A 72,089-nucleotide genomic window follows, 5' to 3' on the forward strand; every position below is an offset into this window, starting at 1 on the left:
GTCTGGAGATCATTCGGGAAACGACAGAGAAGATCGTTCAGATTCGTGAATGATTGAAAGCCTCTAGAGACCGACAGAAAAGCTACGCTGATAAACAAAGGAAACCGTTGGAATTCCAGGTGGGCGACCGTGTTCTATTGAAGGTCTCACCCTGGAAGGGCTTAATACGCTTTGGAAAGCGTGGAAAGCTAAATCCAAGATACATAAGGGCCTTTCGAGACTCTCTCACGAATCGGCCCTGTAGCTTACAAACTTAACTTACCTCGCGAACTCAGTAACGTACATTCTACTTTCCACGTCTCGAACTTGAAAAAGTGTCTGTCCGACGAGACTCTTGTAATCCCACTCGACGAGATCGAGATCAACGAGAGCCTCAACTTCGTGGAAGAATCTGTAGAGATCATGGACCGAAAGGTCAAGCAAACGAAACAAAGCCGTATCCCGATAGTGAAGGTTCGCTGGAACGCCAAGCGAGGACCAGAATTCACTTGGGAGCGAGAGGATCAGATGAAACTGAAATATCCTCGTCTGCTACTTAGTTTCTTGTAACTGCTTATAAGCTTAAATTCTAATTTCGGGACGAAATTCCTTCTAACGGGGGGATGATGTGACAACCCGAAATTTCTATTCTGTACAACAATTCACTTCAATAGGAGCCAGAACCGTTTCTGCTAACTTTCAAGCTTTTTGGGAATAAGTTCGAGTGTTTTAAAGATAGTACTTCAAGATATAACAGGAGGGAGGATGCCCTAGGGTTTATTGTGCATCAATAAAGTTCCAAAAACTCCAAGAGTTTGGAGTTTACGGCCCAAATGGTATTAGGGCCGTAAACCCTAATGACTATATAAGTGACACTTAGTTTATTTTTAGCTTTTTTTTCACACTTCCAAGTCTAGAACCAATTCTCTCTCAAGTATCATCCAAAGTTCTTCAAAAATCTTCAAGAAAGTAAGTGATTTCTTCCTTGTTTAGTTGATATCTACCCTAATGTAGTGATCCTACATGATATCATCCATGAAATCATTCCATTTGTGTAGATCTTCAAGTGTTCTTAGTTTCACCAAGAACACCAAGAACACACACTAGTGTTCTTGGACTTTTAGCACCTTTTCAAGCTTCTACATAGTAAGTACTCTTACCTTGGCTTGTTATAAGACTTGTTACACTTCTAAAACATCTAGAAATCACAAGGAAACACTAGATCAAAGGTGTGTACGGTCCAAGATGTTCTTGGACCGTAAACCCTAAGGAAGGGGCGAAAGTGTGCCCTAGTACCCTACCAAGCCTTGTAAACTAGTCAAGATCACATCCTTGATGTGCTTAGGACTTAAAACATCAAAAAGACCATAAACCATATGATTTTACGGCCGTAAACACATGGAGAAATGGTCCATGGGCCGTAAACTCCATTTAGGAGTGAAATGATGCCACAAACACTTCCTAAGGCTTATACTTGAAGTATGATGCTTCCTTATGACTTGAAAAGCTTCAAAACACAAAATGGTAGAAGTGCCATGAGTTTACGGCCGTAAACTCATGGGTTTACGACCGTAAACTCCAAAGGAGTTGGTCACAAAACCGTAAACTCCAATAGAGGGTCCCCTTGAACCCTCAACTCAATAGCCAAGTCCTACAACCCTTAGATGCAATCCTTAGGACTTATAGCACTTAAATCTAGTGTTTTACATGTCTTAGGATGTCTTAACTTGGTTAATTAGTTGTTTTATAACTAATTGGATACATATATGTGTCATTATATGTTAACTAGGATCCTTGTGTGTGCTCAAGTCTTCACTTGACACTAAGCATCCTATACAATTCGTTCATCCAAACCACTCACTACAGGTGAGTTCATACCCCTTAATTAACCTTTTAAATGTTTTTAAATGCTTTTATAGGGGGGGGGATACAAGTTGAACTATTATAGTTATTATATCAATCACATGTGATTAATAACTACCAAACAAGTGGATTTCTTACTTTTCAAACTGTGTTAACAAACTGTTTTACTTCAAACTGTTTTACAAACTCTTTTACATGTCAAATACTTTTACTTAAACTCTTTTACACTTATATTCTGTTAAATGTATATCTTTATAGATATAGTTATATAAGTAGGATTGAAAGGACTTAGGACTGATAACTCACCTTACCTCCTGTTCCTTATTTGGTTGTGGACTTAGGGTATCGGTTATTTGTCCGAAGGTCGTTTGAATCATACTTATATATCATGTATATGTATATAGATATAAAATTTCCTTCTTTCTATTCAATACCTTTGGGTAGCAAAGGTATACAGATATGTTCATACATACAAATCACATTACTAGTAAGCTACAATAGGCGTAGTTTAGGAAGTTACTAATACTATTACTAGAACAATGGAACATACAATGAGTCAGTTCATACATGAGTCTATACATTACAATACAGCTAGTACATATTATACATTTTACAAGAAAACATACATGCTAGACAGAGAGAGAACATACAATACCATACAGAGAGAACATACAATACCATACAGAGAGAACATACATACATACTAGAAAGAGAGAGAACACACAATACAGCTAGTACATTCAATACATATACAAGAATACTATTGGTTTAAGGTAGTTAGTACAACAGTAGTTACTTAATACAACAGTACAGTACTATTTCATTTTCCCATTGCATTCACTTTGTGATATTCACACAATATACAGTAATGTAAAACTATATTTTTGGTAAATGATAGTCAGATTTGCGAAAATACATACTCTTACAAGAGACACACACACAGACACTCGATGCCTTGGTAGAAGGCTACTTTTAGTAGGAAACATAGGGTTTTCTAGGAGAGTCAAACCTTTTACAAACATTCACAAACTTTTGCATACTTACACATCACATTCTTACAAGTACTTTCATACAAATACAGACACTAAAATACTTATGATCTCACCAGCTTTATAGCTATAAAGCTGATACTCTCTTTCAAAATAACTTGTATCTTCAGGTCACCAGTAGACAGGTACCGATGCAGGGTTTAGTGAAGACGAAGCTCGTTCAAGACTCGTCTTTTATTTTGATTCATATTTTGGTGTCTATTTAACTTGACAGAACACACTTGTATTAAAATTATATTATTAATGCAATGGATGATGTTGTTGCTTGTTTACTACTTTGCATTGTTGTGATACTGTACATGACGTCCTCCACCCCCGAACGATTCCGCCGTTCCGGTTTTGGGGTGTGATATATATAGATATAGTTATATAAGTAGGATTGAAAGGACTTAGGACTGATAGCTCGCCTTACTTCCTGTTCCTTGTTTGGTTGTGGACTTAGGGTATCGATTGTTTATCCGAAGGTCGTTTGAATCTTAATTATATATTATGTATATGTGTATAGATATATAAGTTCCTTCATTCAGTACAATACCTTTGGATAGCAAAGGTATAAAAACATGTTCATTCATACAAACAACATTGCTAGTAAGCTATAATAGGTATAGTTTAGGAAGTTACTAATACTATTACTAGAACAATGAAACATACAAAGAGTCAGTTCATACATGAGCCAATACATACTATTATGAGAAACTAAGAGAACATACTATATGAGAAACAAAACATACTATATGAGAAACAGAACATACTATATGAGAAACAGAATATACTATATGAGAAACAGAACATACTACATACTAGACAAAGAGAACATACATTACACTTGTACATACAAAACATATACAAGAATACTATAACATAAATATGAGCCACGGTTGCGGGGCATGGCATCACCTGTCATGGCTCGTTTTGTATCCAGAGTCTCCTATAAGGAGAGCGTGAATTTGTGTATAGATCTATACTGGATTGACTATCCTACACCTTGTTGCTCGCTACAGTGGGACTTGCAAGTCTACGGGTGCCAAATGTCATTTCTTCCGACGTCTTTCATCGTCGTGTGTTTAGTCGGTAGTATGGTACAATCATAGCACATTATACCTTAAATAACAATTGGTTTAAGGTAGTTGGTACAGCAGTAGTTACTATAATACAACACTACAGTACTCCCAATCCGTCCAAGTCCTACTCTGGGACTTTACCGCATTGTACCAAGTGCAATTTTCACCATGTTTGGAATTGCATGGTCTGCAACAACTGTAACTTAAGAAGTCACACCACTAAGTTCTGCAAAAAGACCTCAACCACCGCTGCAAGAAAAATGCATAACTGCTTCAAATGCAACCAACCAGGACACTTCAAGAAGGATAGCCCTAAGCTGAAGAATCGGGGTGACAAAAGAAGAAGATAGTGGTTGATGCAAGAGATGCTAGCCACGACCCAGTTGTGGTTGCTGGTAGGTTTCATATCAAAAATATTTATGCTTCCGTATGATTTGATATTGATAACGATATAAGCTTTATTGGCCATAGTTTTAGAAACGATGAAACATAAATTTTGCGAACTCAATAAAACTTACAGAATAGAAATGACAATCAACCCAATTAGAAAAAACTTTAGAAATACTCACCAATTGCCTTCTTACCCTGAATAACCACATCTTTCATGTCGACCTAAAGCGTATGACCATTGGAAGTTCCATGTGATCATCAAAATGGATTGGTCATCACCACATCAAACGAAGGTTTAATGATACGAAAATGCAATTCGACTATCTTTACCCTACAACAAAGACATCATGATATACAAAGATAAATCAACAAAGAATCTAAGAATCATCTCTTGGATGAAGGCGAGAAAGTGTTTACCGAAGAGAGGCTTCGCTTTCTTGGCCCACGTGGTGGATATGCAAGATAAGGGTAAAGAAATCAAAGACATACCACAAGTGTGTGATTACCCAAACGTATCTCCAGAAGATCCGCCTAGAGTACCTCCAATAACACAGGTCGAATTCCGAATCGACCTAATCACGGGTGCAGCACCAGTGGAACGATATCCTTAACGTCTGGCTCCATCCGAAATGCAAGAACTATCCAGTCAACCTCAAGAAATTTTTGACAAAATTTTTATCCGGCCAAGCTTTTTTCCATGGGGAGCCCCGATATTATTTGTCAAAAAGAAGGATGGATCGTTTAGGATGTGCATCGATTATTGAGAGTTGAACAAGCTTACCATCAAAAACCGATATCCACTCCCGAGAATCGATGACCTGTTTGACCAACTGCAAGGATCCTGCTACTACTCGAAGATCGATCTACGATCCAGCTACCATCAACTCAGAGTTCAAGAAGTAGATATTCCAAAGATGACATTCCGAACTCGATATGGTCAATACGAGTTGCTAATTATGCCAGTTGGACTAGCCAACACACTAGCCGTATTCATGGACCTTATGAATCGGGTGCGTAAACCTTACTTGGATAAATTACTAATCATCTTCATCAACGACATATTGATATATTCACGAACCATGTAAGAACTTGGCCAACACTTTCATTTAATTCTGGAACTGTTATGAAAAGAGAAAATTTATGCAAAGATTTCTTAATGTGAGTTCTGGATTAACGAAGTGCATTTCCTCAGCCATGTGGTCAGCAGTAAAGGGATTCATGTCGATCCCATGAAGATTGAAGCGGTTAAGAATTGGAAAGCACCAACGACACCAACCGAAGTACACCAATTATTAGTTCTTGCAGGCTACTATCGGAGATTCATCGAGAACTTCTCCAAAATAGCCAAGCCTCTCACCACACTAACCCCGAAAGACAAAAAATTCGATTGGGGAGACAATCAAGAGTCTTCCTTCTGGAAATTGAAGCAATTGTTGTGTAGTGCACCAATTTTGTCTCTTGCTGAGGAAGCAGAAGACTTTGTAGTATACTGCGATGCCTCACACCAAGGGTTAGGATGTGTACTAATGCAGAGAATAAAGTCATTGCATATGCATCCAGACAACCTAAGCTAAATAGGACAAACTACACCCCCCTTAGGAACCAAACTAGACATGAGTACTTCATATCACCCTCAAACACATGAACAAAGTGAAAGGACGATACAAACCCTAGAAAACATGCTCCGCGCCTGTCTGATAGACTTCAGTAATGCATGGGATACTCACTTGCTATTAGTCGAATTTTCATATAACCATAACCATCATACTAGCATAAAGGTCGCTCCATTGGAGGCCTTATACGGGTGCATATGTCGTTCTCCAATATGTTGGACAGAAGTTGGAGTTACTCAATTAGCTAAAAATCATGTTGGAGACACTCTACTCACTAGTCCCGAGATCATTCATGAAACAATGGAGAAGATCGTTCAAATAAAGGAACGATTAAAAGTCACATGTAGTCGATGGAAGAACTATGCTGACATCAGATGCAAACCATTGGAATTCAAGGTAGGAGACCGTGTCCTGCTAAAGGTTGCTCCATGGAAGGGTGTCATCAGATTTGGAAAATGAGGTAAGATAAACCCCCGTTACATCGGACCTTTCGAAATCTTAGCAAGGGTTGGCCCGATGGCTTACAAACTCAACCTACCTTAAGAACTCAACAAACTTCACGATACCTTCCATGTGTGTAATCTCAAAAAGTGTCTATCTGATGAGCAAATCGTCATCCCACTCGATGAGATCCACTTCAAAACTAAGATTCACTTCGTGGAGGAACCAGTGGATATCATGGATCAGGAGATCACAAGCCTCAAGCAAAGCTGCAAACCTATAGTAAATGTCCATTGGAACTCTCGTAGAGGGTCGGAGTTTACTTGGGAACATTAGCATAAAATGTAACAAAAGTATCTGCAATTGTTCAGTGGTGCTCCCTCCACTAGTGGAAAGACATAATGATAGCACAAAGTAGCCTAGACTAAATAATTTCGGGACGAAATTCCCTTAACGGGGAGGTAATGTGACATCCCAGAATTTAGGTCATGGACTGCGAATGACTAAATTGTAGTAAATCTCTTTGTAATTCAACTTATTGAGTTTTAGTGCATCTAATTTGAAATAAATGAGTTCATTTCAAATATTATAAGATATCAAATGATACCTTACTTCCAAATGTGAAAACTGTCAAACGAATCAAACAGCTCAAACTGCAACACTGGTAATGCGTCTGAAAAACTAAAAATTTGTATTAAGCAGTTATGAGTGAAGAAAACATTAACACCTTATAGCACATGTTCCATTGTTTCCAAAATGGAGTTCGTATGCAAAAGATACGACAGTTTTAAAAAACAAACAGTAAAACACTAGTTTTTTTAATTGCGTAAAATTGAATCAATCCGTTGAGGCATTTACACACCTCCGATGGAAATTCCGAGAGCGTTTTTGACTCAGGCTATAGCCTAATATTAAATTTCATACTCAAAATATTTTTAGCAAAAATATTTGCGAAAATCGAAAAATCAAGGTTACGGGCTATTTAGACGCAAAACTCTAAACACGATTTCCCGGCGTTCCGTAACTCGAAAAATTAATTCGTTTGAGTTTTTGGAGTACTTGAATTAAACTCTATCTAAAGGCCAACTCGAATGAGTGTGTAACCTCATGTGGGGCCCACATGGCTTGCCTAAGAGTAGAACCCAGCCAAATTTCTTTCCTTCTTCGCCTTTCCCACGAGTACAACCTCCTTCCCTTCTTTCATGCTTACACTCCATCTCTAATTGTATAAGGCCAGTGGCGAGTCTAGAGTGTAGAATAGAAAACAACATGGTTCATTAATTTTTCTATATACATTTTTTATACAAATTCAAAGATTTTTAAATGTAAGGTAGGTCCTAAATTTTTTTAAGGTAGGTATCTAAAGAATTTCTATGGTAATTTTAGATAAATTAAAAAAAATTAGGTGGGTCCTAGGACCTACCTTCCTTATACATAGCCTCACCACTCTATAAGGCATGGCTTCATCTTGACTGTTTGATTTGATATGAGAGTATGGCTTCCTTGGGCATGTGAGTGCCTCACTAGACCATAAGTAGAAGCGCATACCTTCCCTAAATCCTCACAACATCATCCATCATCTCCTCTCTCTCTCTCTCTCTCTCTCTCTCTCTCTCTCTCTCTCTCTCTCTTTCTCTTGGTAACACACACGCACACAACCACCACTCTACCACCTACACACCACCGTTACACCACCCTAAACCTACCCAACACCTCCTTTATAACCCCTCCTGAAGCCCCACAACCAGCCTAACCCTTCTCCTAGTCGATTTCATCTCGAAACAGAAGAAAAATCTAAAGACTGCCATCACCGGAACCCACTGCCACCTTCTACCGCCTTCCACTGCCGTGTACCACCACCACCGACAATCTACACCTGATGTTGTTGTAAGTAACCTCCACCACCATCTTGTTTTATGTTTGATTTTTGCCCTTCGTCGAATGATCAAAGCCACAGGACTGTCTACAGTTTTATTTTTTTTATTTTTTTTATTTTTTATTTTTTTTTTTTTGTGCAATGTATCGACGTGAATCAACACGAGGATTAATCCTCCTGTTAAACAAACTTGATTTCAATTTAATTGATTTTTAACCCTCGTTATATATATATATATATATATATATATATATATATATATATATATATATATATATATATATATATATATATATATATATTTTGTTAGTTATGTCCACTACATTCGTAAACCATCATAAAATCAAAGACCATATATATATATATATATATATATATATATATATATATATATATATATATATATATATATATATATATATATATATATATTGTTCGTTATGTCCACTACATTCGTAAACCATCATAAAATCAAAGACCATATGTAATTTTTTTTGTTCTCTATATGCGAACTTAACAGGGAAAGGGAAAGAAACAAATCAAACACAAACTTCATTTTAATTTAATTGAAACCTACACTCCACTGAAAATTCTTTTCAAAAAAGACCCAAAGTTCCCAAACTCCCATTCCAAAATAATTCCCAGCCCCTCCCCTAAAAATTCTTTTCAAAACTAGTCCCAAACACCCAAACTTTCATTTCAAATATATTCTTAAACCCCTTCCATGACAAATTCTAATAAAATAAGTCCTAACTCCCTAAACTTTAATTCCAAATATTTAAATAACCCCCTCCCATGGAAATTGTTTACAAAATAAATCTGAAACCCAAAAAGTTTTAATTTTTCTGATTATTTCCGGGGGGGGGGGGGGGGGGGGGGGGATGGTGGTGGCTACATGTGCCTATATACTTTGTTTATACAAGTAATTTACCCTTTTATGCGAAAATAGAATCAGTCTGGTTTATAAAAATGTTATGTCACAATCTAACATATTGTTACAAACAACTAGTATAAACTCTTCGTATACGTATTATGATTATTTTATCGTGAAATAACTAGTCCTCACAACAAATACTGCATGATACAAAAATATATGATTTTTATGTGACTTTGTATATTATAACAAGCATGTTATAAAACTTTGTAGTATTTCAAGGATTCAAGATAATACCATTCATGTATATTATGTTTAAATACATAAAGTTTTCACATGTACATATGTTCATAATTTGAAACATACACCATTATAAAAGCAAGTATATTACACTTTTACATGCATACCAAACATACTCGGATTTTATAAACTTTATACAGTGAGATTCATTATGCCTAGTGACTTAACCATAATTAAGTTATGGCTGAGAGCTATTCACATACTTTTTAGTTAAGGGCTTTTTAGTGATACTATATTCATTAGCTGATTCTAAACACTTAGCATACCTACACTACTATAATCGTTAATATTCAGAGCGAGATACATACGTATAGATCTATACGGGGTTGACATCCCCACCTACGGTTGCTAGCTATAACCTTGACCGATCAATCGAAGCGGGTGATAAGTCTCTAGAATCGTTACTACGGCATTCAATGAAGCGTTGTAGCTGGGTACATTCAGTCACATAACTCGATTATAGAACTCACTATAAACATTAACTCGAATCTCTCTCACTCATACTACCACTCATAAACTTGATTCTTTCAAAACCGTATTAAGCATTAATTTACTTTACCAAGACACATTTTGGATTTTTCAAACCTGTAACTCTCACCAACCTTGTGTTGACCCTCGAAACTACATGTATTCTTAGGGAATCAGTAATCACACAAATTCAGACGACGGATAGTCATGTATCTTAGGGAATTTAGTTTACGACTTTTTGTTATGTCCGACTACCTGTTTAATGCAATTCATATATTATATTATTATTTGTACGAACCGTGTACTCAAACTCAAAAATGGAATACAAATGGTGTTTTGTTTATTGTTGTACTTGTGCTATATATTCAGTTTATATGAAATCCATGAACTTAGTCACACAACCCAGCATGTTCCACCGCCCAACCCAGCATGTTCCGCCGCCTCGGCTGAGGGTTTGACATTGGGCATATAGATTCAACATCATTTCCCATTAGGCTCTGTCCTTGAGAATTCGACACTGCTTCCATATGCTATCGTTTAGTGCATTCGAGCAGTGATAAATTTTATTTTCGTAATCGCCTATGACAGCATGTTAATAAATTGGCATCATTGTCGGGGACGCAGTGCTACTAATAGTTTGTATGCCAAGATATTTTTGTACAAGTACACATCCAGTTTTCGATCCATAAATTGGGAAAACCACAAGAAAACTAAAGAAGATAGCTGAACTTGAGAAGCAACAAGCGGGTTCCTCAATTCCATTCTTTTCGTTGCCATGTGAAATCACAAAACCATAAGGCAGTCCTTTGTGAAACGAACCATAAATTTTCTTCTCATCCTTCATGAAAGTACCACCATCTTCACCTTCTCATTTCCCTTTAAAAATATTCTCCCCCATCCTCTGAAATATCAAAAACCACAAACTCTTCTGAAACTTGTAACATCCCAATTTTCGAGGCCAAAAATTTTATTTTTAAATAATACTTCGCAACATAGTTTACTAAAACATTACCAAAGTCATGTCATTTTATAAAAACTGTAACAACGTGTTCGGAAACCATCTCAACATAAGTAATATATATCAGAGTACAATCCCTGAAACTCAATGCGGAAAACATATGTGAGTGTGTGTGACGCGGCGCTACACCGCCGGCTCCTTCCCCTTAGACGAAGAGGCACCTGAAACCAAAACTAAAACTGTAAGCACAAAGCTTAGTGAGTTACCCCATCATACCACATACCATACAATCACATAGCATACGTACTGACGGGCATTTCTGGGCCCGACCTACCCATGTGAAGCCATTATGGGGTGCTGACCTACCCATGTCAAGCCATTCTGGGGTGCTGACCTACCCATGCCAGGCCGTTCTGGGGTGCCGACTACCCTCCGGTCTATCTCAACCGACATCGGGGACTATTTCACCCCTACCTCTATCATACAATAACAAAATATAATCATACGGTCAGGCATATCTGGGGTACTGACCTCCCCTTCGGTCCTAACGACCAAGTCAGGGAAAAGCTATTCCCTGCCACTACCACTAACTCACATATCATATCACATAAGCATATCTCATAAGCATATCCCATAAGCATATCACATAAGCATATCACGTAAGCATAACAATATAATTATCACAAAGACAATGATCTAGCAATTACTCTTGTTGGTGGGCCGGCATTGTGGCCTTAGACCCACCCCTACTGGAAGCGAACTCACCTCGATGTCGTGTAGCGTCTGCACTGTCCTCGGAGTGAAAGTCGGCTCTCCTCGACTCCTCAATGCCTACACGACAAGCCTTCTAAGTTATCAATCTGTACCCACACCCCTTCAAGGGTCAACTTGAATCCAAGTCAAAGTCAAACCCTGGTCAAGTCAACTCTTTGGTTGACCAGACTCGCCGAGTTGGTCCGCCAACTCGCCGAGTTCCTTTGCCCACAAAATACTACAAACTTGTCCCCACTCGTCGAGTCTAGCAAGAGCTCGACGAGTTCGCCTTCAACAATACTTCAGCCAATCTTCAACCGACTCGGCGAGTTCTTCCTTGAACTAGTCGAGTTCATCTTCAGCATATGAATGTGTCCAGTCTATGACTCACCGAGTTGTAAGAACAACTCGTCGAGTCCATCTTCAAAGATTGGGATATTGCCTTGGACTCGTCGAGTCTGTTCTAGCACTCATCGAGTCCCATGACTTCCAGGTCCAAGGCAAACCCCTAGCACGCTGAGCGTTCCTTCCACTCAACCAAAACCATTTCCAGAAGTCGTTTTTGGGGAAAAAGCGTATCGACTCCCCGAGTCCCCTAGGTGCCTCGAAGAGTCCCTCCTTGTCCAAAACTATACAGTCGAGTTCAGTGGGAATTAATGCATCCAAATCATAGATCTGACCTCCTAGGGTCCCTTTTACACGTGAAGTCACGAACTTGATGTCCATGCATGGGGTCTTTGGCTGAAAAAGCCATAAAAGATGGTCTACAAGATGCATGGGGTGTTTATGGCAACAAGGTGGGCACCTTTATGCCATAAAGACCCCCAATAACCCCATATCTGAAGCACAAACTGACTTTCACTACCCAATCCCGAATACAACCTCTCTAGGGCTTAGAAAGATGTAGAAAAAGGCCCAAAATCAAGATCTAGACAATGAATAGACAAGGTTTCAGCTTTATACCTCTGATAAGATGGAAATATGCTCAAAACTCTGGATCTACTTGTTCCCCCTTGATCTCACAAGCCTCCTACTCTTCTTCAAGCTTCAATCATACAAAGTAACACCACAAGGCTCAAGAACACACTAAAACGGCTAGGGTTTCGGGTTAGGGTTTGCTCTGGACGATGGGGGCTGAGTTGAGGGGTTATAATGTGTTTAAATAGGGTGAAAACCCTCGATTTAGGGTTTCATTCAAACAGCGTCTACTCGCCGAGTCGGTCTCTCGACTCGTCGAGTAGGCTACTTAAACTTCCTGCGGATCCCGACTCTACTCGACGAGTTGGGCCTCCAACTCGTCGAGTCCCAGAGGAAAACATAATAAATACTTGAATTAAAGACATACCAAGAATCAGGTGTTACAAATCTTCCCCACTTATCTTAGACTTCGTGCTCGAAGTCTGCTGCTCGGTCCTGAAAATGCTCGGGGTAATGCTCCCGCATCTCGTCCTCTGGCTCCCTGGTCCATTCCGAGCCCTTGCGGTGCCGCCACTGCACATTAACCAGCTCCACTCTCTTGTTCCTCAGATCCTTTAATTTCCTGTCAACGATTGCCACTGGCCGCTCGATGTAATTCAGGCTGTCATCCACCTGAATATCCTCTATTGGCACTACTGCCGAATTATCCACCAGACACTTCCGTAACTGGGAGACGTGCAAAGTGCTATGTATCTGACTGAGTTCGGCAGGCCCTATATGCCACCTTGCCTACCCGGGCTACAACCCTGAAGGGTCCAATATACCTGGGGCCCAGCTTGCCCCGCTTCCTGAATCGAATGACGCCCTTCCAAGGCGACACCTTCAGGAGCACCATATCCCCGAACTGGAATTCCAGGTCCGAACGATGCTTGTCGGCATAACTTTTCTGCCGAGTCTGAGCAGTCTGAAGCCTGTTGCGAACTTACTGGATCCTCTCCGTCGTCTTGAGTACCACCTCGGTACTCCCCATGACCCTCTGACCAACCTCACCCCAGCATATCGGTGTCCTGCACTTCCTCCCATACAACATCTCGAATGGAGGACGGTCGATACTCGCATGATAGCTATTATTATATGAGAACTCTGCCAACGGAAGGTAAGTATCCCAACTACCTCCAAAATCTAAAACACACGCCCGCAACATATCCTCTAGAGTCTGGATGGTCCGCTCACTCTGACGATCCGTCTGTGGGTGAAAAGCGGTGCTAAAGTGCAGACAAGTACCCAACTCGTCATGAAACTTCTTCCAAAACCTGGAAGTTAACCGCACATCCCTGTCGGAAATCACTGAAACTGGCACCCCGTGCCGCACCACTACCTCCCTGATGTAGATGTCGGCCAACTTTTCAGCCAAAATGCTCTCCTGAATCGGAATGAAATGGGCGCTCTTGGTCAATCGATCAACGATGATCCAAATCGAATCTACCCCTCGTGCGGTCCTGGGAAGCTTTGGGATGAAATCCATAGTAATATCTTCCCATTTCCACGTAGGGATATCCAACGGCTGCATCTTGCCGTGAGGCCTCTGGTGCTCGGCCTTGACCTTCCTACAGGTCAGGCATCTCTCAACATACCAGGCTACATCCCGCTTCATGCAGGGCCACCAATAATCGGGACGAAGATGTTGGATTAATGTCTAAGTCCATAACTATAATTGGTAAGACTTGACCCGACCCGGCATGGTCCATTTGGGTTGCATGGCATCATGCATTTGGATAGACTATAATGAGAGAAATAACACTTAAGGTTGGTTAATATATTATAAGTTCTAATATATTAATAAGGTTATTTAATTAGTATTGATCAAGAATTAATTTGGAATTAATTAAGTGATCAAAAGGAGACTAATTAAATATATGGGTTGATTGTGTAAATCATTCATTCTTATATATGTGGGCTTGTGATCCAAGATTCCTTATGTTGGACTAAGTCCATGGGGTGACCCATGGATACTCCATGGAGGTTAAAATCCATGGAGCATAAGGAATGGGTAAAGTTATGAGTTACATGGTGTAACGCTAATAGCCACCATATAAAAGAATCCCATGGCTCAAGAAATCGTGCACTAATGTATGAGTGTGAGGGCTAGACGATTTCAAGGAGTGTTCAAGTTTCTCTCAAGTTATTCCAAGTGTATTTGGTGTTGTGTGAACCATTTGAGGTGTCACACTTGGGGCACTAGGCACTCAAGTTTCATGAAGACATTCTACATCAAAGAGGTATGTATTCTATCTTGTTATATTTATTATTTTGTATGCTAGATTAGGATAATACCTTGGATGTTCATAATTGTATGTATAATAGAGAAAACATAGATCCAAGGTATTTAGGGTTGCATGTACACTTAGGAGTGTTAGAATGCTCATAACCCAACAGTGGTATCAGAGCCAGGTTTGTTTTCTTGTTATACTTGCAAAAGTAGCTGAACAATCGAGTTGGATGCATATATTCGATTGTTTTGGCTGGAATTGGACTAGGAACATTACCCTAAGATGTTTTTGGACTTATAAACTTGTTTTTGATGTGGTAATGTTCATGCTAATCCAATTTCTAAGATAATTGTCATAATTTCAAGATTTGTATTAGTTTGTATGTTCATGCTAATTTCTTGAAGATTGATGATTTGAATTATCTTGTACTTATGAGGTTCTTAGATTAATAGAAAAGTTGTGTGAAATAGTTGTTTTTAATCCATTTTAATCTAAGAGTTGATTCCAAAGTGTGTTTTTGTAACTTGTCCTCAAGTTATATGAAAAGTCACATTTAAGAATCATAAAACTCATAAAAGTTGGCAAAGGTTACAAAATGAAGAGTCTAGTTCTAATTAAATGGTTTTATGACTCCATAACTTGTCCTCAAGTTATGGAGGTTCAAGAGTCTCTTCATTAAATTAAAAAAAAGTGTAAGCTTAATTAGTTCCATAAGTTACAATAAAAAAAAGTTATTTTTTTTATTAATTAGTTTAAAGTCTTCCATAACTTGTCCTCAAGTTATGGAACTTGAAGAGTTTTTTTTAATTAAAACTACTTTAAACTCATAAGTTATGGAATTAATTAGTTTTGAATAGTTTCAAAACTTGCCCTCAAGTTTTGGAATTTGAAAAGTTTTCACTTATGAATACTTTAATTCCAAGTTAGCCCTTAGAATTTTAAAAGTTAAAATTCAACCCTTATACTTTATAATATTATAAGTTAATAATATTTATATATATGTATAAGAGTAAAGTCAGTCTTACCGTTAGTAGGCCTCATTCACGAAGCCGGTCTATAAGGGGGGTATAAGGTTACTGCCTATAAAATGGCAGTTTAATGGGTGTCCACTCTCACCCACCGCTTCCTTGACTGGTGGAGGGTCGTTAGCCGAACGGGTAGGACAAGGACTATAATTCTCCTTTCATTAAAAGTATTAATGATAAATACTAAGTAACTAAACTCTTATTAATACCCAATCTTAGTTACTTAGGAAAATGTGAATTTCGTGCTAACCCATGAAATTACACTTTGCACTTTGCTTAAGTCGTTAGTGGAGCGTGTGTGGTTAACCGGCACACTAACAAGGGTAACTTAATATTTATCATAGTATCGGTGGAGCGTGTGTGGTTAACCGGCACACTGATTAAGGGGTAAATATTAAGGGTACCAAGTATATTTGCATGGTTATTCACACCTTGTTTTGTGATCCTCGGCATCCCAGTCACAAAACCTGAAGGGCACACTCGAGATTGAAACATGCCTTTGAACAGTTCAATGAATCTCAAAGATCTAGGACTTTCAAATCCAATTAAAACCTAATAAATTATTTCGTTTTTCATGGTGGAAATTGGTGAATCGTCATTCACCTACCTTCAAATATTTTATAGCTTGGATTACGGCATCCCTCTTCTAAGTTATAAAATAGTTTGTTGGGTCCTAGCCTTAATATTTCATATTGGGTGTCATATTAAGGACTTTAAATCAACTATCTTGAATATCTCCCAAAAAGATGTCTGGTCTAGACATTTATGATCTTCCCAAATCTCTTGAAACAAGCTTTCCTAAATGAAGATGATGTCCCATGGATATCATACTTCTTTCACCTCCTCCAATTATTCTCCCTAACCCACAAGTTCCTAAAAAGTTTAAGGTCACTCAAGCCCTATTGGCAAGGCAAGGTCTAGGTGTGATCACATCTTGGAGATGTAGTCACATATTGACAAGCCGGGAGAGTTGGGTGTCAAAGTCTTGAGAAAGTTGGTGGCTCAACTACTTTCTAAGTCACATAGTGAGTTCTTTTGGGAATCCTATGAAACAGACTAAGACAAGACCCTTAATGATCTTATCTATTTTCTAAGATCAACTTCCTAAAACGCTATGGACATTGACAATGATGACATTGGATATCCAGTAAAGCTCTCTCTTCCCAATGGAAAGGGATCGGCCATAGTCAACTCGGTTGACCCAATGGTAAAGAGAGAGGCGAAGTCTGAGATAATCCCATTATCAAGGGTCCATAGGTAACTATTGCCAAAGGAAAGGGCATTGGTTACGAAGCTGCCAAATTTACCTAAGGATGTTAAAGTCAATAAGTTTGGCTCTACTTCAGGTAAAGTCCATTGTCTAACTCTATTAAGTACATGCTGATTCTGATCGCGAAGATGGATTTCAATCGCATGGTTCGGTGATCAGAATTTTGGGCTATTACTTAAGAGTTATGATATTTATATTGCTTAGGAATAGATAACAACAAGGTTTTCATATGGATTGTAAGGATAAGTTTTTCCACAAAGTTTTAAAATAAAAGAAAAAGGTTTTGATTTTATTTATCCTTACAATGGCATTTGTGAAAAGTTGTTGCTTATAAGATTCCATTGATAGCAATATTGGAAAAATGGATTTGATTCTTTCGGTTGTGGTAGTGTCTAATATTACCAAATAAGGAAAGATTCTCATCACCCAAGGTTCAATTGGACCGAAACTTGGAATCATGCAAGTTGTATAGTATGATGAATGAGAACTTTCAGCTTGGAAAATTAAGACTAATTCCTTATGTGAATAAGGAAAGGACTAAGGGATCGAGTACACATTCTTGTGCACTAGTCAAGTCCACCACAAAAGATCAAGAAGACTATTCGTCATGATTTACTTAAGTTCAGTAAATATGGTTATACTTATAAGTTTAAGTATAAGTCTGTAGCATTGGAGAAGTTTCAATGTGAGACAGAACGAATAAGAAGAATCAAAGTATGGCAGAAAGATAAAAGTTTCTCAAATCTGAAAAGATGGGAGAGTACTTTAGTATCATGTTTATGATCATCTTAATGATTAAGATACCATATCACAATTGGTCCTCTAAAGTCATCTTAGTGCATTCTTATGACTAAGAAGAGGAGTCATGAATTGTTGAAATGGTTAAATCAAAAAGATGAGTCATACTTCGTTCCAAAACAACTCTTAGAGTCATACTCCGAGATTGTAACTTGAGTGACATATCTTAAAGAGGGTTTGTTAACACTAGTCAAATGTAAGAGTAAAAGGTTATCTACTCTTGTACATTTGAAATTGGTAAGTTGTGATGTTTTGGATAAAACAGAGACCAACTTAGGCCAATTGTGTAAAGTGTTAGTCTTGATAAAGAATCTGCACTATCTCTTGAATATTTGACAAGGGAGTCTTATATGTCAAGAGGACAGTGGGAGTCTTAAAGCTCTTGAAAGTTTCAAGACTTAATCAAGAATAAAACCTAAAGTCCTTCACTACCACACGACTTGAGGTTTATAACCTATCGTGTTGAAATTTTTGTGCCTATTCAAGTTGGCTTTGCATAGGAGTTCTGCGAGTTCTCAATTGGTTGCACAACTACTTGGAAGCAATGGCAGGCACCTGAACTGCCAAATGGCAAGAATTTAAGATTGCACAAGTTTAATCAATATGAGTTTGGATTTGTCACTAACCTTGTCTTGTGATTATGGTTTTGACAAATTCACATGGATAAGAACACATACACTATTAAATGTAAGTGTCATAAGGTTTCTCTCCGATTCATGAAAATGATGGTGAGGAAACACTTTCACTAAGTAGATTTTAGCTAGATAGCAATTGTGATATTTGCATTCTCAAAGTCGTTAGTGGAGCGTGTGTGGTTTACCGGCACACTAACATGGACTTGTGAGAAGTGGCAAAGGTCTAAACAATTGAGACTATGATTACGGCATCCCTTTTCATAGTTCTAAAATTGTTTAGACACACATGTGAGCTATCTAAGAGAGGTGTATGATTTTGATAAAGTTTTATCAAAACAATCTAGTATCAGAAATCTGAACTTTGGTAAGAAAGTCAGCTGATTTCTGAGTACATGTCAAAGCTAGTGGGAGCATAAGTGTTATGCTAATAATCATCATGTTAGTGGGAGCATGATAATTATGACAAAGGTTGCAAGTTAGCAATGTTAATTATAGAAAACAAAAGTTTCAATTCGTGAGGTTGCAGGGGTTGAAAAAGTTGTTTTGCTATAATTAAGGGAGAATAAATTATACTTCATTTCAATTCTAAAAGCTTAGATTGAGATTTTAATCGTATTTAATCAAGGATATATATATGAATTTCATGTTGGAATGGCTCAACATAAGGAAATTCTATATATGGGTCCATTATTTGCGTTCTAAAATTCGATTATGATTACGGCATCCCTTTTCATAATCTGAATTTTGAGAACTTGGCAAATTGAAATGGAAATATTATAGCAAAAGACTGGTTTAGTCTTTATGTGAGACATCATGAATCGTGTCCCATATGCTTCGGATATAGGATCGATTACATGTGCTATATTCATCCTTTCTAAAATTTTCCAAATGCATGGGGCATTATGAAGGGAAAAGGTCTAGAATTGGATATGACTAAAATGATTAAGCAATTGTCGAGGACAATCTAAGGTTTACCAAAGATTGGTTGCTCAAGGACAGTTGGATGTATAATGTTAATTCTGGAAGGACCATATTGACATAATCTGTAAGGAAGCAACTCTTGTTCAGAAGTGATAGTCAAAATGGAATATGGAAATGTTTCAAAGTTAGAAATTATTCAATCTGTGTAAGATTAGGAAACTTAATGAAAGAAGGATGTTTCAAAGGAGATGATCTCCTTTGGAATGCTCTGTAATGATTGTTGTCAAGTCTTTCTGACTTTGTGCATAATCATTAAGAGGATCAATGCATATAAGTTTAGAATCTAACAGATTTCAGTAAATGGCATGAATTTGGAATTCTTGCATTTGCAGTAAGGATTTGGGACTGTGAAAAGAGGATCATTGGAGTGATGTTCAATTGATCTATTTTACAAAGTAAAGATCATAGACAAACATAGTATGCATACTTGGTGTATGGCATGACTAGTGTTTAGAAAACATAGTGTACATGCTTGGAGCATGGGACAACTATTGTTTTAAATTCAAGTATAAAGTTGATAAAACCGAAACAATGAATAATGAGTAATCAGTATGGTGATAAATAAAAGTGTTTATTTATATTCATAGGGTTTGATACCATATTTGATTCATTTATTCTTGTGTTTCACTTTGCATGTTTTGACTTCCAGAATAACTAAGTCGCTCTTCCTGAATGATTAAGTTATTCAAACCATCCACAGCCGGTCATATGTTGGAAGTAGATATGAATCAAGACTGTCATGGGTTGGTTTGTAGAGGTCCAAGTTGGTGGACAAAGTGGTGCTACAACACTCATGAGTGCTCATAAGTTCTGAGTATTGGATTCAACCCGCGCTCATTTGAATCACTTCATGGATTTTATCACGAGTGATCATGAGACGATAATATCTTATATTCTTCAAACCTAGAGATATGAGTTGTTACTATGAGTTGGTTATACATTGATTGCACGAAAACGCATTGGTAACTCGATGTTATAAAACGTGCCTTTGTGTATGATTCAACAAGTAGTAGAACAAGCCATAGGAGTCGAAGTTTATCCATTCCTTTTACCTTCGGGATAAAAGCGATATCTGTGGGCCCCTCGATGATTTAAAGATGATACATGTGAGTGCTTGGCCAAGCCATGACTGATTTGATTTGTTCAATCAGTCAGTCATCATGAATCGGAAATCGGGAAACAACAAATGGACAGAGAGAATGATTGATAATCCATGTCTCAGTCCATATGATATCTAGAATGGAGGAATATATGATCCCTTATCTAATGGACAAGTCATTGACAAAGGTCAGAGTTCATCGACAAGGTCAGAGTTCGACAGAAGCTATTGAGAGCTACGATTGCTGATCGGTTCCTGAAGTCATACGCAATAATAGTTTTAGACTTATCCAAGTGGGAGACTGTTGGATTAATGTCTAAGTCCATAACTATAATTGGTAAGACTTGACCCGACCCGGCATGGTCCATTTGGGTTGCATGGCATCATGCATTTGGATAGACTATAATGAGAGAAATAACACTTAAGGTTGGTTAATATATTATAAGTTCTAATATATTAATAAGGTTATTTAATTAGTATTGATCAAGAATTAATTTGGAATTAATTAAGTGATCAAAAGGAGACTAATTAAATATATGGGTTGATTGTGTAAATCATTCATTCTTATATATGTGGGCTTGTGATCCAAGATTCCTTATGTTGGACTAAGTCCATGGGGTGACCCATGGATACTCCATGGAGGTTAAAATCCATGGAGCATAAGGAATGGGTAAAGTTATGAGTTACATGGTGTAACCCTAATAGCCACCATATAAAAGAATCCCATGGCTCAAGAAATCGTGCACTAATGTGTGAGTGTGAGGGCTAGACGATTTGAAGGAGTGTTCAAGTTTCTCTCAAGTTATTCCAAGTGTATTTGGTGTTGTGTGAACCATTTGAGGTGTCACACTTGGGGCACTAGGCACTCAAGCTTCATGAAGACATTCTACATCAAAGAGGTATGTATTCTATCTTGTTATATTTATTATTTTGTATGCTAGATTAGGATAATACCTTGGATGTTCATAATTGTATGTATAATAGAGAAAACATAGATCCAAGGTATTTAGGGTTGCATGTACACTTAGGAGTGTTAGAATGCTCATAACCGAACAGAAGATCTATGTACATCTTCGTTGCCCCGAGATGAATCGAGAATCGAGATTTGTACGCCTCTTCCATCAGAACCTGGCGCACACCCCCGTGGTATGGAACCCACACCTTGCGGTGTGGCGTCAATAACCCACGGCTATCATAGTCGAAAGAGGAAACATGTCCCACAATACGCTCGCTCTTCCGATGTTCCTCCTTCATAGCCTCCTGCTGGGCCTCTTGGATATGCTCCAAAAGAGGAGTCACCACCATCATCCTCATGCATATGTCTCTGATCGGCGCTGCCTTGCGGCTAAGCGCATTTGCCACAACATTGGCCTTCCCTGGGTGGTAGAGGATCTCACAATCGTAATCCTTCACCACATCTAACCACCGATGCGGCCTCATGTTCATATTCGGCTTATCCATGAGGTACCTCAAACTCTTGTGGTCCGTGTGGATAGTACAACGGACCCCATAGAGGTAGTGTCGCCAAATCTGGAGGGCGAAAACAACAGCCCCCAGCTCCAAATCATGCGTTGGATAGTTCGCCTCGTGAGGCTTCAGCTGCCTCGAAGCGTAAGCGATAACATGCCCTCTCTGCATCAATACCGCGCCCAAACCTGAGATGGATGCTTCGCAATATACTACAAAATCCTCCATGCCCTCCGGCAGGGCTAACATTGGCGCGTCGCACAATCTCTGTCTCAACGTCTCAAATGCGGCCTGCTGCTCAGGCCCCCAGCGAAAGACCACGGCTTTCCTCGTCAACCGAGTCAAGGGCACGACTATCTTGGAGAAGTCCTGAATGAATCTACGATAGTAGCCTGCCAATCTCAGAAAGCTACGAATCTCAGATGGAGACCTCGGAACCTCCCATCTCATCGCGGCCTCCACCTTGGCCGGGTCAACCAAAATCCCGTTCTGGTTGACAAGGTGCCCAAGGAACTGCACCTCGCGCAACCAGAACTCACACTTGGAGAACTTAGCATTCAAGCTCTCCCTCCTCAATGTATCCAGAACCTCCCGCAAGTGCTCCTCATGCTGCTCTCACGTCTTGGAATAAACCAATATGTTGTCAATGAAAACTATCACAGACTGATCCAACATAGGCCTGCACACGCGGTTCATGAGATCCATGAACGCGGCAGGAGCGTTAGTGAGCCCGAAGGGCATCACCACGAACTCGTAATGGCCATACCGAGTCCGAAAAGCACTCTTATGCATATTCTCCTCCCTGACCCTCATCTGGTGGTATCCTGACCGCAAGTCAATCTTGGAGCACCAAGATGCTCCCTGTAGCTGGAAGAGGTCATCAATCCTCGGGAGTGGGTAACGGTTCTTCATCGTTACCTTATTCAGCTCCCGATAATCTATACACATCCGATGCGACCCGTCCTTCTTCTTTACAAATTAAATCGGGGCTCCCTAGGGTGAACTGCTCGATCTAATGAATCCCTTGTCTAACAGCTCCTGCAGCTGTGTAGACAACTCCTGCATCTCAGGAGGAGCCAACCGATACGGTGCCTTGGCTATCGGAGCCACACCAGGAACTAGGTCAATGCTGAACTCTCCCTGCCTCTCTGGAGGTATCCCAAGCAACTCCTCGGGGAATACATCCACGAACTCTCGTACCACTGGCACATCACCCACCGTCGCCTTACCCGCCTCCCAGGTGTCCATAACATAGGTGACATATCATGTGCAACCCTGCTGAAGGTAGAGCCTAGCCCTCGCTACTGAACATAAGGTTGGCCCTTGTTGTGGCCTCTCGCCCTGAATCACCAGCTCTCCCCCACTTGGGGTCCTGATCCGCACTAACTGTTGCGCGCAGTCGATCACCGCCCCATTGGGGCTTAGCCAATCCATACCTATAATAACCTTGTTCCACGGCAAAGCTATGGGAACCAAGTCTACCAGGTAGCGCTCCTCGAACAGTCTCAAAACACAGTCCCTGAAAACTTCTAATACTCGTACTGACCGGTCATCCGCAATCTCGACCTCTAGAGGGCAATCCAACATGCCTGAGGACTCAGAAAACTTCTTGCTAAGTGCAAGAGAGACAAATGATCGGGTGGCACCCGAATCAAACAACACTCGAACTGGGATATCGTTCACATGGAACGATCCTAGCCAGAGCATACATATAACATATCAAAATCACAGTGACATAAAATAAGAACGTAAGGAAGAAATCTTACCCGTCACCACATCGGATGCGGCGCGTGCCTCCTCGGCTGTCAACTGAAATGCTCGGGTCCGCACCACTGGAGCCTCTGCCTTGACCTTCCGACCATCCGTAACTCGTGTTGTCGCTGGAGTCGGCGCCACCACTGGCGCTGCTGCGGACACTGCTGACAATCTAGGGCAGTTGGCCTTTTTATGGCCCATCTGATTGCAATGAAAGAAACTCAGGTCTGATGTATGAACTGTGGGGGCGGGGCCAGTACAATCCCTGCCAAAGTGCCCCGTCTTGCCGCACTTGTAGCAGCCTGACGATCCTGCTCTACAAGCTCCCTCATGCGGCCTGCCGCATTTCCTGCAGTGGCTCTGGCCCGACTGGCCCTTCGACCTGACGTCGGATCCCATGGGTTTCTTCCCCGAAACCCCTGTAACCTGCTCAGTCTCCGCCTTCCTCTTCCTGAGGTGCTCCAAATCAATCTCCCTCTCCCGCGCCCTGGAAATCATGGACTCCAAGGTCGGGCAGGCTGAATAGCTGACGTGCTCCCGAATGTCAGCCCTCAACATATCATGGTAGCGGTTCTTCTGCATCTCCTCATCCCCATCATACTGAGGTACCAACTAGGCCCTCTCCCTGAACTTGGCGGTGATCTCCGCCACTGAATCTGTAGTTTGTCTCATATCCAGAAACTCCCTGGACAGCTGCTGAAGCTCCACAGTTGGCGCAAACTCCTCCCTGAACCTGGTCACAAAGAATGACAAAGTTATAGCCTCCACGGCTGGGGCTCCCAGCGAGTCACCGACTGACTCCCACCAATCTCTAGCTCTGTCCCTCAAACAACCCGCAGCAAAGCGGACCTTCGACCCCTCTGGGCAGAAGCTCGTCAACTGTGCAGACTCGATGTCCTCAATCCATCTCCTGGTTGCAATGGGGTCCTTCGCCCCATGAAAGTCTGGCGCACCACTCCCTCGAAATTCCTTAAAGGACAATGTGCGCGTACCCGACTGGCTGGATGCCAAGTCACTCCTGAATGCTCGGAGGCGATCCTCCATCAGCTCAACAATCCCTTCCTTGATCGACCCAAAAATAATCGGGGTCGCCAAGGATACCTCTCATGATCTCAGACGCGATGAACTCGCGTAACCCGTCATCGACCTGATCGGACCCTTCACCCGAGCCTGATCCTGATCCAGATCCTGAACCTCCTGCTCCATGTCGTGTGACCACCATACTAAAAATAAACACGTAAATGTCAGGATCATCCATACCCCTGAGAGCTCTCACACACTCTCCCGGTTTCCTGGTTCCATCTCGACCCTCCTTGACTCGAGTACGGATCCTCTTCTTTCAGTTGTACGGGCCCATACTACCTTCCACATCTATCCGTACTTTCCTCAAGGGTTGCCTCAACTTCACCAAGTCCCCTCACCAGTATCCCTTTCCAACTGATCTCATCCTAGGCTTTCCTAGGGCACCCTCTGACCTACTCTTCGCCATCAGCTGCACTAGGGGTCCCTACCATCTTTCCCTAACTAGCTTGCGAATACTATTACATATTCGCTCAATAGTTAGTTAAAGTTAGCCAGAACCCCTATAGCACAAAGCAAGCAGCATGCGTGCATAGAGTAACCGAATCAAGCATAACTTAATCAGGCTATCTCACTGCTAACTACAACTCTAACATACGGCTCAATGAGCTCCTATAGCAGGAATACAAGGCATCCTTCCTAGATGCTTAGCCTTATTCTAGCATGCAGTTCTCATAAAAACATAACAGGCATACAAGGCATCGTCCTAGATCCTTAGCCCTAATCTAGCATGCAGTTCTCGTAGTCATATTATATAACATAATAAGTATAGGTATCTTGGGGAAAACTTACTTGAGCTCGGTCGGTTGCACGCATCACACACCTCGTTCTTTCTCAAAACTCTTTAGTTTAGCTTTTAGAAAAACTATTTCCTTTAAAAATCCTTCAAGCCCTCGGTTTGAATTCAGAAACCCCCGAGGGTGTGTCCGAATCCCTCAAAACTAGGTTCTGATACCAACTTGTAACATCCCAATTTTCGAGGCCAAAAATTTCATTTTTAAATAATACTTCGCAACATAGTTTATAAAACATTACCAAAGTCATGTCATTTTATAAAAACTGTAACAACATGTTCGGAAACCATCGCAACATAAGTAATATAAATTAGAATACAATCCCAGAAACTCAATGCGGAAAACATATTTGAGTGTGTGTGACGCGCTGCTACACCGCTGACTCCTTCCCCTTAGACGAAGAGGCACCTGAAACCAAAACTGAAACTGTAAGCACAAAGCTTAGTAAGTTATCCCATCATACCACATACCATACAAGCACATAGCATACGTACTGCCGGGCATTTCTGGGGTGCCCGACCTACCCATGTCAATCAATTCTGGGGTGCTGACCTACCCATGTCAAGCCATTATGGGGTGCTTACCTACCCATGTCCGGCCGTTCTGGGGTGCCGACTACCCTCCGGTCTATCTCAATTGGCATCGGGGACTATTTTACCCCTACCTCTATCATACAATAACAAAATATAATCATACGGTCAGGCATATCTGGGGTACTGACCTACCCTTCGGTCCTAACGACCAAGATGTCACATAAGCATATCTCATAAGCATATCTCATAAGCATATCACATAAGCATATCACGTAATCATAACAAGATAATTATCACAAAGACAATTATCTACCAATTACTCTTGTTGGTGGGCCGGCATTGTGGCCTTAGACCCACCCCTACTGGAAGGTAACTCACCTCGATGTCGTGTAGGGTCTGCACTGTCCTCGGTGCGAAAGTCGGCTCTCCTCGACTCCTCAATCCATACACGACAACCCTTCTAAGTTATCAATCTGTACCCACACCCCTTCAAGGGTCAACTTGAATCCAAGTCAAAGTCAAAGTCAAAGTCAAACCCTGGTCAAGTCAACTCTTTGGTTAACCAGACTCGCCGAGTTCTTTTGCCCACAAAATACTACAAACCCGTCCCCACTCGTCGAGTCTAGCAAGAGCTCGACAAGTTCGCCTTCAACAATACTTCAGCCAATCTTTAACTGACTCGGCGAGTTCTTTCTTGAACTCGTCGAGTTCATCTTCAGCATATGAAGGCGTCCAGTCAATGACTCGCCGAGTTGTAAGAACAACTCGTCGAGTCCATCTTCAAAGATTAGGAGATTGGCTTGGACTCGCCGAGTGTGTGCTAGCACTCGTCGAGTCCCATGACTTCCAGGTCCAAAGCAAACCCCTAGCAGGCTGAGCGTTCCTTCCACTCAACCAAAACCATTTCCAGGTCCAAAGCAAACCCCTAGCAGGCCGAGTCCCTCCTTGTCCAAAACTATACAGTCGATTTCAATGGGACTTAATGCATCCAAATCATAGATCCGACCTCCTAGGGTCCCTTTTACACGTAAAGTCATGAACTTGATGTCCATGCATGGGGTCTTTGGCTCAAAAAGCCATAAAAGATGGTCTACAAGATGAATGGGATGTTTATGGCAACAAGGTGGGCACCTTTATGCCATAAAGACCCCCAATAACCCCAGATCTGAAGCACAAACTGACTTTCACTACCCAATCCCGAATACAACCTCTCTAGGGCTTAGAAAGATGTAGAAAAAGGCCCAAAATCAATATCTAGGCAATGAATAGACAAGGTTTCAGCTTTATACCTCTAATAAGCTGGAAATTACTCAAAACTCTGGATCTTCTTGTTCCCCCTTGATCTCACAAGCCTCCTACTCTTCTTCAAGCTTCAGTCACACAAAGTAACACTACAAGGCTCAAGAACACACTAAAACGGCTTGGGTTTCGAGTTAGGGTTTGCTCTGGATGATGGGGGCTGAGTTGAGCGGTTATAATGTGTTTAAATAGGGTGCAAACCCTCGATTTAGGGTTTCGTTCAAACAGCTTCTACTCGTCGAGTCGGTCTCCAGACTCGTCGAGTAGGCTACTTAAACTTCCCGCAGATCCCGACTCTACTCGACGAGTTGGGCCTCCAACTCGTCGAGTCCCAGAGGAAAACATAATAAATACTTGAATTAAAGACATACCAGGAATCTGGTGTTACAAAACTAAATCTGAAAAATAATCCATGAGTGATGGAGAGGGTGAAGAGAAAACCCTTAGAAAATGGGCCACCCACATCTCTGCATTACCTTTCCTGAAGCCCATAACTGTGAGTTGTAATATGGGTTAATACACCCCCTTCCCACGTTCAAAAGCTTAGAAAATAAAGACCAACATAAATTCCTCAAGGAATTTCATGTGGTTTATTGCAGAATGAAGCCACACACTAGCAAAAGATCAAATAAAACTGAGCGCATTCCCCTTTTCACATCAATACTCAGTGAGAGTATAGATTTACGAGTTCCTATCTGGATCGAGGACCATATGGACTGAAGTTGCAAAATTATTCTTAGAAACATATTCTCCAGAAATGCAAGTTTCGAGCCTTTGTTGGGAGATCTTTGGTATCAAACAAGGAATAAGAAAAGCTTTGTATAAGTACTGGGAGCGCTTCAAAAAGCTACTTGTCAGGTGCCGAAAATACAGAATTAGTGATTACCAACTCTGCAACTGTTTCTACGAAGGTCTGACACCCATGGAGATGCTCCTGAGAAATGCTTCAAGTGGTGAGTGCTAAGGGGACATGACACCAACATAAATCTGAGAGCTAATAGAAAATCTAGCCATTGAGTCGATGCACTGCGAGAATTAAGACGAGTGGTACGCTGATTAGCCACGAGGAGTCAAAGAAGTTAGCTCACAAAATTTAGAAACTCAGATATGTGTCCACAATAATTAGGAGTCAAAGAATTTAGCTCACAACAATGTGGTATTTTCTTAAAAATTGAACATCTAACTGATATGTGTCCACTACTACAAGAGGATGTTGCTCTAATAAAATCCACACGAAGATACCAACAACAACAAAAAAAATTCATCAGCCTCTAAATTTTTATCAGAACGGTAATTATCAGCAAAGACAAAAATTTTAGCACCTAGTTGGATTTCAGCAGCCTAGTTTTCAGCAGCAGCTGGATTTTTAGAATTAGTCAAATTATCAAAATCAGCACCAACAAAATTATCAGCAACAATAATTTCAGCAACCTTCAAATTAGCAATCTAGAAGCTCCAGCATGGCGTTAAAAGATATTGTAAAAAGTTTAGCCATCAGCACCAATAGGTTTTAGAACGAAACTAGACTTGGCATTAAAAATCTGGACCAACAAATGTCTCAACTTTCCACTTCCTTTCGTCGACTGGAGTCTCAAGGAAAACTACCTGCTCAGACCGAACACAATCCAAAGCATAATGTGAGCGTGGTTTCCTTGAGAAGTGGGAAACATTATGAAGGCCCAAGCGTATATGAGCCATAAGAGGAGGCTGGAAAAGAATCTAAAGAAGTTTTTGGTGAAAGAGATAAAGAAAAAGAGACTCACAAGCAACCTAAGCCAGTTCTTAGGAAGTGTAAGATAATCCTACCATTCCCATCGCGACTGAAGAGCACGAAGCGCAAGTGAGAGGATGAGAAAATCATGGAAACCTTTCCAATGGTGTAGGTAAGTATTCCTTTACTTGATATATTAAACAAATTCCTCGTTACGCTAAGTTTCTAAAAGAATTATGTGCTTCAAAGAATAAACTAAAAATCAGTGAAACTATCAAAGCTGGTGAAAACATCTCCTTTATTTTACAAAAAGGCTTTCCCCAAAAGTGAAAGGATCCGGGAATTTTCTTGATTCCTTGTAAATTGGATAACCTTACTTTTCCAAAAGCCATTCTTGATTAAGATGCCTCAGTCAATGTCCTCCCATTATCTGTTTTTGAAAAACTAAAACTGAGAACTTTGAAAAAGACCGGGACTATCATCCAGTTGGCTTATCAACCAACGATACACCCAAACGGTGTATAGGAGGATGTTATTGTTCAAGTGAATGAGTTAATTTTTCCTGCTGATTTTTACATTTTGGTCACAGGGAATGTGGATATATCTGACAAAAACTAAATTATTTTAGGAAGACCTTTTATGAAAACTGCTAAAACCAATATTGAAGTTTTTGTTGGTACTCTTTCTATAGAGTTCAATGGTGACATTATGAACTTTAAGATTAATGATAATGATATTTCTTCTGGTAAATGTTCTGTTAATTATCTGGATACCAACAGTCCTCTGTCTGAGGACTGTTATGAGTTTTCTAATGATTATATGTAAGAAATACTTTTAGACAGAAAATTTTCCGATGACACATCAAAAGAGCTGAAACAGGGCAAGCTTAGGGAAGAAGAGGAGAATGTGGCTGATGAGAAGAAATTGAAAAGAAATTAGCTTGGGCATGAGAACGAGTTGGGTGCTGTCAGTAAAATCAGAAAGAAAAAAGATTCAAGAAGCTGACAGAAAAATCCAAGCTTGGGAAAAAAGAGGTGATTGCTGAGGAGATCAGAAAAAGAAGAAGACTAAAAAAATCTGAAAAATGTGTCTACTGATAAAAATTGAAGTTTTTAGGGTTTTTGAGAAAGTTTAAGATCCACCAATTTTACCATATCTGAAGGGATCCACAACGAGGAAGAAAAAAAATTGAGCTGAAGATGAGCCCCACATTCACCAGTTAAAAATATGGTTGGTCACAGTCAAGCCAAAGACTTCAAAAAAGGGCAGCTTTTCAGGAGGAAACCTGATGAGTAGTTTATATATTTTTTGCTTTTAAAAAAGAGTGGTCGCAGCTCCAAGCAAGCTTGGGGAAATCAGAGGATCTTCACAGTTGCTGAAAATCAGATTTTTCAACAACATTTTCGTCAAATAAATCAGATTTTTTTGCAACAATTTCAGGTACATTCTTTCCTAACTGCAACCTTTCTTGTTATATTTTTTATTGATCTGTTTATTTCTCTTTGAACATTGAGGACAATACATCATTTTAAGTTTGGGGAAGGGGTTAGTGTGAAATTTTGCATCTTTTTGTTGAAATTTTAAAATTTTTCAGATTTTTGGTTAAAATTTTCAATTTTCTTTTTCTGGATTTCACTTGCATAAAAATTTCAAAAAAAATCCAAAAATACTTTTTGTTAATGTTTTTTATTTATTTTTCTGCATATAAAAACCGAAAAAGATTTTATTTTTAGTTATTTTAGTGCTTATTTTCTGCATATAATAAAAAATTCAAAAAAAAAATGCAAAATATTTGGAAAAACATTACATGATATGATGATATTCTTATATTTGATAGCTCTGTAAAAATGGAAAATGAAAGTCCATATCAAAAAGACCAATAGTGGTAAGTTCAGTAATAGTTCTCATAACTAGGGGTTGCAAAACACTGTGAGCCGAGACGCTAGCTGTAACAAAAATAAAAAAAGAATGGCATACCGAAATACTGTGTGGGTAGTAATAACACTTTCAGAATTATTTGTTTTTGAATGTATAAAACGAACCTTGATCGACAAGTCTGGACCCACAAAATATGACCTTATTTGTTGACCCGCGTTACCCTCACGGTAATAGAGAACCTTATATCAGATCCACGCATTCAATAAAGAAATGAAGAAGCTAGCAAAACCGCCATATCTGAGCTCGTCATAGGTACAAACTGTCAAATCTGGTACCCGAGTAATTTTCTAGCATAAAAAAGGTGAAAAAGTTGATTGAAAAACTCGAAGCTGAAGGTAAAGATATAAAAACTCAAGTTCAATCAAATAAGAAGCCATCTCAAAGACAAATATGGCATGTGAAGACTTGTGTGATATGATATTTGTCATTCTCAGAAAAAGAGAAAACATAGATCTCTGACCCCTACGAGGTTTGACTGCTTCAGCGAATGCCGATTTGGCCGTGTTGGGTTCTTAAGGATAAGTTGAGCCTGGTTCTTAATTATCTAGTCTTGAGGACGTGAAATTCTTAAATGTGTTACTTTTTCTTGCAAGACTAATTTAGGTATAAAGTTTAAATAAAAGTTACAATTGGTTTATTGGGTTACATCGTCAAGCTTCTTACTGAATTTGGGACTCTGTGCAAGATGGAAGGTATTGCCATGGTTGTCTAGGTATTGATTCCATTGGAGCTTCCTTGATGTAAGGCAGATCATGTGAGAACAATAAAAAAGAAAATTGGAAAAGAAAAAAAGAAAAAAAGAGGAGTGTTTTATTTATTAAAGTTCAAGTTTTTACTATCCTTAATTTTTTTTAGTTTTTATTCTAAGTTCCTTTTTATGTCATCTACATCTTTCCATTTCAGTTATAATGTTTAATCTTTTTATTACCTGACAGAAATCAAGGATCAAGCTTCGGGAGATTTGATAAATGTCGTTTTGTACATCTTTTAGGATAGTTTTTAGCATTTAGCATCATATTCATGGATTTGCATGTGTATTAGTTTAAATAATCTTCAGATCATCTCTATCGTCAGAATTCTCATACTCCTCGCGTTTTTATGTCTTTTTCAGGTATTTCGAGTGGAGCAAAGTTCTTTAAGTAGTTTAGATGAATTATAGGAGCTTAATAGAGCTAAAACATATGAGGAAGCTGGAAGCTGGGTTAGATTTGCTGAAGCTGAAGAGTTCGCGTCCGAAATGGGAATTTTTTAGTTTACCTGATCGTGTTTTGCCCTTTACACAATCATATTTTCATGTTTCTTGGTCCAGAAGTTGCTGACTTGGATATAAATTCGACCTCTCTGATCAATTTAAGCCCTAGACGTTCGAAAACGACAAAAAACCCTTTTCAGACAAGTTTTTAGGCGATTTCTGCTCGTTTTCATCAATTTCTGGAGATTTGAAGTTTGTGGATCATCTCATACCTTTAGTTAATAAGATTTAGCTATTTAATGTCTCTTCTTACTGTTATAGATCGGATTTTAGGCATACCTGGCTAAACCCTAGATTTCTGTTCTACATAGATCAACACTTTTCATGTAATCAATCATTAGACCAAGTTTTTGATTTGTGATTCTATCTAGTAATTTCAGTTTTGTTTTAATGAATGTTTGATGTTCATTCTTTTAGCCTGATCACCTAATTGGGGTTTAATCATTCTAGTTAATCAGTTAATAGAATCTGTAATTGTTCTAATCAACTGTTAATCAGTAACAAGTATCAGATTGGTCCCATGTTGGGATTTAACTCTAATATAAACTGAAATTTTATATATTTACGCTTCCGAGATTATGAGAACTATTGAATATTTCTTGGAATTTGACACAAATCATAATGCTACTTTTCTAAATTTAATTAAGAGCTTGTTTAATTAGATCATTAAAAAATTAGGGTTAACTGAAGTTCTTGTTTTTGTAACTAATTAGGTAAAAGAGAATGTAGTAGAGCTTATTAGTTGTTCTTAGTACGATCTTACATAGAACACATCTTAAATACCCAGGTCATTAATGAATGCATGATTAGGAAAGTCGCAGTATAACTAAATTCGTTTTTATTATTGAATTTTATTTAGTTTATTTTCATTGTTATTTTAGTTTATCTTTTTAATCAAAAATCCCCTTTTCATATTTATTTGTTTCTGAATAGTATATGCCTTATGCAAAGAGGAAATGGCAATTAGGTTGTGTCCCTTGGGATTCGACCCTGCTTCCCTATGTTATCCTTTAATGCATTAGCGTAGTGATAAATTTGAATTGCTTAAGACGCCCACGACAGCGTGTTAACAGAGTGATGCAGTGTCAAGAGCATATTTGGTATCTTTATGTAAGTCCTTGAACTCGGATCAATCAAAGTATCAATGAAATTGTTTGATTTAATGCAGAATCTTAATCAAACAATGATGCGAAACAATCAATTTAAAATATCAAGAACACATTTCAATAATATGAATGCACACCATTCTATTGAATAATCGTCAAGTACATTCAATCACTCTTCAGCCGTGACTGACTAGAATTCACCAAAAACGCATAAGCCTTAAAGACTAAACACAAACCATATTTATACTAAACCGATAACCTAAAGCCCAAACATAATAAGGCCCACCAAGAACACACTAAGCCCACTGAAATTACTAGGAGATTTCGGTCCAAACCGAGAACAACATAATACATTCAACACAAAGCATAAACCACTAAATATAGCCCAACAATCTCCCCCCTTGGTTTATTGCTTTCTGTTCTCTTCAAGATTTCTCTACGAGATGCACGTCTGCTTGATTAAAAGCCCCTGCCCATAGCTTATTGTCAATAATTGTAGCGACCATACCAGTGAAAGCTTTCGCGGCAGCCTCAAATAATTCATTCTCCACGATAATCTGAAAGTTTGATAAAGTGCGGATATCACGTTCTCCAAACTTCAACAAATATTCGGGATCAACAATACGGAACTGGTTTTTCTTCAGCTTGATCACCACCGTAGCAGTAGCCTCATAATAAACCCAGAATTATATTGTATCCAAGTGCCTTCAGGTAAGCATTCGGGAAGAGGAATCCTTTTGGCTTGCTTTGTGGGTGGCCACATGACATTCACGATTGTCTTGTTGGTGCTTGCATCAATGACACCCTTGGCCTTCTTAGTAAACGATGAAGCAGTCTTTAAGTCTTCAAAGTAATTTTTCGCTTTAATCTCAAGAAAATTCTTAAAAGACCAGGCCATGGTATCCTTGGTTGGATTGTGGAAAGGTGCGTGGATGAGTTCAAAAAGATAAACTTTTTTTCCAGGACAAGAAGTCGAATTTCTTCTCATAATATTCAATTCTTCCACTTTTCTGCTTCACGGCCCACATCCTTTTATCAGCATCATATCCCCACATGATGATGCCAGAATGATCCCCATATTTGTCTGAGAACTTCTTCCCAGTTTCCCTAAAGAACATTTCAGGGTGATCACCTGGAGCATCTTTATCTAAATGCTTCATCATGAGCATTTTCCCTTTCAGCTGCTAAACCCGAATTTGCTTCTCTCTTCTTTCTTGAGCAGAAGCAGGACCAGAAGATAAGAATGCATCAATATCAACATCTTCAGCAGGACTTGTAGCTTTTTCACTTGAAGATTGAGAAGCTCGATCGGCGTGACCTAAACTAGAAGCAGTGATCTTTTCTCCTTCAGCACTCAAAGGTTGAAATTCATCACCAAACTTTTGAAATAGGCATTGTTTCAGGTCAAAGAATAGAGCAGTTAGACCGCCAAGATTTGCTTGAAGTTCTGAGATCTTTGAATCTTTATTGGAGTTCTCTTTCTCAAGATCGGTGATACGAATGTCCTACTCTCCAATTATCAAATCTTTTTCAGCAGAGCTTTGTTCCAGATCAAAGGCTCTGTTATGAAGCAGAACCACATCAACTAATTCAAATTCAGGCAACTTGCTCTTGCCTTTGGAGATGTCCAGCTTGGGTATTTCAAATGAGCTTCCTGAAGTTTGAGCTCCTTCTGATGGTATGACATCTTTTTCAACAATCGGGCTTTCAAAATCCCGATCCATAGGAATGGGCTCAGGGACTAGGCTTGGTATGTCTTGAATCACTTGAGAAGACTCAGTGAATGTGTGTTGAATGTTTTGAGCCATAGAATCAGGCTCAATCGGTGTAGATTTCTTGAGAACTGGGTCTGTGATAAGCACTCCCAGCCTTGGATCTCATCTCTTTCGCTTCCTTGGGAGTAAAGTGTTGGCTGAGTCTTCTGGATCACTTCCAGATGGAGGTTCAGTATCAACAGTGTGACATCCCCAAATTCATGGCCAGAAAAGACCGATTTAGTTTATGATTTTTCTAAAATAAAATCAGAGTAATCCTTTGATTAAAAGTGTTGCGAAATTTGTTCCCAGAAAACATGATAAATACTTTATCATAGCATCTCCGAAGAGATGTATTTTTTTCGTTTTAAAACATTTGGGATGACCTGGTCAATACAGACACATAGGCATAAACCAAACTTACATTCATCTACACTAATGATATACGTCTCTTTAATCTCTTAGTGTAATGTGTCTTTGTATCGATACCTGTGATACAAAAATATTGAGTGGGTCAGGTTGGGAAAACCTGGTGAGTACATAGGGATTTCAATCCCACAATGTTATAACATATATATAATTTAGAATTCACACAATATAAAATTTTCTCGCTATATATATAACCAACTCTTACCCCACCCCGTCAATCCTCTCAACGAGACTATCCATACCCTTGGACCTTAAATTTTAACTCTTACTCCCGGATCTAATCCATATACTCGAGTCCATGATTGTGCCCATTCCATACTCCCGGATAAGGGACAATTGGTCTATGTCTAAATCCATACTCCCGGACTAATGACAGATTATATGTCATGTCCATACTCCCGGACTAAGGACAACTGACTATGTCTTAATCCATACTCTCAGATTAATGACAAATTATATGTCCTGTCCATACTCCCGGACTAAGGACAACTAACTATGTCTTAATCCATACTCCCCGATTAATGACAACTGACTAAGTCTTAATCCATACTCCCGGATTAATGACAATTAACTAAGTCCAATCCATACTCTCGGACTAGGGACGAATAACTATGTCTAATCCATGCTTCCGGATCAATGACATATTTTAAAGTTCTCTTCTCCATATATATATCACTCGTACTCATAAATAGATACTACCCCATAACCATTATAACAAACCTTAGGTTTACTCTTTAACTTAAGTTATCATGAACAGTCAGGTATGTTCTTTAACACTTAATTCAGACATCATCAAATAACTCACACAAAACATATATTTAATACATTCAAACAATACTTGTATTAAAATCATGTTCATGAAAGGGACTATGCACTCACTTGTTAAGAAGACGATTGGACAGTACTTCGGCTCTAAAAATAATATTCTTCGATGAAACCGGGTTTTAGTTGAAAACCGGCCTTACACGGGCAGAGTGTCGACTTGAAAATACAATTTTCTCAGGAACTTCGGAGCGTCGGGACTTGCTTCGGGTGTCGGGGATGATATCGGGACTTCGGAGGGTGTTAGAGGGGCTTGAGAGAGGCTAGAGAGTGAATGAGAGTGAAAATTTGTAACATAAACCCGGAGGGCTCGATTTCTATTTATAGGCTTAAAAATCGACTCTCACGTCGTGAACCATGTATGTTCACGTCGTGAATTTGATCCTGGTCATCCCCTAGGCTTGTCGTGTGTCTTCTAGGATCGAAACGCGTCGTTCACTGAGTTCACGTCGTGAACACTGTGTCCACGTCGTGAATGCAGTCAAATTCTCGAAGTTTGTGCTCCGAACTTCAAAAATCCATATCTTTTGCATACAAGCTCCGGTTTTAACGTTATTTATATCCACGCGTAGGCGAGATTATGCTCTACATCTTTCATTTAGACTTCGTCGGCTAATTTTGACTTTATTTTTAATATTATATTATATTATATTTTTAACGGGCCGGCACAGGAAAAGTCCGTTAAATTTTCATAATTTCTTCATCCGATGTTCGTTTTTGTCTGTCTTTTTATTGTTACGTTACTATTAACGAGATCTTCGATTCTCGTTTAGGTTGTGTCGGCTAAAAACCGCTCGATCTATTATTCGAATTTCGGGTTGCATATTGTTTAGCCGAAACTTCGAAAAATCATAACTTCCTCATACGAAGTCAGATTTGGGCGTTCTTTTTATGCACAATCTCGGTTTAACGAACTCTACGACTTTCATTTAGATCACTAAGGCTAAATATCACTCTATCGTAAATTCACTATTTACGTCGCGCTATGTTGTGCCGGTGTTGTCGCGAAACTTCGACGTGTCATAACTTCTTTGTTATAACTCGGATTTCAGCGTTCTTTATATGTACGGAATCCTTGTAACATAAACTACAACTTAGTTAAGATTAATCCTTCTAAATAATCTTCCATAAAAAAGTCATTTTTGACGCTTAATGTCCTTAAATTGTGAAACATCCCAAAATTCAAGGCCAAAAATTTCATTTTTAAATAAGTTATTACATAAACCATCAGTATAAAACATTCATAATAATATCTCGTGTTAAGCCAAAGTGTCAGTAATCAAAACATATTATCATAAAACCATATCAGAGTGTGATCCCAAAGATCTCATGTGCGGAAAACATAGTGTGATGCGCTGCGATCGGGCCGGCTCCTTTCGTTGAAAACAAAGTACCTGAAACCAAAACTGAAACCGTAAGCACGAAGCTTAGTGAGTTCCCCAGATACCACATACCATACAAACCAACTTATCCATACATGCCATACATAGCCAAGAGCCATTCATAACCAACATATCCATAATCAAGTAAGGTGCTATGTGCCAAACATAGTCTTGCTAAGGTGCTATGTGCCAAACATAGTCTTGCGGTCATGCCACGGGTCGCACGTGGTCTTCCTGGTCAAGCCTGGGGCCACTCCCTGGGTCTTACAGACAAGTGTCAAGGGCCACACCCTGGTCTTTCATGTAAGTATCACAAAGAAAACTATACAGACTACTCTACTAGGCTACTCCGCATATAGTGTGCCAGGAGCCACCCCCTGGTCTTTCATACACAATAGCATACAGTGCGCGAGGAGCCACCTGCTGGTCTTTCATAAATATTGCCTAGGGCTAACCCCCGGGTCTTTCTATCATACATAATAACATACTGTATGCCAGGAGCCACCTCCAGGTCTTTCATGCATAATGCCTAGGGCTAACCCCCGGGTCTTCCTACCATACATAATAACATACTGTGTGCCAGGAGCCTCCTCCTGGTCTTTCATGCATAATGCCTAGGGCTAACCCCCGGGTCTTCCTACCATACATAAAGTAAATGGGTCGGCATTGTGGCCGTAGACCCATACAAACAGTGAGGAAACTCACCTCGCACTGCTGAACTTTGCTGATAACCCTGTGGCTGCTGTCCGACCACTTTCTGAATCGCTGCTCCACTAGCTCCACGAGCTACTAATATCAATAAAACACTTAGCTCCAAACTGAACTCTAGAAGTCAAACTAAGTCAACTCTAGTTAAAGTCAAAGTCCTGGTCAAAGTCAACCTTCCAGTTGACTCGAATCGCCGAGTCAACCCGAAGACTCGCCGATTCCTTAAACTCAGAAGCTGTCAAAATACGACCCAACTCGCCGAGTCACCCCAGGACTCGTCGAGTTCAACGATCTCTAAGTCCCATCCTGTCCAACTCACTGAGTCACCACTCAACTCACTGATCTGCATCTTACCCAGAAGAGGTTGGGGGTTCTGCGACCTGACTCGTTGAGTCCAAGAACAGACTCACCGAGTCCTAGGCAATCTTCAACAGACTCGCCGAGTTGTTCTTCCAACTCGCCGAGTCCATGCACATATTCATACAACTCGTCGAGTACACCCATTTGACTCGCCGAGTCTCTCCAGTTCTCAATCCATACAGTGGCTTTTCGAGCCATGCAGGGGCTCCAATCCATAGATCCACTCTTCTACAGTCTATCCCCCACATGAAGTTGCAAACTTTACGAGAAACCAAGGAGCTAAAGGCCCAAAACACTCAAGGGCTAGGGTTTAAGACAAAGGGGCTTCACCAACAACATATTTACATGAACTTTATGACCTTCTGGACCATCACAAGTCTAGATCTGAGGTAGCAACCTTAGATCTAGGCCTCTAACTCGACATAGATCTCAAACATGCCCAAAATGCCCCAAATCTCAAACATAAGATAGATCTATTTGCAATAAAGCCAAAGCAACAGCTTATTACCTCCAATATATGCTCCAACTGAAGTAGATCCCGGATCTACACCACTCCTTTGCAGCAAGCCTCTTGATCTTCAAGCCCCTTTCCACCAAAATCACTTATCTAGGCTCTAAATTGCTTCCAAGGGCTCTCACTCATGATTTAGGGTTTCTGGATCTCAAAAGGGGAGTAAAGAGGCTGGGGAAGGGATGTAATGTTCCTTAAATAGGGCACAACCCCCCGGGATTAGGGTTTTTCTCGCCCAGACCAGACTCGCTGAGTCCACTAGCCGAATCGCCGAGTCGGTCACTTACTCTATGCCCCGGATCCCGCTCCGACTCGTCGAGTTCCTCCCTGGACTCGACGAGTTGACTCTTGACTTAGAGCCTTTCCTTTCTTTTCTTGGTCTTTCTGATTCTGGTTGTTACAACACTCCCCCACTTAAACTAGACTTCGTCCTCGAAGTCTGCCACGACCAACTACCTTACCATCTGGTCGCCACTTACCACAAGGTACACACTCCGCCCATTCGATCCAAACCTTGAAGATGTCATCTTCAGAATAACCCGTTACTTACTACCTTCGAGTACAACACTTTTATCCAACCGGTAAACATACTGATACTCCTGATACACTTACCCTTGATTCGCAAGGGGTTTACCCTTTTACCCTACTCTGTCACTGGCTTTTCTAAGGCACTTTTCACAAGGAACAACCTTCCCAATTTCCTTCGAGGACCGATCCAGTGCCGACCATCATACCAATACTCACGGAATAACCCCCATACAATGCTTCAATACCGAAAGCTCCACCCAATCGTGAGAATTCAGACAATCCTTCGGGTAGCAGATCCCTCTCTGCTACGTTTAACGCTCAGACGAGAACGGCGACACTGAGCCAAATCCTTTACTCTGAGATCATTCGATCCCGCGATGAGCAACTTAGCATCATCCGATCAGCTCATGGCTTTTCACACCGAATCCCTTACCATCATTCCTGCCTGTAGTCCTGTTGACTCCCATCCGCCTACCGGATGAACCGAGACCGCCCTGGTCCCAACTGATCTACCATTACCCGGAATACCGGTTTCCCCCCATGCTACCTCGGAGATACGGACCCCCGCCCACACTCCGCGAACAAACTACTGATGAATGCCACGGCTTACCCGCAGTCTTACGCCACTCTTGGTCTCCAATGACCTACCGCCTTCCAGACCCAATCATAATGTGGCCCACTCACATCCGGGCGGCTGCCCCGTCCTGAACTTAACTATCTGAAAAAAACCTGCCACTGAATCACACACCTGATACATTCGCACTAGCGAATAGGGTCCGACAATTGCTACGGGCCACCCCATAGTCTACTATAATCGCTCTGTCAACTAGTGAATGCTACGGCCACCCACATAGTCTTACAACACTTTTGCGCTGCCAGCCAACTAAAGCTACGGGCCACCCCGCAGTCTTGCTAAACCAGTGCTACGGGCCACACCGCAGCCTAACTATACTCACATATGATTGCTACGGGCCACACCGCAGTCTTACTAAACTAATGCTACGGGCCACACCGCAGTCTAACTATCCTCACATACGATTGCTACGGGCCACACCGCAGTCGCACCACACTTCGACGCTATCTCCTACCCATTGCTACGGACGGCCCCGCAGTCTTACCACACTCTTCTTACTATCTAACCACTGGTGAGTGCTACGGCCATCCGGTAGTCAGACAACACCTTTCCACACCGACTGGCTGCTAGTGGATGCTACGACTAACCCATACTCGAGCATACAAGCACAATCTAGTACCCCCAAGTGGTACTCATGTCCCAACTGGAACTCCCAACCGATTCCTCTGCGATCTGCTACCAGACATCTCGAGAATGAGGTCTCACAATTGGCAAGTTTTTCCAAACTTCCAATTCACACTGTCCTCAATTCATACAGCCACCTGGGCCGTCTTCCTTCCTGACAGGAGAGCGAAACTCATCCTAGTTTCAAAACCGCTTCTGCTCCCATAACATGATTGTTTCTCCCCCACTTAGCTTCAGCTCAGTCTTTCCTGCCTGCGAAACCCGAGGATTTCCATTCCTTCCTCCCTTGCACAAAAGGCATGATAACTACCATCGCCTTGATGCCGCTAGCGATCCATCACTAGTCCACTCCAAATACCGTAGGATTACTAGATACTAGATGAACACCTCCTGCATCCCCGATACTGATAATCCCCTGAGCTCCAACTAATGCCTTTAAGGTCCGAAAGACTAATGCTCAGAGCAACCCCATCAGTGATAGACCACTTCCCTTGATGCTTCCAAAAGCCATCCCAAGTACCAAGACTAGAACCACCAAACCCTAATGATGGTGGAGGGCTACTCCATGGACTCTGTCCACCAACCTCCACGCAACGCTCCTGAACCGCTTTGGTCATAATTGAGATAATACTGGACACTTCGATCCCGAAGTGAGGGATGACCCTACACTAGCTACTAATAGTTCCCGTTATGCAATTGGCATATGACAATTCTGAAAGTACAATCCGAATACAAGCAGAGAGACAACTCATACTTACTATCACCTGAGTCCGGGGTAAGAACAACCCTAATACACATAGGTACGAAAATAGCCATAGATACGTACCTGCAACATTCCCTGCTGTAATCCAGATCTCCCTCATCTGTCACTGCAAGGCCCTACCCTCTCACCCATCCGTAAACCTCAAAGTTGTCGAGGCAGACGCACTCCCTGCTCCTCCTCTCACCGTCGGGCAGTCGGCCTTCTTGTGTCCCACCTGATTGCAGTGAAAACATAATGGGCTTGACCCCTGTGGGCAGTCCCTGCTGACGTGACCATCACTGCCACACTTGTAGCAGCCTGAACCCCTGGAACGACAAACTCCCTCGTGTGGTTTCCCGCACGTGCTGCACTGACTTCAGACCTGCCGACTTACTAATCGCTGATCTGAAGTCTTGGGTCTCTTCCCGGGACCCTCCAAAGTATACGTCTAATCTGACCTCCTCTTCACAATGTGCTCCAAATCAATCTCCCTTTCCCGCGCCCTGGAAATCATAGAGTCCAGGGTCGGGCATGCCGAGAAGCTAACATGCTCCCAAATATTAGCTCTCAACATGTCATGATAGCGGGTCATCCGCATCTCCTCATCCCCTGCATACTGAGGAACCAATAAGGCCCTCTCCCGGAACTTGGCAGTAATCTCCGCCACCGACTCCGTCGTCTGTCTCATGTCTAGGAACTCCCTGGCCAGCTGCTAAAGCTCCACAGCCGGCGCAAACTCCGCCCTAAACATGGTCACGAAGTCGGACCAGGTCATAGCCTCAATGGCTGAGGCTCCCAAGGAGTCACCAACTGACTCCCACCAGTCTCTAGCTTTGTCCCTCAAGCACCCTACAGCAAATCGAACCTTCGACCCCTCAGGAAAGAAGCTCGTCAACTGTGCAGACTCAATGTCTGCAATCCATCTTCTGGCAACAATGGGGTCCTTCACCCCGTGGAAGTCTGGCACACCACTCCCTCTGAAGTCCTTGAAGGACAGTGTGCGCGTACTTGCCTGGCCAGACGCCAAATCACTCCTGAAAGCTCGGAGGCGATCCTCCATCAGCTCAATGATCCCCTCATTGATCGACCCGAAAATGACCGGGGTCGCCTCAAGGATGCCTCTCGTAATCTCAGACACGATGAACTCGCGTAATCCATCATCAACTTGCTTGGATCCCGCGCCCGAGCGTGATCCTGATCCAGATCCTGAGCCTCCTGCTCCATGTTGTGTGGTCACCATACTGGAGATAAACACATACATGTCTGGATCAAAACATACCCCGAGAGATCTCACACATTATCCAAGATTCCTGGTTCCATCTCGGCCCTCCTTGACTCGAGTACAGATCCTCTGCTTCTAGTAGTACGGGCCCATACTACCTTCCACATCTATCCGTACTTTCCTCAAGGGTTGCTTCAACTTCACCAAGTCCCTTTCACTACTACTGATCTCTGCTACTCTCATCCTAGGCTTGCCCTAGATAAATCTCTGGCTCTACCCAAACCAGTCCTCAGCTGCTGAAGGCCTCCTTGTAATGCCAATTAGTTATCACCTGAATACCATCACATGTGACGAGGCTCAGATAATCCTTCGAGTAAAGGACTCGTCCCTACAACGGTTAGACTCAAACGAGAGCTGCACAATAGGGCCAAATCCAGCACTCTGAGATTATTCAATCCTGATCACATGTGACGTGACGTATTCACCTAATGGCTAACTCCCATCACTCAGAGTCCCACAAGCACAAAGCAAGAAGCATTCAGACAAAGGGAACGATCTCAAGCAATCCTATCCTCACAACAGGAAATTGCACCAGCATACAATGCTAAGCTCATATAAACTTCTATGGGTATCTTGGGGTAAAATTACTTGAGCTCGGCCGGTCGCGCACATCACACACTTCGTTCTTTCTCAAAACTCCTTTAACTCATATTTTAGAAAACCATTTTCTTGTAAAAAGCTTTTAATCCCTCGATTTGAGTCCAGACACCCCCGAGGGTGTGTCCGAATCCCTCAAACCAGGGCTCTGATACCAACTTGAAACATCCCAAAATTCAAGGCCAAAAATTTCATTTTTAAATAAGTTATTACATAAACCATCAGTATAAAACATTCATAATAATATCTCGTGTTAAGCCAAAGTGTCAGTAATCAAAACATATTATCATAAAACCATATCAGAGTGTGATCCCAAAGATCTCATGTGCGGAAAACATAGTGTGATGCGCTGCGATCGGGCCTGCTCCTTTCCTTGAAAACAAAGTACCTGAAACCAAAACTGAAAACCGTAAGCACGAAGCTTAGTGAGTTCCCCAGATACCACATACCATACAAACCAACTGATCCATACATGCCATACATAGCCAAGAGCCATTCATAACCAACATATCCATAATCAAGTAAGGTGCTATGTGCCAAACATAGTCTTGCTAAGGTGCTATGTGCCAAACATAGTCTTGCGGTCATGCCACGGGCCGTACGTGGTCTTCCTGGTCAAGCCTGGGGCCACTCCCTGGGTCTTACAGACAAGTGCCAAGGGCCACACCCTGGTCTTTCATGGAAGTATCACAAAGACAACTATACAGACTACTCTACTAGGCTACTTCGCATATAGTGTGCAAGGAGCCACCCCCTGGTCTTTCATACACAATAGCATACAGTGCGCCAGGAGCCACCTCCTGGTCTTTCATACATATTGCCTAGGGCTAACCCCCGAGTCTTCCTGTCATACATAATAACATACTGTGTGCCAGGAGCCACCTCCTGGTCTTTCATGCATAATGCCTAGGGCTAACCCCCGGGTCTTCCTACCATACATAATAACATATTGTGTGCCAGGAGCCTCCTCCTGGTCTTTCATGCATAATGCCTAGGTCTAACCCCCGGGTCTTCCTACCATACATAAACTAAATGGGTCGGCATTGTGGCCGTAGACCCATACAAACAGTGAGGAGACTCACCTCGTACTGCTGAACTTTGCTGATAACCCTCTGGCTGCTGTCTGACTACTTTCTGAATCGCTGCTCCACTAGCTCCCCGAGCTACTAATATCAATAAAACACTTAGCTCCAAACTGAACTCTAGAAGTCACACTAAGTCAACTCTGGTTAAAGTCAAATTCCTGGTTAAAGTCAAATTCCTGGTCAAAGTCAACCTTCCAGTTGACTCGACTCGCCGAGTCAACCCGAAGACTCGCCGAGTCCTTAAACTCAGAAGCTCTCAAAATACGACCCAACTCGCTGAGTCACCCCAGGATTCGTCGATTTCAACGATCTCTGAGTCCCATCCTGTCCAACTCACTGAGTCACCACTCAACTCACTGATCTGCGTCTTACCCAGAAGAGGTTGGGGGTTCTGCGACCTGACTCGTCGAGTCCAAGAACAGACTCGTCGAGTCCTAGGCAATCTTCAACAGACTCGCCGAGTTGTTCTTCCAACTCGCCGAGTCCATGCACATATTCATACAACTCGTCGAGTACACCTATGTGACTCGCCGAGTCTCTCCAGTTCTCAATCCATACAGTGGCTTTTCGAGCCATGCAGGGGCTCCAATCAATAGATCCACTCTTCTACAGTCTATCCCCCACATAAAGTTGCAAACGTTACGAGAACCCAAGGAGCTAAAGGCCCAAAACACTCAAGGGGTAGGGTTTAAGACAAAAGGGCTTCACCAACAACTTATTGACATGAACTTTATGACCTTCTGGACCATCATAAGTCTAGATCTGAGGTAGCAACCTTAGATCTAGGCCTCTAACTCGACATAGATCTCAATCATGCCCAAAATGCCCCAAATCTCAAACATAAGATAGATCTATTTGTAGTAAAGCCAAAGCAACAGCTTATTACCTTCAATATATGCTCCAACTGAAGTAGATCCCGGATCTACACCACTCCTTTGCAGCAAGCCTCTTGATCTTCAAGCCCCTTTCCACCAAAATCACATATCTAGGCTCTAAATTGCTTTCAAGGGCTCTCACTCACGATTTAGGGTTTCTGGATCTCAAAAGGGGAGTAAAGAGGCTGGGGAAGGGATGTAATGTTCCTTAAATAGGGCACAACCCCCCGGGATTAGGGTTTTTCTCGCCCAGACCAGACTCGCAGAGTCCACTAGCCGACTCGCCGAGTCGGTCACTTACTCTATGCCCCGGATCCCGCTCCGACTCGTCGAGTTCCTCCCTGGACTCGACGAGTTGACTCTTGACTTAGAGCCTTTCCTTTCTTTTCTTGGTCTTTCTGATTCTGGTTGTTACAAATTGACTAGCCCGAATCTGCAGGCGTTACAATTATCTCCCCCTTAGGGTGATTACGTCCCGGAATCATCAACAAAGTAGGGCTTATATAATGACTCCATGCGTTGTCTCTTTATCCTAGGTAATAACCGTAACTTCTATGTTCCTTCGAGTGAGTTTCTAACTCTTGGATTTTTTTTGACTACATGCGATGCTCAATCTTGCACCCGCTCTTTATCCTATATTGGACTTTCAATCGTAACCTTCGAGTTACAAGATCGATCCTTATTGGAGAATCTTACTTCTTCTTAAACAGAGTTAACTTAAGAGAAGTTCTATACTTCATTATCATAACAGATTGATGGGTCATGTTCTAATGACCTTTCATCGGATGATGCAACGCCTAGACTCAAGTCTCTTAGAGTCAAATTCCAGAATGGAATATACTTTCCTTCATATTCTAATGTGATATATTCACATTTTAGCGTGTAGCATTTCTAGCTACTAAATTCTTTAACAACGAGCGCGATACTATTGATTGCATTGATTTCAATCTTCTGACTTAAGTCAGATGTTACGTCGAACTTGGATCTCTGAACCACGTAACAAATTCCTCGTAGTCGGACTCAGTTTGACATGACCACTCATGTCAGATTAACATTCATCTTCTGAGTCATTACCGAAACGATGGTAACGACATATATGAATAAAACGGAATCAACTACTAGCTTCTTGGTAACCTTGTGACTTTCCCTGGTCCAAGCGTGAGTCCTGTGCTTCCAATAGTATAGATCTCTACTACTATTCACACCTACTCATACTCGTCCCAAGTATAGTCTCGCAGTCCCCAAGTCTTAAAATCACAAAACAGTTTAACACATACGAATGTGCCCAATTAATCATAAAATTTTCCTAGACTCTACTAGGACTTCTTCCATGCGTATCTTCAATCATAAATTCTACTTCAACTCGGTTGGTGATGGAAATTAGAGACGATGGGACAACTTCAAGAATTGCACCAATCGTTCCATCATCCTGCGAATCGAAAGTGTACTTCAGTCGTACCGTACTCCCCTAAATGTTCCGTTATTTTATCAGACATATTCTAAATGCAAGATACTACTCTTATGATATCTTCCGATAGGTGTCATTCACTATCATAAGCCTTTCATTTCCTCCATTTACTCAATTCTTTACGAGTCTTCATCATGACCTTTTGTACACCCAAGCAGACGTTCGGTGTACTGGGCGAGAATTTAAGATAATAAAGCTTTATTTACGATAGACATATAAATCTCCTTATCACTCCGAAACGTTTACATGCTAGTTCTAATATCGTAGTCATACACTTAGATTCCTAAACAAGTAAGGTTTCCAGATCCGGTCGACAACATACCATAGATCCAAACAAATAATATCATATATGGCAAACATATAACATTTAGCACATAAAAGCATTTTAGGTATCTTTCCTAAAATATACTAGTGCTCATGTCTATTCAGGTGCATTACCTAAATTTATTAGACACCCTCCTCAAAATCATTGCTTAGCATTCTAACTTTAAGTCTAGAAATCCTACAAATTCCTAGTTCGCTTAAACTAATGCTCTTATACCAACTGCGACATCCCCAAATTCACGGCCAGAAAAGACCGATTTAGTTTATGATTTTTCTAAAATAAAATCAGAGTAATCCTTTGATTAAAAGTGTTGCGGAATTTGTTCCCAGAAAACATGATAAATACTTTATCATAGCATCTCCGAAAGATGTATTTTTTTTGTTTTAAAACATTTGGGATGGCCTGGTCAATACAAACACATAGGCATAAACCGAACTTACATTCATCAACACTAATGATATACGTCTCTTTAATCCCTTAGTGTAATGTGTCTTTGTATCGATACCTGTGATACAAAAATATTTAGTGGGTCAGGTTGGGAAAACCTGGTGAGTACATAGGGATTTCAATCCCACAATGTTATAACATATATATAATTTAGAATTCACACAATATAAAAGTTTCTCTCTCTATATATATAACCAACTCTTACCTCAGCCCGTCAATCCTCTCAACGAGACTATCCATACCCTTGGACCTTAAATTTTAACTCTTACTCCCAGATCTAATTCATATACTCGAGTCCATGATTATGCCCATTCCATACTCTCGGATAAGGGACAATTGGTCTATGTCTAAATCCATACTCCCGGACTAATGACAGATTCTATGTCCTGTCCATACTCCCGGACTAAGGACAACTGACTATGTCTTAATCCACACTCCCGGATTAATGACAAATTCTATGTCCTGTCCATACTCCCGGACTAAGGACAACTAACTATGTCTTAATCCATACTCCCCGATTAATGACAACTGACTAAGTCTTAATCCATACTCTCGGATTAATGACAATTAACTAAGTCCAATCCATACTCTCGGACTAGGGACGAATAATTATGTCTAATCCATGCTTCCGGATCAATGAAATATTTTAAAGTTCTATTCTCCGTATATATCTCACTCGTACTCATAAATAGATACCACCCCATAACCATTATAACAAACCTTAGGTTTACTCTTTAACCTAAGTTATCATAAACAGTCAGGTATGTTCTTTAACACTTAATTCAGACATCATCAAATAACTCACACAAAACATATATTTAATACATTCAAACAATACTTGTATTAAAATCATGTTTATCAAAGGGACTATGCACTCACTTGTTAAGAAGACGATTGGACAATACTTCGGCTCTAAAAATAATATTCTTCGATGAAACCAGGATTTTAGTTGAAAACCGTCCTTACACGGGCAGAGTTTCGACTTGAAAATATAATTTTCTCGAGAACTTCGGAGCGTCGGGACTTGCTTCGGGTGTCGGGGATGATATCGGGACTTCGGAGGGTGTTAGAGGGGCTTGAGACAAGCTAGAGAGTGAATGAGAGTGAGAATTTGTAACATAAACCCGGAGGGCTCGATTTCTATTTATAGGCTGGAAAATCGACTCTCACATCGTGAACCATGTATGTTCACGTCGTGACTTTGATCCTGGTCATCCCCTAGGCTTGTCGTCTGTCTTCTAGGATCAAAACGCGTCGTTCACTAAGTTCACGTCCTGAACACTGTGTTCACGTCGTGAATGCAATCAAATTCTCGAAGTTTGTGCTCCGAACTTCAAAAATCCATATCTTTTGCATACGAGCTCCGTTTTTAACGTTCTTTATACCCACGCGTAGGTGAGATTATGCTCTACATCTTTCATTCAGACTCCGTCGGCTAATTTTGACTTTATTATTAATATTATATTATATTATATTTTTAACGGGCCGGGACAGGAAAAGTCCGTTAAAATTTCATAACTTCTTCATCCGATGTCCGTTTTTGTCTGTCTTTTTATCGTTACGTTACTATTAACGAGATCTTCGATTCTCGTTTAGGTGGTGTCGGCTAAAAACCGCTCGATCTATTATTCGAATTTCGGGCTACATAGTGCTAAGCCGAAACATCGAAAAATCATAACTTCCTCATACGAAGTCAGATTTGGGCTTTCTTTTTATGCACACTCTTGGTTTAACGAGCTCTACGACTTTCATTTAGATCACTAAGGCTAAATATCGCTCTATCGTAAATTCACTATTTACGTCGCGTTGTGTCGTGCCGGTTTTGTCGCGAAACTTCGACGGGTCATAACTTCTTCGTTATAACTCGGATTTCAACGTTCTTTATATGTACGGAATCCTTGTAACATATACTAGAACTTAGTTAAGATTAATCCTTCTAAATATTCTTCCATAAAAAAGTCAGTTTTGACGCTTATTGTCCTTAAATTGACTAGCCCGAATCTGCGGGCGTTACAAACATGAATTGTTTGGGGAGGCTTCCTTTCAGTTCACTGAAGTTCTGCAATGAGATCATCCATCTTTTCAGGGGTCGATGAGGAAGATTGCACCATTGTGTCACTTTCCCTTTCAGTTACGATCGGAGGTGTGACAGCTACATCCTCTTCAGGAATTGAGATACTTTGCTGAATAAAATCTTCAAACTCATTTTCTGATAATTCTTTTTCTTGATCCTCTTGATCTTCTCCATCAACAGATACTTCAATCTCTTCAAAGGAAAATTGAAACTTTGCTTTGGGTGCCACGTGTTCATCGGCAACCTCAGCATTTATGGAACTAATAGTAGGAGTGTCTTCAACCTCAACAAACTCTCCAAATTTAACCAACTCCTTTAATCCTTGATAAGACACTTTGGAAGCATTTCATGATTGCTTCATGAGTCCAAAAGTGTTGTGACCCAAAGCTTTCATATCCAATGTATCAGACGACCTTTCAATTTGGGGATATTTTTCATTAAGGATCATTTGAAGGAACCTGGGATACATCAAAAATAGGTCCTTTTTCTTTCCCAGGAGGTTGCTCTTTATCTCTTCAAAAACGAACTTTGAGAAGTTGTAATCCCAATGCATAGCCAAAGCAACAATGGCTGAGGTCACAGTCTAACAAATTTCGTTAGAGCCTCCCTTTCTTCCAGAAATGTAAATCACAAAGGAGTGTGCCAGGAACCTCGAGTAGGGTGGCAGTAGCTTCTTGATGGTGGGAGGATAGGTTCCTTCATAACACATTATCTCTAGAACTTCCTTAACCCGATCAACAGAGTACTTAATTAGGAATGCGGATGCATCACCAAATCCAATTACCTCTCGGATAACTTGTTCAGAGATTATCACTTGTGTTCCTTTCACTAAAGATTCCATAGTACCAGCTCCATCTGCTCCTAGCATGTTGATCGAGGCATTTCTCTAGAAATCAGTGATCGAGTCTTTGTGAATAACTAGATTGGCACGAAGGGCTTGAGATATCCTGCAGTTGTTCGAATCGACCATCATGGTTTTGAATTCATGATGAGCAGCAGGTGGATCCATGAGATATCCATCAATGTTGTGATAGTCCAGAAATTTTAGTTGCTCTGCCATTTATCTGCACCAAACTAGCCAACTGAGAATTTAAAAATTAATTAAATTGAGTCTAAAATTTGATTTCGTTTAAAGTCAAAATTTTAATCGATTTCGGTCAAAGACAAAGTTTCAGTCATTTTCGGTTAAAGTCATGATTTCAGTCGATTTCAGTCAAAATTGCTCGATTCGGTAAAAGCTAATCGATTTCGGTCAAAAACATTTGTTGACCAGACGATTTCGGTCAACGCTGGTTGATTTCGGCCGAGAACCCAGATTTCCGTCAGATTATGTCGGATCTTCATCTGATTTCGGTCGAATCCGGGTTGAACCGAAAACCCAAAATCTCATCGGAACCTGTTCCAACTCAGTTCTTCGAAAAACCTTGAAAAATCCACTCGAAAACCTGCAAATCTATGACACCAAGTACACCAAAAACAACATAAATGCCATTACCACGATCGAAAACTCAAAAATTACGTGATTCACCGAACAATTTTGCAACAAGGAGAAGAAACGACGACGGTTTTCTGGTGAGAAACCCAAATCAGCCGAAAACATGGTATATGTATTACCGAAAAACAGCCCAGGCCCACCTAAACGATTTCGGCCCAATAAATAAATAAAAATACCCGTTTTTAATAAAAGGTTTTCCTTCGATTTTACGTTTCAAAAAATCACAAAAATAAAATTAAAAATAAAATCAAACACCTTTTTTAATTAATTTTTTTATTATTTAATTTTTTATTTTTTTTATTATATTTTTGAAAATTTTATTTTTATTATAATTTCTCCCCCTAAATTTGTGCATAACAATGAAAATATGTACAAATTTAAATAAAAACAAAAATGTAATAAACGGATTCTAACAGAACAAAAACTTTTGGGATCAAACGTATGAAGCAAATTAATGAGATTTATCAGCACGCACGTTCATGAAAAGCTCTGGTCAATCATTGATACTGTGACCCACTTAAAGACAAAAGGACATTTTTCAGGACATATCATGCGTGACAATATATAGCTACTATATTCCTAGATAGACCATTTTGTCTGACGACAACCATGAATATTTTTGTCCACTTAAATTTAACCAGTAAAATCTACCAGTCAGCCTTTAGTTATGGGTGCAGTTAGTGTTAGTACACTGAAACATGTTCCCTACTTCATGGCATACCCCGGTAATCAAGGAAGTTTCTTCGGAATCCTTTACTTTAGGTGATTAGATAATCATTGTGAAATGCATATGTTGTATCCCAGGTCAGATCTACCGATCACGCAGAGGGGACAACATATGACTAACATAGAGAGTAGGATATATGAAGGAGACAATACACTAACTTAGAAGCAGTGAACTTCATCTCAGGGCATATGTTGTGTCCCAGGTCGGATCTTCCGATCACACAGAAGGGACAACATATGGCTGACTAAGAGAGAGAGAGAGAGAGAGAGAGAGAATACATATATGTGTGCACATGTTGTGTCCCAGGTCAGATCTTCCGATCCCGCAGAAGGGACAACATGTGGCTGACTAAGAAAGAAAGAATAACGATTTTAAACAGACCCAATTTATCAGAACCCCTTAGTCACCCCCTTTCAATACAAAAATTAAGGACACAAGTCCATACGCCAATAAGGTGTTGAGCCACAGATCTAGATGATAGTTAGCTTCAATTTATGTCATAGGCCTCCTTGTCTATTTTACTTTTAAATCAATCCAAGCGTCGTATTGTCAGTCCAAATGAGGTATTCTAAGTCCAAAAGAGTCTATAATGTCTAGTCCATCAGCCTTAGTCCTTTATGCCCACCAACACATTGAACACACAGTTTAGACAATTCAACTTTAGTGCATTACACGTATTTCATTTGCCCTTTATCATTAACTCATATCACTTCCTAAAAGATTGTCACAAAAATTCATTTTCTAAAGTAAAAAAAAAGGAAATAAGAAATACTAAATGAAAATGAAAAGAAATTTCATTCTTCGAAACCTATCATCTTAAGAAATCCTTCAAGCAGAAGCTTGGTTAAAAAAATAGGTTTTTGGACGATTGAAATCAGCATTATTATCACTGAAAATAAAACAGTCAGAAAATTCAAATCGTAATTCAGAAATTTATGTAATCCCGATTTGTGATCTTTCCTTTTCCATTCCCGCAAACGACACATGCTCACCATTAAAATTTTGAATGTCATGCAGATGAGATATGTCTCCTATCATGTGCCTGGGACAGCCACTATCAACATACTGAAGTCTGATGATATTCCTCCATAGCTGCTCTGGTACAGAGTGCGGGATTAATTGGTTTTGGGAACCCAGTCCATTTTGAAACTGGGTTGACCTTTGCCATCTACGCATGTGTAACGCCCGTGTTTCTAGGCGAGGCATTAAAGATGATGTAATAGTCTAGGCCAACCTTTGTAACTTATTTTGAAATAATAAGATGTATTATTTGATTATTATGTGTTTTATGCTTAATTATTATAATTTAATAAGTTAAGGATAAAAATAAGCATCGAAAATAAATGTTAGATAAATCCCATATCTATGAAGAAAGTTGTAGTGGTTGAAACAAGGATTCCGGAGATATAAAGAATACCGAAATCCGAGTTATAACGAAGAAGTTATTACCTGTCGGAGTTTCGCGACAAAACCGACACGACGTTGTATGACATAAAAAATGAATTTACGATAAAGTGCTTTTTAGCCATAGCGATCTAATCGAAATTCGTAGTTTTCGTTAAACCGAGAGCGTGCATAAAAAGAATGTCCAAATCTGACTTCATATGAGGAAGTTATGAATTTTATAAGATTTGGCATAGCAGTATGAAGCCCGAAACTCAAATTTTAGATCAAGTGATTTTTAGCCGAAATAACCTAAACGAGAATCGAAGATCTTGTTGATAGTAGTTTAACGGTAAAAAAACAGACGAAAACGGATGTCGGATGAAGAAGTTATGAATTTTTAACAAACTTTTCCTGTCACGGCCTGTTAAAAATATAACTTTAAAAATAAAGTCAAAATTAGCCGACGGAGTCTAAACGAAATTGTAGAGGAAAGTCTCACCTACACGTGGATATAAAGAACATCAAAAACGGAGCTCGTATGCGAAAGTTACGAATTTTGGAAGTTTGAAAATTCGGAGTACGCCCAGCGTACTTGTGTAAGTGTTCCGAAGTCCGTCACCGTTCCTACTTCTTCGCATGAGAGACACATGTCATAGCCTTGACGCGTCTGATGTGATCTCTTCGTACGCCCAGCATACTCGATGTACGCCCAACGTACTGGCTGAAGAAGGAGTACGCCCAGCGTACCATAAATTTACTCCTCTCTCCCCTATACTTTCCTTTTTGCTACACTAAATACCCCCAAGCCTATTATATCATCCTAGCATCGTAAGCAAGCCCCGGAGAGCCTGAAGATCCCGAGAAAAATAGTTTTCGAGTCGAAACTTTGTCCGCGTGAAGCCTGGTTTTTGGGAAAACATCTCGGTTTTATCGGAAACGATCGTTTTAAGAAACGAAGTGCTGCCCGATTATCGTTATATAAGGTGAGTGTGTAGTCACCTTCATCTTACACATAGATATGAAGTATTTTCTATAAAATACGTGCTATGTGTAATTATATTGTTTGTTTATTTGAGATTGGTGTTGAATAAATGTTTTATACAAGTTTTAAACTGTATATGTATTTTTATCTACAAATATGTTGGGTAAACATGGGTAGATGAAATATTTGATGTGTGTTAAATGATGAGAGGACTCGATATTGTTGTTGTTTTAGTCATCTAGTGAAGTATAGATGACGACCACAGACTTTTCTAGACAGTACAGTGGAACGCTAGCAGACTCGCAACCTGTAGGTATTTGTGAACCTAGTGTTCAATGGTATACTCCATCCCCCACATGGTTACCTTATTTGACATAAATTGCTAAGGAATCCCTAAAGCAATGTTGTCACCCCGATGAAAACCATTAGGCTAGGTCCCTTATGATAAGTGTTTAGGTTACAAATTTACTCCTCTCTCCCCTATACTTTCCTTTTTGCTACACTAAATACCCCCAAGCCTATTATATCATCCTAGCATCGTAAGCAAGCCCCGGAGAGCCCGAAGATCCCGAGAAAAACAGTTTTCGAGCCGAAACTTTGTCCGCGTGAAGCCCGGTTTTTGGGAAAACATCACGGTTTTATCGAAAACGATCGTTTTATGAAACGAAGTGTTGCCCGATTATCGTTAAATAAGGTGACTGTGTAGTCACTTTCATCTTACACATAGATATGAAGTATTTTTCTATAAAATATGTGCTATGTGTAATTATATTCTTTATTTATTTGAGATGGGTGTTGAATAAATGTTTTACAAAAGTTTTAAACTGTATATATGTATTTTTATCTACAAATATGTTGGGTAAAACAAGGGTAGATGAAATATTTGATGTGTGTTAAATGATGAGAGGCCTCGATATTGTTGTTGTTTCAGTCATCTAGCGGAGTATAGATGACGACCACGGACTTTTCTAGACAGTCCAGTGGAACGCTAGCAGGCTCGCAACCTGTAGGTGTTTGTGAACTTAGTGTTCAATGGTATACTCCATCCCCCACATGGTTGCCTTATTTGACATAAATTGCTGAGGAATCCCTAAAGCAATGTTGTCACCCCGATGAAAATCCTTAGGCTATGTCCCTTATGATAAGTGTTTAGGGACGTAAAGTGAGGATAACGGGAATGGGTAATCAGGGTTATTTTTGGTTGATGAAATTAATAAATTTATTGTTGGTTGATGAAATTAATAAATTTTTTATTATTTGTGGGTTGAAAACCCTATATGCTCATAAGGCTCCCAAGCCTGACCCACTCAGCTTTTAATACTACAGGTAATGGACCCAGAGCATAGTTGGATGATGATGACAGATTTTTGGATTATAGGCCAGTAGATGTAAATATTTGTTGTAAGGCTTATAATGTACTATTTATGCTTTTGGTCTGTATCGGAACATGACATCTCGAGGTTTTGATATATAATGAAAATATATATTTCTTTAAGAAATGTTTTGATAAATTTTTATAACGTTTTGTCTTGGGAACAAATTCCGCAACACCTTTTTGAAGATTACTCTGATTTTATTTTAAAAAGAATAAACGAAATCGGTCTTTTCTGGCCTAGAAATTTGGGGATGACACAGTTGGTTTCAGAGCATTAGTTTAAGCAAACTAGGAATTTGTAGGATTTCTAGACTTAAACATAGAATGCTAAGTGATGATTGTGAGATAATTGTCTACCATATTTTAGACACGAGCATTAGTATATTTTAGGAAAGATGCCTAAAATACTTTTATGTGCTAAATGCTTTATGTTTGCCATATATGCCATTATTTTTTCGGATCTATGGTCTGTTGCCAACCGGATCTGGAAACTTTATGTGTTCAGGAATCTAAGCGTATGGGTATGATATTAGAACTAGCATGTAACGTTTCGGAGTGATAAGGAGAATTTAAAAATCTATCGTGAATAAAGATCTAAATTAGCCTTATTTGATGTATAGATTATAATGGCAAGAACCCGAAGTGGAGCTGGAAATGCAAATAGAAATCAGCAACCTCAACCCCAAGTGATGGAACAGGTGCCTATAGTAGAAACTGCACCAGAACGAATTACAATGGCTGGAGTACAAGCCATGATTCAGACTATGATTGCCAAACAAAGGGAAGAAATGAGGCAATTATTGCTGAACTATAAGAATGAACCTTCAATGCCTATTGAACAACTTGAATTGAACGACGGACAATCAGAAGAAGGGGACGATAGTAGGACTGTCGGTCAAGCGGAACCCCTAGTGGCAGAAAGGAATGACCTGGAAGGGAAAATCAACAGAGATGGGCGGATGTATAAGAATTTCTTGGGCGCCAAACCGCCAAGTCTTTCCGGAAGCCCAAAACCTATTGAGATTATGGACTGGATCTCCGAAATGGAGATGGTATTTGAAAGCTGCAACTGTAGCGACAAGCAGAAAACTGTTTTTACGGTCAGACAATTGAAGACCGGAGTTTTAAGTTGGTGGAAGCTATTGGCAGACACGATGCCATATGGAGAAGCCCTGAAAATGTCTTGGGAAATGTTCTTGGAGTAGTTAAAGATGCAGTACTGCTCAGAGATAGATCTGATAGATCTAAACAATGAATTTCAGAACTTAAAGAAAGGGAAAATGAGCATTGACGATTATGCTACAACGTTTACCAAAAATATGAAGTTATTTCCATACTTAGTTCCAAATGAACTCTCAAAAATTGAGAGGTTCGCAAACGGACTGCCAGCCAACTTTGGCCCAACGGTCAAGATGGCAGCTACTCTGAAGACAGCAGTCCGAGCAGCTAAAAATGTGGAAACCCAGTTAAAATAGAGGGGTCAGGAGAGAACAGAGGTTGGTGAGAAAAGAAAGTTTGATGGATCTTTGAGGTCCAACAAGAAAAGTAAATTCTCGAATTCTGATTCGAGAGGAAGAAGAGACGAAGCGAAGTGGTGTGACAAGTCTAAGAAGAAACATGTTGGAAAATGTGGCGAGGAGGTCACTTGTTTTAAATGTGGGAAGCCAGGGCACTACGGCCGTGAGTGCACAATCAACAAAAGGGTATGCTATGGATGCCATGAAGAAGGGCACATTTTGAAGGATTGCCCGAAGAAGAAGGATGTAGCAAAGCCTAATCTCCCACCAAAACCAAAAGCCATAGCTTTCCAAATGACATTGGAAGCCGCAAAGGAAGCAGCGGATGTCGCTTCAGGTACCTTTCTTATAAATGGATTGCCTGCCAATTTATTGTTTGATTCCGGAGCGAACTACTCCTTTATATCACATCAATTTGGTGATAGACTAGCATTGCCTATAGAAAAACTTGATGATGCCCTAATTGTAGAAGTTGCTAGTAGCAAATTCATACATGTTAGCGATTATATTAGGAATATCGTCATCGATCTGAACGGAAATGAATTCCTTGAGAAGCTGTTACCCATTGAGTTGAATGGTTTCGACATCGTTATAGGAATGGATTGGCTTAGCGCCAATGATGCCGAAATTCTGTGCAAGAAAAAGATAGTAAATTCTGAGATAAGCGCAGAGTAAATTCTGGAATCATTTCCCTAATGAAAGCCAGAAAATGTTTATCTAAAGGATACACCTCATACTTGGCATTCGTGATCGATGCTAAGAAGGAGAAAAAGAATATGCAAAGTATACCAGTAGTGTGTGAGTATCCGGAAGTTTTTCCCAAAAATATTCCTGGATTGCCCCCTGATAGACAAGTGGAGTTTAGAATAGACTTGTTACCAGGAACAACACCAATAGCAAAAGCACCGTATCGATTAGCACCGACAGAGATGAAGGAGCTCATGATGCAACTTCAGGAGTTGTTGAACAATGGATTCATTAGACCTAGTTCATCACCCTTGGGAGCTCCGATGTTATTTATAAAGAAGAAAGATGGGAGCATGAGAATGTGCGTAGATTACAGAGAGCTGAACAAGGCAACAATAAAAAACAAGTACCCGTTGCCAAGGATTGATGACCTGTTCGATCAGCTGCAAGCTTCGAGCTATTTCTCGAAGATCGATCTTAGGTCAGGATATCATCGGCTAAAGGTAAGAGAACAGGATATTGAGAAGACTATGTTCAGAACAAGATATGGACACTATGAGTTATTGGTTATGTCATTGGGATTAACCAATGCTCCAGCAGCATTCATGGATTTGATGAACAGGGTTTGTAAACCATTCCTCGATAAATCCGTGATAGTGTTCATAGATGATATTTTGATTTATTCAAAAAGCAAGCAGGAGCATGGCAAGCATCTGCGAGAAGTGTTAGATGTTCTGAAAAAGGAGAAGTTTTATGCAAAGTTCTCCAAATGTGAGTTTTGGATTCAAGAAGTCCAATTTTTGGGTCATGTGGTTAACCAAGAAGGGATAATGGTTGACCCAGTGAAGATTGAAGCTGTGATCAAGTGGGAATAACCAAAGAGTCCCACAGAGATTCGAAGCTTTCTGGGATTAGCCGGATATTACCGAAGATTTATCCAAGGCTTTTCTTCGATAGCTGATCCATTGACACCTTTGACGCACAAAGGAGCTACTTATAATTGGAGTGAGAAGCATAAGGAAGCATTTGAGAAGCTAAAGAAGAAATTGTGTGAAGCACCGATTCTTTCTTTACCCGAAGGAGTTGAAGACTTTGCAGTTTATAGCGATGCATCTGGAGTTGGGTTAGGTTGTGTTCTGACCCATAGGGATAAGGTATAACATATGCATCGAGACAATTGAAAGAACATGAAAAGAACTACCCCACTCATGATTTGGAGTTAGCAGCAGTAGTATTCGCCCTAAAGATATGGAGGCATTATCTTTATGGCACAAAATGCAAACCTTTCACTGATCATAAGAGTCTTAAATATCTCTTTAATCAGAAAGAATTGAACACGAGACAACGACGCTGGCTAGAGTTGCTTAAGGATTACGATTGTGAAATCCTTTACCACCCTGGTATAGCAAATATTGTAGCTGATGCTTTAAGCAGAAAAGTGAGCCTTGAAAAGAAAAGGGCGAGAGCATTAAGAATCGAAGTTGTTTCAACGATTGTAGAAAGTATCAAGAAAGCTCAGATAGAAGCTTTAGAGAAAAATGACTGAAAGGAAGAACGTTTGGGCAAAACATTAGTGTTCGATATAAACGGTCAAGGACTGAAGGTATTCCAAGATAGGATTTGGGTACTTAAGACGGGAGGAATAAGAGATCTTTTGATGGAAGAAGCTCACAAGACCATGTATTCAATTCATCCAGGCAGCAGAAAGATGTATAGGGATCTGAAACCCTACTACTGGTTGCCGACAATGAAGCTCGATGTTGCAAAGTATGTGGCCGAGTGTGTGACATGTGTGAGGGTTAAGGCACAACATCAGAAACTGTATGGGAGTTTAGACCCTTTACCTATACCCATGGATAAATTGGAAGACATCACCATGGATTCTGTGACTAAACTGCCCAAAACAAAAAGTGGTCACGACATGATTTGGGTGGTCGTTGATCGGTTTACTAAAAGTGCACATTTCATAGCAGCCAATGAGAAGTGGTCTATGGAAAAGCTTGGAAAGGTTTATGTGAAAGAGATACTGAAAGCTCATGGTGTTCCCCTACCGATTGTGTCAGATCGCGATAGTCGTTTCACGTCGACATTTTGGAGAAGTCTACAACAGGAATTGGGTATGAAGATGTGTCTAAGTACAGCCTACCATCTGCAAACCGATGGTCAGAGCAAACGAACGATTCAAACATTGGAGGATATGCCACGAGCATGTACCCTGGAATTCCAAGGTAACTGGGATGAACATTTACCTTTGGTAGAATTTTCCTACAATAATAGTTTTCACTCGAGCATCAAAATGGCACCTTATCAAGCTTTGTATGGACAAAAGTTTCGAACGCCGTCATGTTGGCTTGAAGCTGGAGAAAAGCAGTTTCAGGGACCTGAGATAGTCCATCAAACTGCTGAAAAGTTTAAAGTGATTAGGGAAAGGATGTTAGCAGCTCAGGATCGTCAAAAGGGCTATGCTGACAAGAAAAGACAACTGATAACATTCAAAGTTGGAGATTCGGTTTTACTTAAAGTCTCGCCGTGGAAGGGACTTATAAGATTTGGTAAAAGAGGAAAGTTGAGTCCAAGGTTTAATGGACCGTTTAAAGTTCTTTAGAGGAGTGGGAACCAACCTTACAAGCTAGAATTACCAGAAGAACTAGATGGTATTCATAACACTTTCCATGTGTGTTATTTGAGGAAGTTCACGGGAGATGTTCCCGACATAATTCCAATTTCTGAATTAAGGTTGGATTTTAATTTAAGAACCAGAGGCAATCGTTGACCGTAAGACTAAGAAGTTGCGATGCAAGATGGTCGATTTAGTGCTTGTGCGATAGAAACATATGGAAAGGCCAAATCTCACCTGGGAAACGGAGAGTGACATGATGACTCGCTATCCGCATTTGTTTGTTGATGTGTGATTTCGGGGACAAAATCAACCTAAGGGGGAGAGAATTGTAACGCCCGTGTTTCTAGGCGAGGCATTAAATATGATGTAATAGTCTAGGCCAACCTTTGTAACTTGTTTTGAAATAATAAGATGTATTATTTGATTATTATGTATTTTATGCTTAATTATTATAATTTAATAAGTTAAGGATAAAAATAAGCGTCGAAAATAAATGTTATATAAAGCAGATATCTATGAAGAAAGTTGTAGTGGTTGAAACAAGGATTCCGGAGATATAAAGAATACCGAAATCTGAGCTATAACGAAGAAGCTATGACCTGTCGAAGTTTCGCGACAGAACTGGCACGACGTTGTATGACGTAAAAAGTGAATTTACGATAAAGTGCTTTTTAGCCTTAGCGATCTAATCAAAATTCGTAGTGTTCGTTAAACCGAGAGCGTGCATAAAAAGAATGTCCAAATCTGACTTTGTATGAGGAAGTTATGAATTTTATAAGATTTCGCATTACAGTATGCAACCCGAAACTCGAATTTTAGATCGAGTGATTTTAGCCGAAACAACCTAAACGAGAATCGAAGATCTTGTTGATAGTATTTCAACGGTAAAAAGACAGACGAAAACGGATGTCTAATGAAGAAGTTATGAATTTTTCACGGACTTTTCCTGTCCCAACCTGTTAAAAATATAACTTTAAAAATAAAGTCAAAATTAGCCGACAGAGTCTAAATGAAAGTTGTAGAGCACAGTCTCACCTACGCGTGGATATGAAGAACGTCAAAAACGGAGCTCGTATGCGAAAGTTACGAATTTTTGAAGTTTGAAAATTCGGAGTACGCCCAGCGTATTCGTGTAAGAGTTTCGGAGTCTGTCACCCTCCCTACTTCTTCGCATGAGAGAGACGTGTCATAGCCTTGACACGTCTGATGTGATCTCTTCGTACGCCCAGCGTACTGGCTGAAGAAGGAGTACGCCTAGCGTACCATAAATTTACGCCCAACGTAATTCGAGTTTTCAGCCCCTAAAAATAGTGATCGATGCCATCCGACTTTAGGTTACAAATTTACCCCTCTCTCCCATATACTTTCCTTTTTGCTACACTAAATACCCCCAAGCCTATTATATCATCCTAGCATCGTAAGCAAGCCCCGGAGAGCCCGAAGATCCCAAGAAAAAGAGTTTTCGACCCGAAACTCTGTCCGCGTGAAGCCCGGTTTTTGGGAAAACATCACGGTTTTATCGGAAACGATCGTTTTATGAAACGAAGTGTTGCCCGATTATCATTAAATAAGGTGACTGTGTAGTCACTTTCATCTTACACATAGATATGAAGTATTTTTCTATAAAATATGTGTTATGTGTAATTATATTCTTTGTTTATTTGAGATGGGTGTTGAATAAATGTTTTACAAAAGTTTTAAACTGTATATGTATTTTTATCTACAAATATGTTGGGTAAAACATGGGTAGATGAAATATTTGATGTGTGTTAAATGATGAGAGGCCTCGATATTGTTGTTGTTTCAGTCATCTAGCGGAGTATAGATGACGACCACTGACTTTTCTAGACAGTCCAGTGGAACGCTAGCAGGCTCGCAACCTGTAGGTGTTTACGAACTTAGTGTTCAATGGTATACTCCATCCCCCACATGGTTGCCTTATTTGACATAAATTGCTGAGGAATCCCTAAAGCAATGTTGTCACCCCGATGAAAATCATTAGGCTAGGTCCCTTATGATAAGTGTTTAGGGACGTAAAGTGAGGATAATGGGAACAGGTAATCGGGGTTATTTTTGGTTGATGAAATTAATAAATTTATTGTTGGTTGATGAAATTAATAAATTTATTATTATTTGTGGGTTGAAAACCCTATATGCTCACCAAGCTCCCAAGCCTGACGCACTCAGCTTTTTATATTACAGGTAGTGGACCCAGAGCATAGTTGGATGATGATGAGAGATTTTTGGATTATAGGCCAGTAGATGTAAATATCTGTTGTAAGGCTTATAATGTACTGTTTATGCTTTTGGTCTGTATCGGAACATGACATCCCGAGGTTTTGATATATAATGAAAATATATATTTCTTTAAGAAATGTTTTGATAAATTTTTATCATGTTTCGTTTTGGAACCAATTCCGGAACACCTTTTTGAAGGTTACTCTGATTTTATTTTAAAAAGCATAAACAAAATCGGTCTTTTCTGGCCGAGAAATTTGGGGATGTCATAGCATGATACACGTTCCCAAGTCATATCCTGTTTATCAAACACAAAAAATGAAGAAATGTTAGAATTTTTAGGTGATTTGGGAGTTCGAACTTTTGGTACCCATCTGTAGTCAGGTTTAACCATTTTATTGTTTAATCAGATGGATGCTTCAGTACTTGTTTTGGAGCTTGAAACCGATCGCCAAGATGACTTCGACCTTACCGATCTTGGTTTGACTGAACTATTTCTCAAATCAGATCTCTTGTCAGCCATGAACTTTTTGTTCCTGAGAGTCTGATTTTTGGTCTTGGCAGTATTCCGTTCACCATCACGTGATCTCGAGGAGTTTCTCTTGAAAGATCTTCCACGAAATACGTTCTGCCTACCTTGGGCATCTTAAGGAATATATGCACGATTTGGACAATCTCTGGCAGTGTGACAAGGAATTCCACAGTTAAAGCATGTTTGTCTTTTGAAAGGAATACGTTCAAAGCTTGGTCCCTATCCAACTGAATTTTCACAAGTACAAAGACATTTAACAGATTGTCTCACAACTTTATGTGGCTTGAGATTGTTAGCTTTTGAAGAATTTTCAATAACACTAGAATTATCTTTGTTTTTCTTGCACTCGTCCTGCACTGTTACTTTCTCTGCACAAGAAGTAGAAACATTAATATCATTCACCTCAATATTCTCAGTTTTGCCAGATTATTCAGTATTAACTGAAACAGTTACAGTAGGCTGACCATGTTGAACATATTATTCTGTCTCTATGGTTTCAGAAGCTGGAGTATAGTTATCATTCAAGGGAGGTGGTACAATGTGATACCCTAAACCCTCTTTCTGGTTACTCTTCTACTTTAACTGTTTTTCAATCATAGACTCCACTATCTCACTTGACACATCGAATTTCTTAAAATTAAAGTCAGCATCCTTAAATTTAGCCTTTAATGCATCAAGTTCGGCAGTTAAGTTTGCAATTTTCTCTTTGGCAAAACGATAGTGAACACATTTGGTGCTATATTCTTCTTTAATCCTGGTTAAATATGTAGTTTGTGCTTCTAGTTTTTCATTAAGTGGTTTATTTACTTTCTTAATTTCATATATTTCATTTTTAAGGTCAATAACCTCTCTAACTAATAATTCATTTTATTCACGGTATTTATTTATTTTACCTTCATAGGACTGAGAGCATGAAGCTTCACTAACCTCCTTGGCACTGTTGTAAGAACTCATTATTTACCAATAAAAGGAATCTGATTTGTGTAATTTGATTTTGACCGAAAACCAAGAAAGTCAACCAGTTTGACCGAAAACCTGAAAGTCAACTGTTTGACCGAAAACAGTTAACCGAAACTATATATCTTGGCCGAGAACCGTATGCCCTGTTACCGAGAACATTATTCAGCCGTCGAGAACACTAAAACCTAGCCAAGATCGAGGTTTTGATCGTGTTTCCTTATCCAATGAATTCCTAATTTGGTAAATTACCAAAAACGATCTCTAACGCAATATCCTTCAAAATTAGTAAAGAATACCAAAAAAAAATTGATGAACATGAAGAAAAGCAACACGACGCACAGCAAAATCTTTTTCCCAAAACAACCCAAAAACACCTTAAACAAATTATTGTTTCGAAAACAATTGATACAAAAACGGCCTTAAGTTGGTTTTAATGCACTGATACCACTTGTAAGTCCCTGAACTCGGATTTATCAAAGTATCAATGCAATTGTTTGATTTAATGCGAAATCTTAATAAAACAATTATGCGAAACAATCAATTCAAAATATCAAGAATACATTTCAATAATATGAATGCACACAATTCTATTGAATAATCGTCAAGTAAATTCAATCACTCTTCAGCCGTGAAAGACTAGAATTCACCAAAAACGCATATATATATATAAATATATATATATATATATATATATATATATATATATATATATATATATATATATATATATATATATTTATATATATATATATATATATATATATATATATATAGGGAATGGTCATATGGAAAAAAAAAACTCTAAAAATCATAAAAATGCATAAAAAATACTTAGAGATCACAAGTCTTTTTTTTTTTTGACTTTTTATATATAAAAATCACAACTCTTTTTACATTTCGCTGAAAAAAAAATCCTTTTTTTTTCAAAAACTTTTTCAGGAAAAATGTAAAAAAAAGTTGCGAATTTTCATATTATAAAATAAAAAAAATTGTGATCTCTAAGTATTTTTTTTATGTAGTTTTATGATTGTTTGGGTTTTTTTTTCCATATATATATATATATATATATATATATATATATATATATATATATATATATATATATATAGAGAGAGAGAGAGAGAGAGAGAGAGAGATAACGGTTTTTAGCATCTCAATGGGAATCTAACTAATTATTTCAACACTTTGAACATTGATAAATTAATTTTGTTCAATTTACAAGTGAATAACTTGCTTTTACATCTTAATTCGAAGGAATATTCATATTTATATTTGAATCAAAGTATATCTACTTTGCTTTTACAAGTGAATTTATTCACAATGCCAATTTTAACATTATATAATTCAGTTTTTAGTGTTTATAATGTAAATCTAGCTAAAATTTATAGAGAAAATTCATGAAATAACCAAAAGTTAGGGGGTGTTTTAAGGAATTAACCATGAAATTTTGAGTTTTGGAAAATGACCACGAGATCCGCAGAGGGGGCTCTGCGGATCCCTTTAATCCTCTGAGGAACGATGCACAATACTGAGGAAATGACATGGCATTGCTAAATCCAAAAAAAATCGTGGCTATAATGGTTCCGCAGAGGTGGCTCTACAATCTGTTGTACACCTCTGCGGATCTATAATATCTCTAAGGAAATGGTAGTTGACTGATTCGCAGAGCCGTCTCTGCGGATCTTTTCTACACCTCTACGGATCAATTATTTCTCTGCGGAAATGGTAGTTGTAGTTGTGTTTAAGAATTAATTGATGATTATATATGTTTCTTTCAAGTTATTATCGTTTTTATGACTTTTAGTGACCAGAAACGATTTTTTTTATTTTTATGAATGCTTTAATCACTAGAAGTAGTTTTTTGTTGTCTTTATGGAGACTGTTTTGTAAAAATGAGTTTTATTATTATGTGTACGGGAGGGTTGTGGCATTCAGTTAACGTAAATGAGGTTACGTTAGAAATAATGTGAAAAACTATGGTTTGAATCTTCCTCCTAACTTTGACCATCAGATGTTATTACAAATCGTTAGAAATAAGGATGGTGTATTCATTAGTCATATATCTTTGTCTTTTAAACACCCGGAGTATGGGTATGTCATGGAGCTTGCAGATGAATCAGATGTATTTCACCTGAGACATGTAATGTCTGAAACAATGTAGACAATACATTTGTATTTATCGGTGGTAGGTGAAGAAGTTAAAGAACAACCAGTTTATTGGAGCAAACAGTAGTAGTGGTCGTGGAGAAAGTCAATCTGGTTGAAACCGGTCCAAGGGACGAGGAAATGACGTGGGAGTGGGCTATGAGAAGAAAGCTTTAGTTGATGATAAGTTTGTATTAGATAATGATAACTTTTTATCAAATAATGATAATGAACCAAATTTGCGCATGACAGAATTAGAACAACAAAACTTATTTGAGTTTGGAGAAGTACCTTATTTTAATGATCAATTATATGATGAAAAATCAAATGAAGGCTGGTCGGAAGATGAGTACACGCAACGTAAATTTGCTTTTAATATCTGGTATTGTATTCTTCCTAATCCTGATTGTCCAGAACCTATTCTTGAACCTAGACCATTTCACAGTTTAGGTCTGAATGATAAAATATTTGTGAATCAAACCTATAACACCAAAAAAGACCTAACAGCTTCTGTTAAATTCAAAGCGGTTAAAGAAAAGTTTCAGAATAAGGTTCAAAAAGCAAGCAAATCTCGGTACGAGGTTGTTTGTTTGCAAGAAAACTGTCATTGGTGTTTATATGCAGTTGTCATTAAAGGAACTAAAATGTTTGAAATTAATACTTTTAATGAGGAGCACACATGTTCTTCATTATTTATACACCCAAATCATAGGCAAGCAACTAGTCATGTTGTGGGAACCATAATACATGACATTATGGGTCAAGGTAGTTTGAGAGTTTGGAGGCCTAAAGATATTATTAGAGAAATGAATGCGTTGCTGGAAATTAAGTTGAATTATTCACAAGCATGGCATGCTAGATAATTTGCTATGGGATTGATGACGGGGACCCCCGAAGAAATTTTCTCTAAACTTCCAGTTTATTTTCACAACTTGAAGAAACATAATCATGGGACTGTGGCGTACATACAAACTGATTTGGAGGATTGCTTCGAGTATTATTTTTTTCGCTATTGACTGGGCGGTAAATAAATTAATTAAATTTAAAACTTTGTAATATATAGTGTTTATAAACATAATAAATTGTTAATATATTCATGCTTTTTACAAAATTGTTGCAGATACGTGCTTTCAGAGGGTTTTCTAGAAAAGTTATTATTATAGATGGTGCCCATCTAAAGGGAAAGTACAAAGGCACCATATTGCATGCAGTAGCCATGGATGGAAACAATCAGATATTGCCTATTGGGTATGGAATTTTCCCAAAAGAGACTACGGATTTTTGGACATGGTTCCTTGAAAAACTACATGAATGCATTAGTGATTTGGAAGGTCTGACATTGGGAACGTATAGGGTTGTATCGATTACCGTAAGTGATGCGACCTGGGCTCCGACCAACTTGAGGGTGAAAGTTGTGCTCGTCGGAGGAAAACCTGAGAGGTCACAGAGAGAGATATCCGACAGCCGTACTCCGGGAGGATGTCCCTGGAAAACTCTCTTACAGTCAAGTTAGTAGTGTATTGTAGAGAAGAGGCTGAGCATCAAGGGAGATAGCTTACCTCTCAAAGCGGAATGATGGTCCATTTATACTGAGGATCCTCCTCGGTCCGTACGAGGAACAAAGACTGCGATCCCGACAAGATCCATTGTCCTTATTGGCGAGTCGTGTTCCTCATTGTGTCAGGTCCAACGATTGGTCCAGGTGGTAATTCTCTGGATGTGCTCCTTGTCTCCTGAAGCCCTTATCCTTGGACTATAGTGGAAGGCGGACTTTGGCGGGAAAGAACCTTCCGCGCGATCGTCCTGCTAGGGCGCCCGACAGCTGGAGGTTCGGTTGGGGCGCCTAGAAGCTGGGACGTCCAAGCTGTACCTGGTCGGGCCTCGCTAGGGATTCTCAACTGGAGGTTCCTTGTTGGGGGTTCTCTTGTTCTCGGCTCGCTCTAAGGGGCGTATCATCAAGTCCCCCATTCCAGTAGTCATAGTGTTTTCTAGCTAGCTATGATGTTCTGGACTTAACTTGTCACACCCATAAAATTTGAGCCAAATTAAAACATTTTAAATCATTCAAAAACCATTACGTTCATACAACTCGTTTTCAAAATAGTTTGAACGTCAGAGTATCCCCCAGAACCATATCATATAAATCATAAAACATGAGGAGCGGTACGATCACGCCTTCGCCTTGCCACGATCTCCTGAAGTACCTGAAACAATACACTGAAACTGTAAGCCCGAAAGCTTAGTGAGTTACCCCAAAAATACCAACCACACATATCATACTCATAACATATCATAAATAGAATAGCCATGCACATCAGGTCTACTGTGTAACTGGTCCGCCCGCACCGGGCCTTCAGTCCACCTGGTCCACCCTCCGAGTCTAGCCATGTACGTCGAGTCTACAGTGTGATTGGTCCGCCCGCACCGGGCCTTCAATCCACCTGGTCCACTCTTTGAGTCTACAGTATGACTGGTCCGCCCGCACCGGGCCTTCAGTCGGCCTAGTCCACTCTCCGAGCCTCGGCATGTCTGGTCCGCCCTCTTGGGGCCTTCAGCCGATCCGGACCGCTCGCTGGGCCTTCGGAACATCCGGTCCGCCCTGGGTATGTTGGCCTACAGCACAAAGCAGGACCCGCCTCAACCCAACCCCCTTCAAACAACCATGTGCACATACAACAATTAATCACATAACAATCCTCAACCAGACAAACAGTCTAACAGATCACATAGCATATCAACATCCTAACCAGGATTCCGACCTAACTGGTCACTAGCATAACATTACCCTATATCCCGGGTACCGACCTTAACCAGGTCACTAACATAACACCATCCTAAATACCAGGATGCAAATCTAGCAAAACAATAACATAACAACAATACCCGGATTTCCATCCGATAAAGGGCCGACCTTGGTGCCGTAGACCCTGTCGATATAGTGAGGATAACTCACCTTGCAACTGCCGAAATCCTGCAAATCTCTGACTGCTGACTCACCGGGACTCCCAACTATCACATGATAATCACCAAGTTAGAATCCAACATGACTTTCTAGGCCAAGGGCCCACAACACTCATTAAGTCCATCATCCTCTTATTGGGCCAAGACCCAAAACCAAATCCTCATGCAAAGCCCAATATTGGCCCAATTTACTAAATTGGGCCCACCTCACCAAATGGGCCTAGATCCAAGGTCCATAATAATTATTGGGTCCAATTTACTCCATCCATACTATTCAGTCACGGCCCAAGCCCAGCTAGCCCATAAACAGCCCAATTATTGAAGGCCCAAAATTGAAAACCCAACAGAGGGCGTACGCTGGGCGTACTCCTCTGGTACGTGGGGCGTACACACGTCTGCACCAAAAATCCTTCCATGTGCTTAATGGCTTAAGCACTTAAGCCCATATGCCAGATCTAGTGACAAAAAGGGCCTAGGACTCATAAAGTCTCAATCTTTATCCTTTTGGACGTCCATAAAGCTCTTAACTCAAGGTCTTAACCCATTAAGACCTTCCTACTTTTTACATGGGACAACCAAAGCCATTGGGACCTCATTTTTCTTACTCAAGACCTCTCCAATGGTCTGAAAGGACAGCTCATCTTAACCAAAACACATCATGCATCATAATGGGGGTTTTTGGGACAAGAATGGTGTCAAAACTTCACCAAACTTAGATCTACACAAAATAGATGTCAAGCAAGAAGCTTTATACCTTTAGGAGCTCTTGAACCACCAGAAAACTTCAGATCTACACGCTGGCCTTCTTCCTCTACTCACTAGATGCAACACCTTCTTCTCAAAACACTCCAAATTCACTTCCAAAGTTCACACACTCAAGAAGTTGGCTAGGGTTTGGGGAAAACGACTCTAAATAGTGGAGGCTAGGGTAAGGGAGGGTTATGAGCTCTTAAAGTTGTTTAAATAGCATCCATACCCGAAATATTAGGGTTTCTGGATGATAGACGTACGTTGGGCGTATGTCCAGGGACTCCCGCGTTCATTTACTCCATTACGTTGGGCGTACCCAGCCAAACATGTGCATGCATGCTTAGCATGCATGGGACCCCTTTGTCAAACTTCCCCCCCTTAGGGAGCATTGATGCTAATATCTTTAATTTACAATATCTCCTCTATCCTAATTCCATTCCCGACGAACTTTATATCCACGTAAAGGTGGCGAGAACCCCCACGCTTCTAGCAACACACCCAGGTTCGAAACCTTCTCGAATGAAACCCATTGCCCATAAAATACCAAAATGCCCTTACTCTTGATCTCGGAAATTCATAATTAAATACTTTTAGAACGGGGCGTTACAATTCTCCCCCACTTAAATTAGGCTTCGTCCTCGAAGCCTGCGGCAACACGAACTTCCAGATGATACCCCCACAATGCATCCACTGATCTCAAACCGGCCCAGTTCCTTCAATCACTGCTATCGAATCCCTAAAATCCATCTCTTCCCTTGCAGGGTCCTGATCAACTGCTTCAACCCGGCCATCGGCTTCTTTTCTCTGATGACAACACTCATCAACTAAGTGCCACCTGAAGACACTACCTTACTTCCGTCCTACGCATTTATTCGCAACCTGCGAAAACTGGATACCACAACACCCACTGAGCTCCGCCAAGACGCTAATTCATCTTCCTTCGCCAAGATTGGCGATAACCCTGACAACTAGCAACCTGGAACGAATCCTTATGATGGAATACCCCAGGTTGGAATACCTCCACATACATAACTCAAACCCAAAACCATACTCGGAACCAAGGACCTTGTCTTTGCGTTCCCCCTCGAACTCTCCGGTTCGCCACACTTGAGTATAACCCACTCACACTTCCCTATCGCGATCTCTAGGTCCTTGACCTCCGACTGTAATATCCTTATGCAGTCCTCAGCACCGGTCCAGACTGCTCCCGAGTCTGTTATCCTGCTGAATCACCTTCCTCTGTCCCATTCCCCGATCTGGAACCACTATCCTCCTCCTCTTCCAAGGAGACCGAAAACATGCCTACGCATCATCCAACATTGCCACAACCTCAACGGGCATCCAACCTGTATATGCTTCCATATATCTGGTACAATCCTAGTGCTTACTACCAATAGCTGAAGCACTTTCGATCATCCATTTACTCCACTGCCTCCCTTTCAGAGGACCCACACTCCTTCCAGAGTTACATACCTTTCCTTTCCAGGAAGTCTACTCCACAACCATAACCG

This window comes from Lactuca virosa, chromosome 3 (genome assembly GCF_052849685.1).
Source record: "Lactuca virosa cultivar CGN04683 chromosome 3, Lactuca_virosa_CGN04683_v6, whole genome shotgun sequence".
In the NCBI taxonomy this organism is placed as follows: domain Eukaryota; kingdom Viridiplantae; phylum Streptophyta; class Magnoliopsida; order Asterales; family Asteraceae; genus Lactuca; species Lactuca virosa.